The following is a 72,089-nucleotide window of genomic DNA, read 5'->3' on the forward strand; positions in this document are numbered from 1 at the left end:
TCTTTCAATGTTCTTGGGCCCTCATGTAGGGAAACAAAATCCCAGTTGTTCAAACAATAGATGAAAATAATTAAAGTTTGGTCACATTAGCCATTACAGGCAGCCTTGTGTTTCAAAGAAAAGAAAAGAAATAGTTCAGTCAGGGGGAAAATCCCCACCCACAATCTCAGGATGAAACACTTAAACAGCTTGTCCTAGGATTTCTAGCAAATCACACATTCATCCTACACTTTAAGGCAGTGGGCCCCTTGTCTTGACGAAAGGCTGCCACCTAGGGCTGTATCTTTTGTTCTCCTCTAAGTTCTATTCTAGTAAAACTTTCCTAGCAGTTTGAGGACACCTACGCCTGATGCCTGCTGGCTGGCTTAATCTCAAATGTCACAAAGAAAGAAACTGTTTGTTTCAAGTTGAATTAATGTGTATCTAACTTGATAACATTTTCAAATAATTTTGAAAAATTTGAAGAGGACAGAGCTTAGATCACTTTTCCTCTGAATTTGATTACACAGTCTTCATTGGTTCAAAAAATATATGTGCTGATGCCACTGACATCATCTGGGAACCGCCACTATGCAGAAAAAACTATGACTACCACTACTGTTATATATTTGAAGTTCTCTTACTTGCTGATGGTTGTCAAAGCCAAAGTAATTCCAAGTTTTCTGGATCAGGTTAAAGGTAAGCAGAGGTCAGACCAGCTCCAAAACTCAAAGAAAGGTGAGCTCATTTTGGAGTCGTCATCCTCTGCCTTTTAATTCTTCCCAGTTTAATCAACCAGTTCAAGGGATGATAGTTTAAGTGAGAACAAATTAATCTCAGTCTCTTCGTTTGAATAAATGATCCAACAGAAGAAGAAAACATCATATGCAGATGATCCAGTAAGAGGAATAAAAAACAGCTAGAGAGAATCCAGACCCTTTGCTACTGCCAACCCTGGATCAACAGCAGATGGCGCCAAAGAACCTTAGTAACAGCTCTGCTACCAGCTCCAAGGTTGCCTTCTGCTTCCCAAACCATTCACCCAGGATTGCTAAGGAGTGGAGGTTAAGAGCAGACTCCAGAGTCAGACTGCCTGTCTTCACAATACTGCATTTGCTCGCTGGGTGACCTTGAATGAGTTTTTTTTGTTTTTTTTTGTTTTTGTGGTATGCGGGCCTCTCACTGTTGCAGCCTCTCCCCCTGCGGAGCACAGGCTCCGGACGTGCAGGCTCAGCGGCCATGGCTCACGGGCCCAGCCGCTCCGCGGCATGTGGGATCTTCCCGGACCAGGGCACGAACCCGTGTCCCCTGCATCGGCAGGCGGACTCTCAACCACTGCGCCACCAGGGAAGCCCCCTTGAATGAGTTTTGAACTTGGTTTTCTTCTTTGTAGAATAAGGATGTTAATAAAGACTCTATCTCACAGGATTGTTGTGAAGATTACATGAATTCTTACATGTAATCACAGGCAATAGTTTCTTGTACATAATAATCTTTCAAAGTGTTATTTGTTAGTGAATACGTAATATAAAAAAAGTACTGCTGTGACATCAAAAGCATAATATTTAGGAGGGAGAGCAAAAGGTTAAGCTTTCGTATAGGATTGAAATTAAGTTGTTATCAGAATAAAATTGACTGTTAGTTATAAGTGTGTTTTGTAAGCCTCATGATAACCAAAAAGTAACAACCTACAGTAGATACACAAAGGGTAATGAGGAGGAAATCAAAGCACACCATTATCCCAAATTATCAATTCACAAATGAAGATCACAAGAGAGGAAGAAAGAAACAAGGGAACTAAAAAAAAAGAAAAAGGCGAGAAACCAATAGGACGGCATCAGTAATTCCTTACCTATCAATAATTATTTTAAATGTGAATGGATTCAATTCTTCAACAAAAAAAGCAGAGTGGCTGAATGAATAAAAAAAATAAAACCCAGCTATATGTTGGCTACAAGAGATTCCCTTCAGCTTTAAGGATACATATAGGCTCATTAAATAGATGGAAAATGATATTCCGTGGAAATAGAAACCAAAAGAGAGCAGGGGTCTTATATTTATATGAGACAAAATAGGCTTTAATTCAAAAGCTGTAAAAGCAGACAGAGATGGTCATTATATAATGATAAAGGGTTCCGTTTATCAAGAGGATGTAACAATAACATAAATGCACCCAACATCAGAGCACCTAAATATAAAAGCAAGTACTCGCACCTCTAAAGGGAGAAATAGATTGCACTATAATCAGGAAGCCAGGAATAGTCAATGGGGAAAGGATAGTCTCTTCAACAAATGTCGTTGGGAAAACTGGATAATCACATGTAAAAGAATGAAACTGCAGCCCTGTCTTACTCAATCCACACACATTGACTTGAAATGTATTAAAGGCTTAAATGTAAGACCTGAAACTGTAAAATCCTAAAAGAAAACATAGGGAAAAACTCCATAACTTTGGTCTTGGCAATGATTTTCTGGAAGTGATACAAAAGCAGAAGCACAAAAGCATAAATCAAGTGGGACTGCATCCAACTAAAAAGCTTCTGCACAGCAAAAGAGCTATTAACAAAATGAAAAGGCAACTTCTGTGATGGAGGAGTATATTTTCAGACCATATATCTGGCAACAGGTTAATGTCCAAAATATATAAGGAGCTAATACAACTGAATGGCAAAAACAAAAACAAATAACCTGATTAAAAAACAGGCAAAGGGGGCTTCCCTGGTGGCGCAGTGGTTGAGAGTCCACCTGCCGATGCAGGGGACACGGGTTTGTGCCCCGGTCCGGGAGGATCCCACATGCCGCAGAGCGGCTAGGCCCGTGAGCCCTGGCCGCTGAGCCTGCGCGTCTGGAGCCTGTGCTCCGCAACGGGAGAGGCCACGACAGTGAGAGGCCCGCGTACCGCAAAAACAAAAACAAAAAGAACAAACAAAAAAGAAACAGGCAAAGGGCTTCCCTGGTGGCACGGTGGTTGGGAATCCACCTGCCAATGCAGGGGACACGAGTTCGAGCCCTGGTCCTGGAAGATCCCACATGCCACGGAGCAACTAAGCCCGTGCACCACAACTACTGAGCCTGCACTCTAGAACCTGCGAGCCACAACTACTGAACCCTGTGCACATTAAATCACAATGAGATATCATCTCACATTGTTAGAATAGCTATCATCAAAAACACAGAAAAAATAGATGAGAGATAAGTGTTGGTGAGGATTTGGAGACAGGGGACCCTTAAGCACTTTTGGTGGGAAAGTAATCTGTTGCAGTCACTGTGGAAAACAGTATGGGGGTTCCTCAAAAAAATAAAAATAGAATGATCATATCCAGTAATCTCACTTCTGGGTATATGTTCAAAGGAAACGAAATTATTATTTTGCAGCAACATCTGCAACTCCATGTTCATTGCAGCATAATTCATAATAGCCAAGACATGGAAACAACCTGAGTGTCCATCATTGGAAGGATTGGAAGGACTATATATACATATATGTGTATATATATGTATATGTGTATACACACACAGAGTGGACTATTACTCAGCCATAAAAAAGGAAATCTTGCTATTTGAGACAACATGGTGGGACTTGGAGGGCGTTATGCTAATGCAATAAGTCAGATAGAGAAAGACAAATACTGTACCATCTCACTTATATGTGGAATCTAAAAAAGCCAAACTTGTAGAAACAGAGGGTAGAATATTAGTTGACAGGAGCTGGGGTTGGGGGAAATGTGGAGATGTTGGTAAAAGGATAGAAGCTTCCCTTTATAAGATGAATAAGTTCTGGGAATCTAGTGGACAGTATGGTGATTATAGTAACAATACTGTATTATACACTTGAAAGCTGCTCTAATAGTGTAGATCTTGAAAGTTATAACCACAAAATGAAAAATGGTAGTTATTGTACTAATCGTTTTGCAATATTTACATGTATCAAGTTATCATATTTTATACCTTAAACTTACAAATATGTCAATTATATGTCTAAAAAGCTGGAAAAAAAGAGTTCCTGGTTTTTTTTAGGGTGGGGAAATGTTATATTGGGAGGGGCAGAAGCTTCTGGATATGGAGATCCTGGGTATTGAGGCTTCGCTGGGCTAAGTCAGGCTGCTCAAGAGGGCTGAGGACCCCATGGATTTGAATGGTGACTATAGTTAATGACACTGTATTGTGTATTTGGAAAGTTGCTAAGAGAGTAGATCTTAAAAGTTCTCATCACAAGAAAAAAAACTGGGGACTTCCCTGGCAGTCCAGTGTTTAGGACTCTGGGCTTCAGTCCCTGGTAGGGGAATCCCTGGTAGTTCAATCCCTGGTAGGGGAACTAAGATCCCACATGCCTTGCAGTTCGGCCAATGAATTAAATAAACAAACAAGAAAAAAAATTGTAACTACAGTGTGGTGGATGTTAACTAGACTCATGGCGATCCTTTTGCAACATACACATTCAGTAGTCCCCTGTTATCTGCAGTCTTGCTTTCCCGAGTTTCAGTTACCCATGGTCAACTTTGGTCTGAAAATACTAAATGGAAAATTCCATAAGTAAATAATTCTTAAGTTTTAAATTGTGAGCCGTTCTTTTTTGGGGGGAGGGGCCATGCTACACGGCTTGCGGGATCTTAGTTGCCCTACCAAGGATGGAACCTACGCCCCCTGCAGTGGAAGCGTGGAGCCTCACCAGCTGGACCTCCAGGGAATTCCCAAATTGTGTGCCATCCTGAGTAGGGTGATGAAATCTTGCACCTTCCTGCTTCATCCATCCCCGGGATGTGAATCAGCCCTGTGTGCAGTGCACCCAGCTGTATGTGCCACCCACCCATTAGTCACTTAGTAGCCGTCCCAGGTATCAAACGGACTGTCCTGGCATTGCCGTACATGTGGTTAAGTAACGCTTATGTTACTTAATAATGGCTCCAAACACAAGAGTAATGATGCTTGCAATTCACATATTCTCTTACTGTGCCTAGTTTGTAAATTAAACTTTATCATAGGCACGTATGTATAGGAAAAAACAAGTTTATTTAGGATTTGGTACTATCCATGCTGTCAGGTATTCTCTGGGGGTCTTAGAATGTATCTCCTGAGAATAAGAGGAGACTACTGTATACTGAATTATTATGTTGTACACCTGAAACTCATATAATGTTATATGCCAATTGTATTTCAATTAAAATAAAAGAATCAGGGAATAGAGACAGTGGCTGAAGGGACATGTAGGGTCAGAGACCCTCTCTTGGTGGATGAGACAAAGTCATTGAAGAGCTGTAAGGTGAGATGTTGGCCTTCTCCTTAAAGGTATTAAAATTGTAAATCTTCTTAGCATGGGGACCAGGGTGGACTGCTTCCTGGAAATCTCACCAGAAAAATATTCAGAAATCCTTGGGGCATCAGGAAATGGATTTGGTCCAAAGCCATGTCAGTTTCAGAAAGCTATAGCCTAGATTCCTCACCCTAGCCTCCCCCAAACTTCCTCACTTTCATCCAGTGAAGTACTCTTAGGGCAGAGCTCTCTATTCTTCACAATTAACTTGTGTTCCAGGGACGGAAACACTGCATTTCTGTAACACACAGTTTATATTCTTCTTATTTCTCACTTGACACTTTTTCTACCTTCTTCTAAAACATCTCGAGCTTTTGGTATTGGTGCCATTTGGTACAGGTGTTTCATTGGTTGTGTTGTTTACCCAGGCTGCAGCCTATGGTAGGAAGGAGAAGATTCAGTTTTAGCTATAATCTGTCCACGATATTAACCATCCCATTCATGGATCTGCCTTCCTTCTACTTGAAGAATACCACTTTCTTTAAAAAAATATACGTTGTGTGATGTGAGGATTTCCACGGGCTTTCTCCTCCACTCTCTCTTATGGGAAAATTTCTTGAAGGAATCATTCTGGTAAATTCATATAATAAAAAATGGTTCTGGATTTCTAGTTGGATTCTACAAACGACTCTCCTCTGGGTTTCAGTATCTTAATCCATTCTTCCTCCATGCATTCCTTCACTCTGAGAAGTTACATTTAGCACCATAATTTTTTGTGCTGCATCTTCCTGACTGCCCTCCCCAACCCTCTCAAGTACCATTCTGCTAACAGTGTGGACAGCATGGTGGTATATTCTTGGTAATTTTTACTGAATGCTTTGGCTAGGCTAAGCTGGTTTCTTGTTACTATATATATATTACAGTTTACCAATCTTGGAAAAGTCTACATAGAAAAGAGTTAAAAGCCACTCTGCATTCTAAAATTTGGAAAGCCATGCATATTCATTGTCAAAAAGAACCCAAACTTCCTATATTTGATCATAAGCATCTGTGAAATCCAGAGGATGGAGAAAATCAATTATTAACTTTTCTATAAGGTTGCCTTTGTCTCTGCAGTCTCACTTGGATGGATGCCTAAAAGCCCCTGTTTCTTGGTCCTCTTTCATACTTTCTTCTGATTTCTTTTCTTCCTTTCTCACAGTTAAGGCTACATCCTGCTACACTACCTGAGCTAATGTAGTAACATGTTTGTGGATGACAATTTAATGTCATTTTTAATGACTAATTTCTTTCTACTTTGGGACAGCAGCTATAAGTTACACATCAGGGAGGACCAGACTTCTTGGGTCACTGAGTCTCCTGGGAATGATTTCTTGACCCAAAGTGGTAAATCTGCAGTTGTTGAGTCTTCAGGCTTAGTGCATTCCTGACTTCATGTGAACTTCTAAGACAGTAGTACCACAGAGCTTGAATTATTAAACAAGGGTCAAATGAACCAAATGAATCATAGAACTTAACAACACCAAGATTTACTGAAAAGGCAGGCACAAATGGAGAATCTGTCTTTAGAGGGACGTCAAACAGGTAGATATAGCTCCCTTATAACCCTTTCTCAGTTGGGATTCAGATGTGGGTGGTACAAGTTAGGTCAAAAGAATTCATTTAGATTTGAGGTTTCTTAGCTTTTACACATTGTTAATTAGTAGGTAGTTAGAGTGATTAACAACTTCCATTGTCTGGTCAGCCACATTCCATAAATCAATCCAGGCTTATTTTTTATCACTGATCTTAATTGAGTGTTTATAGGCTGATAAAATATTTTTAGATAAAAATTTCCTTGTGTATCTTCCAGCTAGCGAATCCCATCAGAAAATTTTTAAGGAGGTCTGTTTGAGGTTAACACTGCCCTGATGTCCTGGAACAGGGAATCAGATAATTTACAGACCCGTCATTAACTCTCTCCTTGCCAGAGGCATATGGGTTTAGGTCAATGATGCCTAAAGAAATAACGGATATACTATGGAGCTGAAGCACACAATCGTGGTTTTTCATTTCTTGTTTTGTATTTTTATCATATTTATATGTTAATTTTATTAAGGAGTCAAAAGCTGAATACGGCTTCTTGCCAAAATCGCTAGTATTCTCTTCTGCCTTCTCCGAACACTCACCAAGAATGTCAAACACTTTAAAACACATTTTGTTGGTTTTTTGCTATGTTCCTCAATGTATTTATATGATATCTTTTTTTTTCTATTTTAGTCCGTTTATTTTTTGCCTTTCCACTACGGAAAATGAGGATTTGACACACTTTCTTTCAACTTTCACCTTGTCTAACTCCCAATACCTTCTCTGCCCGCACAATTAAACCCTTCCCATATTCCCAGCCTCCAACGTAGTTATAATTTTGGTGGATTCATATTCATCATTTACACTATTATGATTATACACTCTATTTCCAGTTTTCAAGTAGTAATAATGAATTCTTTTTCTGCAGTTTTAATTTCCTTTTAAATATTATTTTGTTTTCTATTTGATTTGTTGATACCTTAAACACTGATTTTACTCCCAAATCTGTGTCAATCCTTTAAGTTACTTTACAAGCTATTCAGACACTTATGTGTTCTATCAATTTGATCTTTAAGAAATCTTTCCCAGATCCTACTATAATATCATGCACAGCTGTCATTCTGGGATTCTTTTATGCTTGTTCATCCAATGTCCTTGATCTGATCTATACCCTTGATACTCTTAGTTTCTGAGTTTTTAATGAAATAGAGTGAGGGTCATATTTAAATTTGGAGTAACCTTTGTGGTCTGGCTCAACTAGCGTGTCTATCTGGACATAAGACCCTCTTCTTATATGAAGGATGGAATATATTGAGTTTAATAAGCATAGTCTTCTATCAGAAAGTGTAAAATTTGTTTAAAACTTGTCTTTAGGAGAAGAGTCATGTTCTCAGTATAGACATTTGTGTGGCTGATGAGTTACTGTTAATCATAGTTTTCATCAAACTGTTCAGTGATTCTCAGTGGGTCTTAGTGTTCTCTGTCCAGCAATGTTAATGGTCATTAAGTAGAGGGTTTTGATTTAATTGACTGATGTCTTTAGTGTGTCCAGAATTGGGAATCTCAGTTTTGCATCCTTTTTCCTCAAAGTTTTTTAGAAGGATGAATCCAGTTTTTGTGAAGCTGAAGGACGCAACTGTTGCCACCTTTATTTAAATGTTCAGGATATAAGTAAGTGGGAACCTCCAGACTTTACTGAATGCTAACGCTTTTAATCGTTTGGTGCTGAAGTTTTGAGAGAGCAACTTAATCTTCAGCATCGTCAATTTTCAATCATTGTTGGGAATTCTGGAAAAGGCAGAGTAATTTGGTTTAGACTAACCCTGACAAAGATAACAGCTATGAACTATGAGAGGAAATATAAATCTGACTATTTGAAGATACTGGAGAGTAACCTAATTTAGGTAGAAGCTGGAGGAGACTGTGATAAGATAATGGCGCATGTTCCAATGTAAAGATGCACAGCTAAAAAGCCAGTATTACATATGTTCAGTTAACTTAAAAGAAGGTAGAAAAAGAACAAAAGAGTAATAATACAAATAGAAAAAACGTAGAGAGCAAAATGGTAAAACTAAATCCAACGATATTATAATTACATTAGGTGTAAATGGACCAAACCTTCTAATTAAAAGGCATATCTTGACTACAACACACCAATTAGAGCAGCTGAAATAAACAATAGTGATCATACCAAATGCTGATGAAGATGAAGAGAAACTGGGTCTCTCATATATTGCTGGTAGGACTATAGCCACTCTGGAAAACACGTTGGCAATTTCTTCAAAACAAAACATGCACTTACCATATGATGCATCCATCATACTCCTGGGCATTTATCACAGAGGAATAAAAACTTATGTTCACATAAAAACCACACAGAAGTGTTGTTAGCAGTTTCATTGTAATAAAAAATACTGGAAACAGCCTACATGTCTTCAATGTGTGAATGGTTGAACAAACCTGGTACACCCATACAATGGAACACGTCTCGGCAATAAAAAGGAATGAACTACTTATACATACAACAGTCTGAATGGACCTCAAGAATACTATACTTACTAAAAAAAAAAGTAATTGCAAAAGGTTACATCCAATATGATTCCATTTATGTAACATTACCAAAATGACAAAAACTATAGAGATGGAAACCAGAGTAGCAGCTGCCTGATGACAGGGAGGGGGAGGGTTGCGGTGGGAGGTTGGTGTGAATACAAAGAGGTATCATGAAGGAGTTCTTTCCTTGTCATTGACTAGTTCTATATCTTGATTTTGGTTGTGATTACATAAATATATACATGAGATAAAATTGCATAGAACTACACATGTGTACAGATGCATGCACATGTGGACACACTCACATGCACACACAAATGCAATTTCACATTCCTCCTGCATTGACACCTAGGGTGCAGGATCAGCACAGTTTCAGAAATGAGACTAAAGGTCACTTTAGAAATCCCTTTCATTTTGTATAATTTTTTAGGTTTCACTCTTTCATGTAAGCATGAACTCAGTACTTTGCTTTTTTTTGCCGTACGCGGGCCTCTCACTGTTGTGGCCTCTCCCGTTGTGGAGCACAGGCTCCGGACGCACAGGCTCAGCGGCCATGGCTCACGGGCCCAGCCGCTCAACGGCATGTGGGATCCTCCCGGACCGGGGCATGAACCCGTGTCCCCTGCATCGGCAGGTGGACTCTCAACCACTGTGCCACCAGGGAAGCCCAGTACTTTGCTTTTATTAATAGAGGAGATAACTTGGTAGTAAAACATAAAATTAAACTTCCCTATTGTTTATATCTAGAAATGTACATAAACATTTCTTTCTTCTTTGCTTGTTTCTTCAACCACATACTGATTCCATAGTGGTGAGTAGATTTTCTACCCTATTTACATAATCTTTTTCACTTCTCAATGGATATGAGTTAGTTATCCTAACTTTTGGGCACCCACAAATAACCCATTTGTAGTCAATACGAAACCCAAATCAACACTCAATTTAACAAGGTACATTTCTTTAGTCTTTCTACCCTTTTTACCCTGGTTCTATCACATAATTTTCATAGCCTCTTGTGAAAACTGCTAGATGTTTATTCCTGTATGGTTCTTTTCTTGACTGATAGAGGGTAGAGGTGCAAGAATTTTATCCTACAGATCTCCACTTCATTTTCTTTGATTTAGTTTGGATATTGATTTAGATTTGTAAATTATATTTTTTGCCTTATATCTAAATAGAGAAAATGGATGAGGTTTTCTCTATGTTTCCCATTGTCCTAGACTGATCTACCTGACTGTGGCACAGAGATGACTGTGGGATCAATGGGTTGGTTTAGACCTAGGTTGGAGGGGATAGTGACAGGAAAAGAGTCCTCACACTGAAGGTGATGCAAAGTTATTCTTTCAGACTCTCTTCAGAGCAAAAGGATCTTCTGGATCACAATCAAACGGTTTCTCTTTATTATGCTGCAGAGAGTCTGATCCTCATTTAGTAAATAGGTCTTCCTTCTCATTTAATCTTATTGCCTCTCATTGGCAGCTGAGTGTTCTCTAACCTGGGTAACTTTTCTGTATAATGTAATTAGGGCAACTGCCAAGGGAATAAAACTTAGATCTGGTCCAGAGAATTGTTACCACTTGGAGAGATCCAGGCAAACTTTTCTGGCAGGATACACAAAAAGGTAAAAATTGATGTGCAGGGGCTTCCCTGGTGGCGCAGTGGTTGAGAGTCCGCCTGCCGAGGCAGGGGACACGGGTTCGTGCCCCGGTCCGGGAAGATCCCACGTGCCGCGGAGCGGCTGGGCCCGTGAGCCGTGGCCGCTGAGCCTGCGCGTCCGGAGCCTGTGCTCCGCAACGGGAGAGGCCACAACAGTGAGAGGCCCGCGCACCGCAAAAAAAAAAAAAAAAAAAATTGATGTGCAAAAAGACTGGGATCATCAATTAATGAATTTGTCTTAATGCTCATTTGATGGTTGAATGACATTAGAGATTCCAAAAGCTTTGTGTTGGTTAGCTGGAGAGAATGTTGCTTCTGTCTCTCTCTTGTATTTGATATATGTGGTGCACAAGGACAGAATCAACTCTAGTTTTACCATTTCTGGAAAAAGTAATTGTGATAGCAAGATCAGATAACATTCATTCAAGACATGCACCTATTAAAAGACGTAGTAAAAACAAATATACTCTTTCAAATAAGAAATGTATTCATTTTTAAATTTAATTATTTTAATCAGTGCAAAGTCAATAATACATAGGTATTTTCTAGTAGGAGTCTACCTCATTAAGTATCTGATAAGTACATCAACCAAGTTTAACTTATTGAATTGATAATTGATGTGAGTGGAAATACTACAACTTATTTAACATTGAGAGAAGTGAGGGAGAAAAAGGTAAGAACTGGGGAGTAAGGAGGGCCATTACAGAGATAAGAACCATGTATAAAGCACAAAATTGCAAAAGAATCTGATGTGTTTAGGGAATGCTGGTCAGGTCAATATTGCTTGTTCCTAAAATGACTGTAAGGAAATAGTTAGTGAGGCTGAAAAAAGAAAGTATTTAAAATTCCAAACATGGAGCTTCATAAACTGAGTTAAGGGCTTTGAGCTTCCTAATGTAGCTTATTGTTTCCCAATTTTTGATTTAAGGTAGAGCATGGGCAGTTTTAAAAAATAACTGTACAGATTGTTTAGAAAATTTTCCATTTTTTCATGGATATCTTTGGTAGCAATGTATGTTTTATTTTTGAACAAAATAAGTTAAAAAGGTAGTAAATGGGGCTTCCCTGGTGGCGCAGTGGTTGAGAGTCCGCCTGCCGATGCAGGGGACACGGGTTCGTGACCCGGTCCGGGGGGATCCCACATGCCGCGGAGCGGCTGGACCCGTGGGCCATGGCCGCTGGGCCTGCGCGTCCGGAGCCTGTGCTCCGCGGCGGGAGGGGACACAACAGTGAGAGGCCCGCGTACCGCAAAAAAAAAAAAAAAAAGGTAGTAAATGTAAAGAAAATATTGGTTAAATGATTATACAGTTAGAATACAGGTGTGGAGATGTTCATTATGCAGTAATGCAAATAATTGAATTTTGGAAATTTTACTATAGCTAATTATGAACCAGTAATGTTTTTTATGCAGGAGAATGGCATTGTTTGGCTTACCTACCCCTGTCTCCCCAGCTGTCTCTCTCTTTTGATTCAACTCCAGTAAACGTGTGAGGATGGTTTGCGATGGGAAAGAAAATAAGGGCATCCAAATGTGAAAGGAAGAGGCAAAACTGACACTACATAAAACCCTAAAGACTTCAAAAAATTGTTCGAATAATAGTAAAGTTGCAGGATGTAAAATCTATATACAAAAATCAGTTGCACTTCTATACACCGACAACAAACTGCCATAAGGAGAAATTAAGAAAACAAATCTATTTACAATTGCACCAAAAGAATAAAATATCTAGGAATAAATTTAGATGAAAGACCTGTACATTGAAAACTCTAAGATATTGATGAAAGATATTGAAGAAGACACAAATAAATGGAAAGATATTCGGTGCTCATGGATTGGAAGATCTAATATTATTAACATGTCAATACTACCCAAAGCAGTTGCAGATTCACTGCAATCCTTATGAAAACTCCAATGGAAATTTTCACAGATACAGAACAAACAATCCTAAAATTTGCACAGAACCACAAAAGACCCTGAATAACCAAAGCAATCTTGAGGAAGAATAACAAAGCTGGAGGTGTCATGCTTCCTGATTTCAAACTATATTACAGAGTCATACTAATAAAAACAGTATGGTATTGATATAAAAATGGACACAGAGATCAATGGAACAGAATAGACAGCCCAGAAATAAACCTAAATTTGTATGGTCAATTAGTTTTTGACAAAGGAGCCAAGAATATACAATGGGGAAAGGACAGTCTTTTCAATTAGTGGTGTTGAGAAAACTGGACAGCTACATGCAAAAGAATGAAACTGGACTACTATCTTACACTATTCACAAATATTAACTAAAAATAGATAAAAGACTTGATCATAAGTTCTGAAGCCATAAAAATCCTAGAAGAAAAAATAGAAAAAAAAAAAGGCCTTGACATCAGTCTTCATGATGATTTTTTGGATTTGATGCCAAAAGCAAAGGCAACAAGAGCAAAAATAAGCAGGTAGGGCTACATAAAACTAAAAAGCCTCTGCACAGTAAAGGAAACCATCAACAAAATGAAAAGTCAGCCTATGGAATTGGAGAAAATATTTGCAAACTATATTTCTGATAAGGGTTAACATCCAAAATACATAAAGATTTATCCTGTATGGGACTCTCTGTGCTTCCTGGACTTGATTAACTATTTACTTTCACATATTAGGGAAGTTTTCAACTATAATCTCTTCAAATATTTTCTCAGTCCCTTTCTTTTTCTCTTCTTCTTCTGGGACCCCTATAATTCGAATGTTGGTGCAGGTGGACTAATGTCCTGAAGTTGGCTCTCGCACATCAGAGGCACAGCACTGACGCCTGGCTGCAGCGCCAAGAGCCTTTCGTCCACACCGCTCAGAATAAAAGGGAGAAAAAGTAGAAAGAAAGAAAGAAAGAGTATAAAATAAAATAAAGTAAGAAAAAATAGAATAAAGTTATTATAAAAAATAATTATTAAGAAAAAAGTTTTTTTAAAAGAAAAACAACAAACAAAAACGGACAGACAGAACCCTAGGACAAATGGTGAAAGCAAAACTATACAGAGAAAATCTCACACAGAAGCATACACATACACACAAAAAGAGGAAAAGGGGAAAAAATAATATATCTTGCTCTCAAAGCCCACCTCCTCAATTTGGAATGATTCGTTGTCTCTAACCTGGGTAAGTTTTCCCTGGATCCCAGGACCCTGGCAGTGGCGGGCTGCACAGGCTCCCCGGACGTGGGGTGTGGATAGTAACTTGTGCTCGCACACAGGCTTCTAGGTGGCGGCAGCAGCCCTAGCGTCTCATGCCCGTCTCTGGGGTCTGCGTTTTTAGCCGCGGCTCGCGGCTGTCTCTGGAGCTCCTTTAAGCGGCGCCCTGAATCCCCTCTCCTCGCGCACCAGGAAACAAAGAGGCAAGAAAATGTCTCTTGCCTCTTCGGCAGCTCCAGACTTTTCCCCGGACTCCCTCCCGGCCAGCCGTGGCGCACTAGCCCCCTTCAGGCTGTGTTCACGCCGCCAACCCCAGTCCTCTCCCAGCGCTCCAACCGAAGCCCGAGCCTCAGCTCCCAGCCCCCGCGGGGGAGCAGACAAGCCTCTCGGGCTGGCGAGTGCCGGTCGGCCCTGATTCTCTGTGCGGGAATCTCTCCGCTTTCCCCCCTGCACCCCCGTTGCTGTGCTCTCCTCCGCGGTCCCGAAGCTCCCCGACTCCGTTACCCGCAGTCTCCGCCGGCGAAGGGGCTTCTAGTGTGTGGAAACTTTTCCTCCTTCACAGCTCCCTCCCGCTGGTGCAGGTCCCGTCCCTATTCTTTTGTCTCTGTTTATTCTTTTTTCTTTTGCCCTACCCAGGTACGTGGGGAGTTTCTTGCCTTTTGGGAGGGCTGAGGTCTTCTGCCAGCGTTCAGTAGGTGTTCTATAGGAGCTGTTCCACGTGTAGATGTATTTCTGATGTATCTGTGGGGAAGAAGGTGATCTCCGCGTCTTACTCTTCCGCCATCTTCCTCAACTACCCCCTAAATTTAAAAAAGAGAAGCAGCAGAAAATAGAGGGGGGAAATCCCCAGCTCATTTAAAAAGCCTAGTACTTTATTAATTTTACTTTTTTATGGAGTTATAAACTTGCATAGAGTAAATTTCACAAATGTTAAGTGTACAACTAAAGAACTGATGCCTAACTATGTACCCATATATGTATTTGCTAGATAGAGAATATTTTCTACGCCGGAGAAGGCACTCTCATGCCTGCTTTCCCTGCCTACCACTATATGTACCGACCTTTTATTACCATAGATTAGTTCTTCGTGTGGTTGAGCAGTTTGAACAGTGAGAATTTCTTTTGGCCTGGCTTCTTTTACAAAATAGTATATCTGCGAAATTCAAAAAAGTTACTACATGTAGCAGTTTTTTTTTAAATTGTTATCTAGTATTCTAATGAAAGTCTCTATCACTATTTATTTGCATTTTGGACATTGAATTATTTCTAGTTTTTGGTTATTATAAGTAGAACTGGTGTCAGAGCTATATAATAGGAAAGAAAAAATGAGTTTATCTACCAAAACACATATAAAAGGATATTCATATCAGCCACTATTACCCAAAATTGATGAAAGTTTTTCTTACGAATATACTCAGGAATATACTCTTTGGAATATTCTGGATTATAGGGTATAATATGTGTATATTTTGTAGATTTCAACAAATGATTTTTTTAAAGTGGCTTACCAATTTCTCCAGCTACTGGCATGCTATTGTTGGGTCATTTATGTTCATTCTATTGGAAATTGTTCTCTTACAAGTGTCCAACTAATTTTTGACAAGGGTGCCATGAACACTCAATTAGGAAGCAATTGTCTCTTCGATAAATGCTGTTGGTAAAACTTGATATTCACAAGCAAATGAATAAAACAGGACCCCTATATTATATCCTTATACTAAAATTAACTACAGATGGATTAAAGGCTTACATATAAGACCTGAAACTGTAAAAATCCTTGAGGAAAACATAGTGAAAATGCTCATAGACTCTGGTCTTGAGACCAATTTTTGGATGTGGCACTAAATGCACAAGCAACAAAAAGCAAAAATAAGTGAACTCTATAACACTAAAACGTTTCTGCACAACAGTCTACAAAATGAAAAGGCAACCTATGGAGTGGGAGAAAATATTTGCAAATCATCTATCTGATAAGGGGTTAGAATCTAAATTATACTAAAAACTTGTACAATTTAATAGCCAAAAAAAAATCAAATTAAAAAATGGGCAAAGGAGTTGAATTGTCATTTTTCCAAAGAAGACATACAACTGGCCAAGAGGTATTGGGTTGGCCAAAACATTCGTCTGGGTTTTTCCATAAGACGTTACAAAAACCCAAATGAACTTTTTGGCCAACCCAATACATGAAGAGATACTATCACTAATCATCAGGGAGAGTCAAATCAAAACCACAATGAGACATCACCTCACAGCTGTTAGAGTGACTGTCATCAAAAAGACAAGAGGCAACAAGCTCTAGTGAGGCTGAGAAGAAAAGGGAGCCCTTGTGCACTGTTGGTCGGAATGCACATTGGTGCAGCCATTATGGAAAGAGTGTGGAGGTTCCTCAAAAAATTAAAAATAGAACCACCATACGATTCAGCAGTCCAGCTTCTGGGTGTATATCCAAAGGAAATGAAATCAGTATCTCAAAGAGGTGTCTTCACTCCTGTGTTCATTGCAGCATTATTCACAATGGCCAAGATACGGAAACTACAATTAAAGTGTTCATCAACAGGTGAATGGATAAAGAAAATGTGATGTACATGTATATAATGGAATATAATTCAGTCATAAGAAAGACAGAAATCCCGCCATTTGTGACAACGTGAAAGGACCTTGAGGGCATTTTGGTAATTGAAATCAGCCAGACAGAGAAAGACAACTACTTTATGATATCTCTTATTTGCGGAATCTAAAAAAAGTTAAACTCTTAAAAATAGAGTTAATGATGGTTCCCAGGGGCTGGGGGGTGGAAGAATGGAGAAATGGTGGTGAAAGGGTACAAACCCCCAGCTATAAGATGAATAAGTTCCGGGAATTTAATGTCAACGTGGTGACTGTAGTTAACAGTACTATATTATGTACTTGAAAGTTGCCCTTACACACTAGATCTTAAATGTTCTCAACACAAGAAGAAAGAAAAGGTAACTGTGAGGTGGTGGAAGCCTTTACTAAACTTATTGTAATCATTTCAAAATATGTACATGTATCAAAGCATTATGTTGTATACCTTAAATTTACACAATGCTATATGTTAGTTATATCTCAACAAATCTGGAAAAAATTCTAAAGAAAATAAAATGTAAAGAGATTCTATTTTTTTAAAACCTATTTATTTATTTATTAATTATTATTATTTTTCTGTGGTACGCGGGCCTCTCACTGTTGTGGCCTCTCCCGTTGCGGAGCACAGGCTCCGGACACGCAGGCTCAGCAGCCATGGCTCACGGGCCCAGCCGCTCCGCGGCATGTGGGATCCTCCTGGACCAGGGCACGAACCCGTGTCCCCTGCATCGGCAGGTGGACTCTCAACCACTGCGCCACCAGGGAAGCCCCATATCTTTTATTATTTTTTAACATCTTTATTGGAGTATAATTGCTTTACGATGGTGTGTTAGTTTCTGCTTTATAACAAAGTGAATCAGCTATACATATACATATATCCCTATATCTCTTCCCTCGTGTGTCTCCCTCCCTCCCACCCTCCCTATCCCATCCTTCTAGGTGGTCAGAAAGCACCGAGCTGATCTCCCTGTGCTCTGTGGCTGCATCCCACTAGCTATTGATTTTACATTTGGTAGTGCATATATGTCCTATACCATTTCCTATACTACTTTAACTTCTTTGTTCCTGTATTTGTTCTTATTTGTTCTTTGTTCTCCTTAATTACTTATATTTATATTTTGAATCATTAAATGAAACTCCAGATTTAAAATCCCCGGTTTGTTAAAAGAATAAAGGCAAATGCTATATTGCTTTTTTAAAGCCTCCTTACTTAGGATTATTTAAATTGCATTTTTCCTGATTTTTTCCTACACAAGGGGTTATAAACAGACTTTATATGAAAAAGAATAGAAAATTGAACAGAGTTTTCATAAGGAGGAAAGAGCTTTATTAGGAGGAGAAAGATGTGCTGGAGCCAATGAGTGTTGTTTTAACCCAAAAACGTGAACCTTTCTGTGTGAAGATGTCAACACAAAACAAAACAACACAATCATGTAGATTTTATTACAGTGTAGTTATTAGCAAAAATAAGAGTAAAATAGTCTGGACACTTTTTCTTTGTTTCAGCTTTTAAACATTAGTTCTTACCGTGATAAGTTAAAAAAAAAAACTTAGAGAATTTTAATATCTGAGACTCAGCCAAAAATAAAGCCAATAAAGGCACATAGGCATCTTCATTTCCTGTTTACATCCCTTAGAGTCAGGAAGTCATTCTGATTCTGGACAGATAATTTCCTTTCAGTTGCATTTGCTTAAAGGTTATTTTTCTTCTCTAATGTTCCATAAAGTATTCCCCGATGGTCCAGTCCATAATGACCCTTGCTTTTTCCACCTGGGATTTTATTTCCTCAGTTGGATGAGAAGCAGTATTTAGACGTCATATTTCTTATCCAGTCCTGCACTGGGCACATTTTTTGTTCTTAGGCAGTGTCCTGGTATCAGAGATTTCTCTTTGCTGTTCTGTTGAGAAATAGGGGGTTTGTGGACCTTAAGAGGAAACACACACTCATGCAGATGGAGATGAGGCATGGAGGCTCCTAGACATGGTACATAAGAAGTCTTGGGAGCTGGCAAAGACTATGGAACCACACTAGCATCTTGTCAGTGGGTCTGCCCTGGTCAGTCACCTTAGAGAAGGTTGAGTTCAGACAAGGAATTGAGATCATTGTGTGGACGGGGGAGTGGTGGTGGGACAGAGTGTTCCCTGTGGCAGGGAAAATCTGTCCTTTTTTTGGTTTTTCAATTTAGACATTGTCCTGCTGAGTAAGGCTGGCTCGAGGGCTGTGAAGTCTAGGGAAATCGTTTCTTCATTTTGTGAATGGATGTGGTTCCAGTGCAGTGAGAGGGACATTCTGAATATGTGTAGTAGAATCTACCCTCAGAGGCCCTGGGGCTGGAGCTCACAGTACGTTTTGGGCCTTCACAGAGAGCCCTAAATCAGGAAGCTTTAGGGAAAGAGACAGGCTCTCCTGGGAGTGCAGAGACGGGAGACCCAGGCTCCTCTAACTCTTAGGTCTACTGTTGCCATCCCAGCAGCCCCTACTGCCCAGCTAAGGAGAGGAAAGTGAGTCCTCTACTTAGGGGTGGCCTTGAGGCTAGGGAGGCACAGGGTGAAAGCAGCATGGGGGGTCAGTGCTGAGGTATCCAAGTATGGGCCCCAGCAGTGGAAGTAACCACTGAGCGGCCAGCTAGCAGGCCTGCCAACCTCTCACTACCAGCCCTAGGAGAGCCCTGACCCCAGACCCAGGAGAGAGAGAAGCAGTTCTCCTTGAAAGAATGAAAAAATGCAAACTAGCAACAGAAGGGCTGGGTGACAAATGAGCTGGGCATGGGTGAGGGAGAGAATGAGGAGTTGAGATCCGTGCTAGGCTGGAACACAGGCCCGGGCAGGCAGCAAGGCAGGCAGCACTGTGGGCACCGGAAAGGGCCTGGAGCTGGGACTCAGCAGGCCAGCTTTCAGTGCCACACCAGCTGCTCGCAAGCTGTTTGACCTTGGCCAAGCTAATCTGATTGTCTAATATTTTTGGTTCAGTGGAGCTGTGGTGGAAGTGAAGCTCCCTGAGATTACTTGTTTCTATCTAGCAGTTATAGGATGAGGCTTGGCCAATCCCCATCCAGACCTGCATGAGTCCTATTGTACCTGAAGCTGTGACTTCATCAGCCTTATTACCTAGGAGGTGAGAGAGCTGGGCAGAGAATTCTGCGTCCTCAGACCTCGATGGCAGAAGTTGTACCAGGGGCCAGTTTATTCCCAAATGGTGTTCCTTGGCTCTATGCCTTGTTTGCTATGCTCTTTGTATTTTTTCTCTTTGTCATGTTTTCTTCCTTTTTACTTGAGACAGACCAACATGTAAAGAAATGTAAGTGCCATGGTGGGCTTTAGGACACAGGCCAACTATAATGAGGGAATGTGTGTATGGAGCGAGGAGAAGGTGTTATTATTATATGTTATATTTTATATAATATATAACATGTTATATATATGTTATATATAACATGTTATATATGTGTAATATATGATATATGTTATATATAATATGTTATAATGCAGGGAACACGAGGAAAAATGTCTACTCTTCTCTGATCCCCAAGGTCTCAATGACCCAGGGCTAAAGGTCTTAGAATTATAATCTTATATGTGATAGAAGTACTTGGGTAACACAGGTGAGGACTGGGCTAAGAAGTCCGTTCCTGGTGTACCTGTGGAGTATGAGGAAGTATCAGGGGCCCTGCCTGAGCCTACATAACGCCCAGGCTTAAGGATCTAAGGAACCCTGTGGAACCTGGGGATATATGGAGTTTCCAGATGCTCTCTGACCCAGTGTGCTTTGTCATAGTGTGGCTCAGATGCAGGTATTCTCTGCGTAATGCTGTCCATAAGGATAAAGAAAACAATGGCGTAAAGATGGATCATCTGGGAAGACCAGGTGTGTATTCTTTGCCCTTCACCTTTGGGTTCATATGGCCATAAGCGGACAGCTCTGTAGTTACTCCCGCAGTTTACGTGCTAGATATCCGAGAATCCCAAACTCAAGTCTGGGCTCAGTGAGACATCCCCCTCATGTTCTGTGTAGCCCAAGACTTCTGAGTCTTCTCTCTAGGGAGAACACTTTTCAAGCAGATGTCTGCTTCTGAGCTCTCATTAACTCCTCATTACCTTCATAATAAACATAGGTTTATGATTTAGGGACTCCTGTATGTGGAAAGGTTTCTCTTTCTCATCTATCTATACTTGTGATGTTCCTCTTCTTATCAAGGTTCTCTCTCTCGAGTGACTCAGTGATTAAGCTACCTTTTTTTTTTTTCTTGCTAGACAGTGAAAAAAGTGCCTCTTCTCCAGGCACTTGTTATAAAGTTGTCATTGTGATAGGGATAAGTGACGGGATAGATCATCATACAAACACCCTGGGGAGGCTGAAAGTCCATTTTTCTAGGGGACATTCTGACCACCTGTTGGTCCTAATTCCTGCAGATTGTGTATGTCAGGTGACTTGCCTTTCCAGGTAAGGGCAGTTCCTTTCTTCTTCGTGCTGTTCTATGGCTCCCTTGTGACATCACTGGGAGAGGACTCCTTCGGTTCTCTGAATCAACCCTATCACTCCTTCAATATGAACGTCAGATGTCCTACAGATAGTCTGACCAGGTTTCCCTCTCACAAAATTAAAATGCCTGGTCTGTAAAAGGTTATTTTTAAAAAATATTTATCATTTATTATTTTAAAACCCTTTCTGTAAAAGGGTTTCTCTGAGGTAAAATAAAGTAGAACATGGTTTTAATTGTAAGCAACCAGAGCGTCTAACCCAACACTGCCATTATATAAATGAGAATATATACTTTATTGTTGTAGTTGGAAAAGTTTAAGTCAATTGCCCCAAACTTCACATGAAGTCACTGTAACTCACAATCAGTCATCTGTATAAATGTCTCCATTTCCCTATTTCACGTTGCACTTCACTTCTGCCACTGTCCTTGAGACCCTTGTCTGCCTTAGAGTCCGAAGTCAGAACACAATTCCCCAAGTGATGATTTCAAAGAAGTCAAATTAGTGGCTTTGTCTGAAACTGTTCCTTTTCCAGCAATGAGTGAAGTGGGTATCTCCTTCGTGGAGGGGTACGGGTTTGTCACCTAGGCCTCTCTAAGTGACCAAGGAGAGTACAGCTATCCTTTCTGAGAGTAGAAAATCTGAGTGGGTTCCTATCTCTCTCATACATCGACTTTGCCCTTTTCAAGGCATTTCTGTGTCCTCACAGAGGCTGGCTAGATCTCGGTTTCTGTGGTTACGCCCCCCTTCCACCCCTGTTCTCAGTCACTGATGCGGTGTTTCTATGACCATATTTCTCAAACTTGAATATTCGTTCCATGCACGGTCAAACGATTTTTGCACTAATTCTGCATGTGAACCAAAGTATAGAGTGTCTGGTGAAATGCCAGAATATGAATATTTTGTGACATTTCTTACATTACGAGGGCCATTGCCCCTAATATACTAGATTGACCTTCCTTACAGATATATAGTTTCTTGGGTTAGATGGGGGAGAACATTAATCCAGATTTCTTTAGAAACTCATAGGACCTTAGAGATAGAAGCACGAGAGCTTCAGCTGTAATATTTTTTAATTAACAGATTAGAAAGCTGTTGTTTTCTTTTTTCTGTGTAAGGTGAAAAGTTGTAAGCCTTCTGGTGAAGACTGACTTTTTTTATAGCTCATGTAGCAACTCCCTGATATAACAAGCATTATAAAGTTTGGGATTATCTGCATAGATATTTCAGAAGTCAGGACAAGTCACAAAGAAAAGGTTGGTCTGTCACTGAGGACTGACTGTTTTGGAGCTGTGATTTCCTCCTTCCCATTTCTTGTATATTCACCTTGAGAAATAGTAATCTCTTGTTACAAGTTTTCCCCAGACTATGGGCCAAGAGGCATAAAGTCCCGTCGTGACAGGATGGTTCTGAGTGTCTGATGACGTACAGAAATTTTTACGGTCTGCATCTCTCCCATTATTCCTGCTCTCTAAAATGAGTGTTATCATTCTTCTGGGTCACAGGTAGAATCAAACACTTTTCTTCTTGTTTCAGGCTGTCCCCTGGAGTCACCAAGGACAGAAGTTCTTGGAGGGCAGGAAGATGAGATGAGAGAAGATCCCCCACTATTCGTGAGGGTAGCAAGAGAGCCCAGGGATTCTGAGGCTGAGATCTGTGCCCCTGGGCCATCAGTTTAAGAGTGGCTAAGCCTGCAAGGAGTCCTGTGACATCTTATCTCAGATGGGGGAGGTCTTTTGAGACCCTCATTATCTGTGTTTATACTGGAAAAAAAGATATTAAATATTTTGAGACTCTCAGAAAAGTTCTGTGCTACCAGGAATTTTTTGTTGAACTGATAGCTTCTTACACTCAACTGTTTTTACTCAACTTAAATCTCAAGAGAATTTCCTATTTCCAGGTGAAATCCTAGGTGAGTGACTTACATTATCTTATTCTCCTAAAGCAACATATATAGTCATTCTTGCAGGGGAAGAAAAACTCATGGTCCTTATAAGACTAAGTGGTCACTTAATCCAGGACCATAGCTGAGACTTTTCTCTCTCCATCTAAGATGGTCGTGTAGCAAACTCATCTGAACATTCTGAAATGTTCTGTCCACATTGCACTGTTTTCTTATATCAGCGCCATGCTTCTCTCCCATCTTGGAATGGAGCATGGTTTCACAGAGACAGTTGCCCAGAGAAGGAATTTCTATAGATTTTCTTTTTCTACCCAAAGCTTCATGGCCCCCAAACATTTCTTCTTTATTATCAAGTGAAACTAATTTTTGTCGCTCCTCTCCCACATCAGCTTTTCTTTCCATGTAAGTTCCTAGACATAATTCTCCCTCAGCTTTACCTGTCACGTTTACCTGTTTACCTCTGTCCACCTCTCTTGACCAAGTGCAGTACGTTCACCCAGATGGGTCTTTAAGGCATCTACTTGGAATCTCTAGTTGGAGAAGCATATAAGGAACTGGAGGAGGGTGGGGAGAGAGGGAGGCGGAAAGAGAAAGGGAGAGAGAGACACGGAGGAAGCGAAGGGGGCGGGGGAAGGGTGGACAGGAGAAGAAAGGGGAGGAGGGGGAGGGAGACAGAGAAAGAAGGAGTTGGGGGAAGGGAAGGAGGGGAAGATAGAGGAGAGGAGGGGAGAAGAGGAGAGAGATACCTGGACTGGAGACATGAAATAGATTGTTCTGAGGTGAGACAAACTGTCAGTAGAAATATTAAAGAAAAATCCGGCGCAACCTTTCAGAACTGTTAGGTGAGGAATTTCCACATTGAGTGGGAAGTTAAAATAGTCTGGGAAAGTCCCTTCATTGTCTAATAATTATAATAATTTGTGATAAAGAGCTGTTGAAATCACAATTCATTTTGGTGTTTGTAAAACTGTGTGGATGTCTATTAAGGTGATATTCAAAATGTCTGTGGGATGTTGGTCTTTTGTGTCTGCACCTGTTTCTTTGGGGGTGTGTGTCACTTTCTATGTTTGTATGTTCTTTTTCTCTTCATAGGTGCTCCTGCGGTTTCTGGAGGCACATTTCTTCTTTTTTATTTTCCATTTTATTTTTATTCTTTTTTTAATATGTTATTTATTAAATTTTATTGATTTTTCTTAATAGCTTGATTGTATCAAAAGTTTTAGTTTTTGTTTTCTTCATCTCTAGGCTTGTGCATTTCTTTTGTAGTTTTGTTTCTTAAGTTTCTGATTATTTCTTATTGAGTATAATTTCTTTTTTTTTTTTTCCCCAACACCCCCTTGAGTATAATTCCTTTTACTCTGTCTCTCTCTCTCTGTCTGTCTGTCTCTCATTGGTCTACCTGCCCAACAAATTCCTTGTGAATGTCGTTTTATTCTTCATCTTTCACTACTCTGGGGTGAGAGGATACAACTCTAAAGCCTGATTGTCCTGCTCCTGAAATGTAATTTTTCTAAGGGTTAAGTGAATTCAAGGAGACCTGGGGTTCTAAAATGAGGCATCAAACAAAAAGCCCTGTAGGTATTTAAAGCAGGAAGTGGTTTCCTACAGGAAGTCAAGTGCTTACAAAATCCTTATCAGAAAGTTTCAAATACCCCAGGAAACCACTTCTGAAGGATGCACCAACACCAAGGCTAGCAATTTTCAGGCAAGTGCAAAGGCCCCTGCAAAACTAAATCTCCCCTAAATAGGAGAACCTATCATTGGTGGAATTTACCTCAGCTTCTTCCTGCAAGTGATTGTGGGAAATTGTAAGTCTTCCAGCCCCCGCCATTTAGAGCATAAAAGGAGACAGAAACAGTGAGGAACTGATAATAGGAAATGCAGCTCTGTTGCCTATGTAGTGCAAAGGGGAGCGCTCTGTTTACCTTCAGCAGAAAACCTAGTGATCACACCACAGGACTCTTCTAGCTACTTCTGTTTCTTTTCTTCACGGGGATTCTTCAGGGTGCTGGGTCAGGAGGGTTAAACATTGGTCACGTACTATTCTAAGAGTTCATTCTTTTAGAAATTAATTCCAAGAATGGAAACCATCCTCTTAGCTTTCTAAAAGTATACTACCATCACAATAGTTTTTCATTCATTTCCTCCAAGTCTTGCTTACTTCAACTTACATATCTTCAGGTGTGAGGCACCAACATTCTAGCCTTGATTTCCTGCCCAGGAAACCATTGCTCTTCAGAGATGCTCCCTGGCAAGGAATATGCCTAATCTATTTATTTAAAAATATACATTGCTACCCAATCTCTGGGACCTAAACTGAAATTCAAGATAGCCTTGAATAGATAGTTTTCTTCATGGACTGTGGTTGGTTACTTCCCTTACATTTGTATAAAAAATTTCCAAAGTCAAAAGGAGTTGTTTCTTATGCTAAGGATGCTGCGGACTAAAACTTCCAGAAACCCCTCAATTGTCACTCCCTTGATAAAATAACGCTCAATATAGAAATTAAAAAATGGATGGTTCCATTGTACTATTAATGTCTTTCCCTGTGATCTTCATATATCATTTAAAATCGACAAACCTACATATTACTCCTTTAGCTACTTATATTAGTATTTTGAGTCATTAATCTTAAAGTTTCAAACATCATTTTTAAATGGAAAGGCAAATATTTATATACTTTAAAAATATCTCACTCGTGGTTATTAAAATGCTGTCGTCCCCTGATGTTCATACAAGGAGAAATAAACAGACTTTATATGAAAAAGGATAAAAATATTTGAACAGAGTTCTGCATAAGGAGGAAAGGGCTATTTTGGAGGAGGAAGATGTGCTGGAGTTAAGGGACCATTGAGGCTTTCATAGAAATGAAGCTATCTGATTTTACTAAATGTTTCCTTTATGATATATATAGGATCAGGCCTGGCTAATTCAACTGAGACATTGATTATTCCCATTGTTTCTGTGGCTTCATCATCCTGGTAACTCAGAAGGTGACAGAACTGGGGCAGAGAATTCCTTTATCCTTATTTGCATCTTCATGTGTGAGTCTGAATCAGGCACCAGTGTACCCTTAAATGTGGCCTTTTGGCTATATGTCCTATCTGCAATGACCATCCTTTTCAATGTATTTTTCTCATTTCCCCCCCTTTTCAGTGAGGTTAATGAACACATTATCTCAGTGTGGAGCCTAGAAAATATATATATGCAGATATGGAAGGGAGGGGTTCCATTAACATGTGAGGTACTGAGAAATACGCTCCTTACTACATGGTCTGGGGAAACAATTCCTCCTCTCTGGGCTTTAGAGACTTTTCAATGACCCTGGGCTAAGAGTTCTTAAAAATCTCACTTTCATGTATGATAGAAATGCCTGGGGGGCACAGGTCAGGACTGGGTTAGGAAGTCCATTCCTGGTATTCCTGTGAGAGCATGAGGAAGTATTTGGGGCCCTAACTGAGCTGAGGTTAATGCCTAGGTATAAGGATATGGGAAACCCTATAGAATCTGAGGATCTGTGAAAGAGTTTCCAGATATTTGTCTCTGACCCAGAGAACTTTATCTTAGTTGCTCAGATACAGATATTCTCTGTGCTGTATATAAGGATAAAGATGACAGTATTATAAAGATGGACCATCTGGGAAGGCCAGGTGAGTATTCTCTACCCTTCACCTTTGGGTTTCTCTGCCCATAAGCTGGCAGCTCTAGTCAGGTCCACAGTCCATGCACTAGATAGTCTGAGACATCATACACAAATGTGGTCCCAGTGGGACAGCCCCCTCGTGTTCTGCATGGGACCTCCCCTTCCTCTCAGCTAAGCCTCTAAGCTTTCTCTCTGGGGAGAACATATATCAAACTTATGTTTCATTCTGAGTGCTCATTAGTTCCTGTAGGTGGAAATGTTTCTCTTTTTTGTCTATTTCTGTGATGTTCCTCTTTCTATTAGAAGTTGCTTTCAACTGACTCAGGGATGAAATCCTCACATTACATGCTAAACAGTAAAAGGAAAGGTGACGCTGAGTCTTTTCCAGTCAGTCGTTAAAAACTTGATTTTGAAATAGGATTAAGGATAAAAGGACCCAAGCACGTGTAGAGGTGAGACAGAGCAATACACATTTAGCAGAAACTGTACTTCTGGTTTTGAACTTTGATCTCTTCCCAGGCTAGTGACATGCTGCTGGATACTCTCGTGATGCTGGGCAGTGGTGGCAGCGAGACACAGCTCCCAATCAGTCACACCATCACGAGGGCGAACAACCACTCTGTACCCAGACAACGATCCCATTTTTTGTTCTCAGTGCAGCATTCAATGAATTATGTGAGATATTCAACATTACAAAATAAGCTTTGTATTAGATGATTTTGCCCAACTGTAGGCTAATGTAAGCGTTCTGAGCCCATTTAAGGTAGGCTAGGCTAAGCTATCTTGTTTGGGAGGTTAAGAGTATTAAAAGCATTTCGATTTAGGATAGTTTCAATTTACCACGGGTTTATCAGGAGGTAACCCCATTGTAAGTCGAGGAAGATCTGTCTTTGAAATTGACGAGAGGTGCAAAAGAAAAGGGAAATGAGACAAATGTCATGTTTCTACATGATAGTTGCTTTGAAGCCCTAAGGGCTAGAAAAGGGTGCATGCAGTACTCAAATACTGAGAAAGGATTAGAAATCGAGTTGCATCTAACACTTGGATATTTAACAAGTCAATAAACTCTATAAACAGTCTTGAATTACTATATATCTTTCTTTAAATGTTAACCTTTCTTTATATTAATATGTTACATGGATAAGTGATTTTTAGTAAAATATAAACTTTTACTGTAAGAGGTATATTTATATAGAAAAGACATAATTTATGCATTCATTTCAGCTTTAGTTATGCTGCCCTAAGAAACGAGGAAGTGAGCCATTGAGTCTTTGTACCCTTAGCAGGCTTTGCTGTGCACTTTTTGTCAGTGATCAGAGTTACAGTGACAGAAAGAAATGAAAGAACCCAAGAGCGTTATGCGTTGTAGAGATAACCGTACGTTATTAATAAAACCTTCAAAAATCATTAACTTTCCCTTCATTAAAAAAGTATAGGAGGGCTTCCCTGGTGGCGCAGTGGTTGAGAGTCCGCCTGCCGATGCAGGGGATGAGGGTTCGCGCCCCGGTGTGGGAAGATCCCACATGCCGCGGAGCGGCTGGGCCCGTGAGCCATGGCTGCTGGGCCTGCGCGTCCGGAGCCTGTGCTCCCCAACGGGAGAGGCCACAGCAGTGAGAGGCCCGCGGACCGCAAAAAAAAAAAAAAAAAAAAAAAAAAGTATAGGAAAAATGTTTGATTTGGTAATAAGAAGAAAATTATTATTTAAACCAAACTAGAAAAAGATACATGCAAATGAAAACATTGTCAAATAAAAATACATATTTATAGAATCCTAAAAAAGTCAGAAAGCCCATTCAGAAATTCATAAAATCAAGAACAAGAAGTGAAGACAAATTCAAATCAGCAATATTCCTTTTTACTCATTTATTAAAAGGGTATTCCTTTTAATACCCTTGAAAGTCTTGCATACAATTTTTAGTAGTCACATTCACCAATTTAATTTTTAGAAATTCATCAGCGGTCTTCGGAATACTAGGAGACAAAGGACTGTACTGTAATCTTCAGTATACAGGTAGATTCTTGCTCGTTCAATAGTCCTGGTCTTCATCAAGGTATCTTAAATGCTGAACTAAAGACATAAATAGAAAAAGTGTTACTTTTCTCTTCATACGCACATGCTAGAAGAATTACATTATAATGTAATATAATGTATTACATTACATCTGTCCCTCGGTCTCTCTCTCTCACAGACACACACACACACACACACACACACATGCTCGCTCACTCACATGTATTAAAAATCATACTACTTTCCTGAACAGGAAACTTAAATGCAAAGGTTTTCAAACTTCAGTGTGCGTAAGAATTCTTTCTATTCCAGAGAACTACAGTGCAGAAATGCCATTTTTAAAAGCACCCCATGTGATTCTGAAGCAGTGGCTCAGTAGTGATTACTCTTTAAGGAAAAGGTAGTTTAATCATTATTTATTTCATCAGAATAATATTCATATATTTGAGATTTTCAAAACTACTCAGTGCTCTGTGGTGACCTAAATGGGAAGGAGATCCAAAAAAGAGGGGATATATGTATATGTATAGCTGATTCATCTTGCTGTGCAGTAGAAACTAACATAGCATTGTAAAGCAACTATACTCCAATAAAAATTTTTTAAAAAGTCATTCACAGTCCTTAGTTTACAATCTGTTAGAATTTTTTAATGTTCCTTTACATGTATACACAGGATAATTTTATAGACGTAAATATTAAGTTTAATTGTATTCAATAACATGAACACAAAATTGGAATCACATTATTAAATTTTGTGCATGATTTTTCCTTTTTTAGTTGGCTGCACTATAATTTTTCCAGCCACTACCCCATTGATTGGCATTCGTTTTGTTTCCAGCTTTTGGGCAGTGCTACCAAGGCTGCAAAAAGGAACCCTTGTATATTTGTTCTTACATACTAATAGCTTTATCTGTATGGAAGAAACTTTTAGGGGTAGAATTGTTGGATCAAAGGATCCGTGAAGTATTTTTTAAAAAAATTAATAGAAGTTTCCAAATTGCTTTCTCCAAAGGCTACCACACTTCTCATTACCAACAGCAATGTTTGAAATTACATTTTTCTCTGTATTCCCACCAACAAGAAATATTGGTGCTGTTTTAAATTTTTGTTTGTCTGATTTATATAAAGCAATATCTCATTGTTAATCATAACTTGAATTTCCCAGACATACTGTGAACCTGAGCATTTTAAAAATATTTAGTAGTCATTTAAAATTCATTTTTTGTGAACCGTTTTTCATAACTTTGCCCAATTATTTATTAGATGTTGTCTTTGTCTTAACAATTGGTTTTATGTATATATATATATATATAATAATACTATATATGTTTTGTATACATATATCAACACTTTATCCTGTATACAATTTATAACAGCTCTATGTGTATGTGTATACAAATATATTACACTTTACATTTATGTACTTTTGAGAATTCCAAATTTTCTCTGTCTCAATCTGTATTTCTCATATGTCATGTAAAATATCCCTACAAAAAACCCCATACTTTTGCCATATATCATTTCCAAATGTGTAGTCCTCCCAAAATCGTTTTAAAAAATAGAAAATGTGGGGCTTCCCTGGTGGCACAGTTGGTTAAGAACCCACCTGCCAATGCAGGGGACACGGGTACGAGCCCTGGTCCAGGAAGATCCCACATGCTGCGGAGCAAGAAAGCCCGTGTGCCACAACTACTGAGCCTGCACTCTAGAGCCCGAGAGCCACAACTACTGAGCCCGTGTGCCACAACTACTGAAGCCCGTGCACCTAGAGCCCGTGCTCGGCAACGAGAGAAGACACCGCAGTGAGAAGCCCGCTCACCGCAATGAAGAGTAGCCCCCGCTCACCGCAGCTAGAGAAAGCCTGCGCGCGGCAACAAAGACCCAGTGCAACCAAAAATAAATAATAAATTAATTAATTTAAAAAAATAGAAGATGTACCTACTAACTCATTTCACCATCTTTTATTTTTGATGTATAACTTAAATTTTTTGCCTTATTCACTTTTTTTGTTACACGGTCCTCATGAAAGCAAATTATAAAATGCAAATCTGATCATATCTTGCCCCAGCTTTATCTTCCAAAGCCCACCATCTCCCCAACAGTCCCTAAAATAAAGTATGAACATGAAATACAACAGATAAGACCATTTGTCATTGGGCTTTACCCAGCCTTCCCCGCCTAGCTTCTCATCACTCCCCTCCCTCCACATAGGCTCTCCACACTCCCACACAAAGACTGTGAGATCTTTCATTAAACAATCATGTCATCGTCAATAGCATCTTTTTTATCTGTATCTTCAGTGCTCAGGACACCACTTGTCAACACAAATATGTTCAATATTTTTTTTAACATAATATATTTTTGAATGAAAAACTTAACCGTTCCCCAAAGGTGTGATTCTCTTCTGTGCCACATTTTGTACATGCTATGTCCTTTCCCTAGAATGGTGTATCTTTCAGTCATGTGATGTTTATCGTGAACATCACATCTTCACAATCTCTCCAAACTGTCTCCAAACTGTCAAGCTTTCTATACTCCTATAGTATCTTCTACTATCTTTACCCTAGCAGGCATTATGCAACTGTAGATATGTCTTATCTCTTTTCTGAAATGACTCTTTATATCTTTAGAAAAGTTATTTATATTTACTTACCCAGCTTCTCCTTAGCAACATGATGTACAATTGCTATTGCTTAAAATATATGTAACTAAGCGATGGACAAGAGTCATATTTATAAAAAGTTGTTGCATATTCTGAGTATGGATATACATACAAACATAAACATATATATGGAAATATATGTGTATATACATTCTTTCTTTTTAATACCAGAGGTGTTCTCAATTCTCAAAAGGAATCTGTTTTGAACAATGCTGAATAAATTCTTCTCACCCACCTCACTGGCTTATAATTCTCATTTTCCTTTTCATTGTACCTCAGAGTGGTCTCCTTTTTTCATCCAGAAATAGGAAGAGATTTAGACACAGAAATTAGTCCAGCATCATTAAAACCATCTTACTCGTTGGAATTTTCTGAAAAGAAGAAAATAATTACTGGGAAATAAATCAGACCTCCCCTCAAGTGCCTTAGAAGCTCTTTGTGACCACCTAGAGGGGTGGGATAGGGAGGGTGGGAGGGAGACGCAAGAGGGAGGAGATATGGGGATATATATATGTATGTATAGCTGATTCACTTTGTTATACAGCAGAAACTAACACATGATTGTAAAGCAACTGTACTCCAATAAAGACGTTAAAAACAAAACAAAACAACGTTCACAATTAGGAAGACAAACAGTGTGATTTAAGAGGCACAGAAAGTCTTTCCTACGCCTTATATATATTTCCCTGCGTTAGTTTTGGCAAATACCAAATCCCTTGGATTGAAGAAGTGAGGCAGGTCCCTCTCAGAAGGTAAGGACTATTGAGAAGGCACTGAGCCTTCATAGAGGAAGTGGCTATTGCGATATTTCTTACAACCTAGGAGAGTTACGCTTCCTAGAGGTAGAATTGGTGCTCAATAGAAGTCAGAGGACAAAGAAAGACTTATTATGTAATGGGAAATAAGCCTAGTCCTGTGAATAGGGGTGGCTTCTGATGGGATGAAGATATAGAAAGTTTAAACTTTTAGAAAAATATAATAAATATGTTAGAGAAAGGAAAGTAGCAGGGAGTGGGAATGGAAGAAACTATGAAAGAGATATGAAAAGTTTAACTTGTAGAAGATTAATTTCTGTTTTAATAAAAAGAGGTCCAAGTCATAATATTCTACCACATGGTTCCTCTGTCAGAAATAATCATGGACCTCTTAGCCAGAGGTCTCTTGACTACAATTTTTATGTTCTCTAAGAATACTTTTTAGTTCACTCCTGCTTTTCTTCCTTTTGTACATCACAGACTTCCTATTATGTCTGAGATTTCTTTCCACTACTATGTAAAGCAGAATGCCTCAGCTTCAACTGCAGCTACTGGTCTGAACCCCAGGGCCACAGACCCTCAAAGAACTCACAGACCTGAGGAATTCTGTAGGTCCAGATCATCTGCCTTCAGGCAAGAATTCATCTCCCGGTATTGAATTTGGTGGACAGAATTCTCTCCTCTTGAGGAAACTGGCAACAGAGGTTGTAGTTTAGGGATCAGAGGGCCATAATAAAACTTTCCTTCCCTATGTGTGCTTTTTCCCAGCAGTGCAAACACAGCTAATCATGATCCATGCCCTAGTCTTGTTTCCATTCCATTCTACTACCAAGCTTTACCCTCACGATGCCACAAACTCAAATGTAATAGGGTGAGGCTAAACCGGGTCCCCAGTTGCCATCTTATAACAACCCAGTTTCTTCCCCCAAGGCAGCCAGCAGTCTTCTGTAATTCACTGGAGATTTATCTAGCACCTTTATAAAAGTTATCCTTTCCCTTTCATTCTCACTCTAAAGTCCTTTTCATCTTTCGTCTCAACAATTTCAAAATCCTATCCTTGTCAGTAACGTGGTTTTCTTTCAACCCCTCAGACGTCCCATTGCCAAACAGAACTTTGTAAGAGCCTGCCTGACTACTTTGCTCCCCTACACTATACTCTTTAATGACTATTAACCTTCTTACTGGGCAATACAGAACTTCATTACTTGTTTCCTCCCTCTTCTTCAGCCTTATCAGGAGCTTCTCTCCTTGAACTCAACTTTTACTTCCCCCCAAAACAATAAACGTTCCATCCTTTAAGCTTCTCTACACTTGTACATTTTTTTCTCTTTCCCTGGAATGCACTTTACCCAGTTCTTTGATCTCTATCTTCAAAATTTGTCTCAAAACCTCCTAGAAGCCTCCAATACTCCCCTTCCCCTTTCAGTAAATTATTCTCTGTGCCCCTTTGTTCCTTATTCATAATACCGTACAATAATACATTGCAATTTATTTGTTTACATATATATCTCTTCCACTGGACTGGAAATTCCACGAAGACAAAAACACTTGATTATCCGAGTCTGAACCATCTTCAGAACCTAGCACATTTCTTGACGGAACAGTGAAATTAGTAATAAGTATACAGTAGGAGCAAATAAATGTTTGGGCGATAAAGGGGTCATCCTGAACCGTACAAGCATACTCATTCTAAACTATCAATTCTGTAATGTCCCAATTATACATGTAGATAATGTATAGCGATCATCAGTACAAGCAGTGCCCCTTTTCTTCTCTGAATTCTTGTTCCCTCTTCTGGGAAACTGCTTAGAGCTCTACTAGGTTTCTTCTTTCTGGCCATTTGATACCCGAATCTCGTTTTTTTTGGTTTTATTATCCCAAGAAACTTCTTATCCCATAGAAACGTTAGAGACAACATAATTTGGCCCAGACCTGTAAGCCGCTGTCTCTGTCTTCGCTTCTGAATCCACAAGAGGAGTACGGTGAGAGAGGCGAACAGAATGACCCCAAGGATCCCAAGTGCAACAACGGATGAGCGACCTGAGCACAGGTAAACATCACAAGAGGTAATAACATCTTAGCTAAAAGACCTGGGTCACCAGTTGCTGTCCCTCTCTTAAGTCAGATACAGGATTGCTGAAGTAAATTTCAAACCCTCAGAACTTCTGACCCAAAGTATCTTAATAAGAGGGATTCTAAACAACGCAGACAATTAGCCCCATGCTCGTAATCCCCTTGGATACCTGTGGCGTTTAGTGATCCTTCATTCTTTGCAATTTCTGTAGGAGAAAAGAGGGGAGACTCAGTTCTGGGAGTAATATATGGAACCACTACGTCTGTGTCCTGTCTGAGGCTTTAGCCTCTCAACCAAGAAAATTACTCCTTCCCACCCAAAACTAGAGGCGCCTAGTTTTTCGTCTCTCTGCACACGGATACATGTAACTTATGTGCTTGTCCTCGGTGAAGGCCAATGTATAACAACACATGTTTTCATCATTCTTCAGACTGAAACATACATGATTCTTTCCCCACTAGATCCCTGGGTAGGTACTTCCAGGCCTTCCATAATGCACTCTACGGCCCACCCTCTCTTTGTTGCCAGAGATTCCAGGCTCAATCCAGACTCCCTGCACTCACCTGAGCACTTCACAGAAGCATCCTCCTTGTGGCCACAGTCACTGTGGCCCCAGGACAGGGCAGGACAATCCCACAGGGAGGACTCATTCCCCTTGCACTTCACTTCATTGAGCCATATGGGCCCCGTCCCCTGGCCAAACGCCGCCTCTTTTCCTGCCTCCAAAGCTAAGCCACAGCCCAGCTGTTGACACACCACCTGAGCATCGTCAAGGTCCCAGGAGTCATCACATACTGTGCCCCAGGAACCTCCGTGCCAGACCTCCACACGTCCAGAACAATTAGTTGTTCCTTCCTGAAGTCTTATTTTGTCTGAAAAGCCAGAGAGAGACACCTAGATCATTTCTGAGAAGATAAAACTCCCAGGAGGTCACAGGGGAAAAGAGAGATTTGAAACTCTTTTAAAAATCTCTGTTTTAGTAAGCTGGGATGAAGTAAGAGAGTGGCATGGACATATATACACTACCAAATGTAAAATAGCTAGTGGGAAGCAGCTGCATAGCACAGGGAGATCAGCTCGGTGCTCTGTGACCACCTAGAGGGGTGGGATAGGGAGTGTGGGGGGGAGGGAGACGCAAGAGGGAGGAGATATGGGAACATATGTATATGTATAACTGATTCACTTTGTTATACAGAAGCAACTAACACACCATTGTAAAGCAATTATACTCCAATAAAGGAGAGACCTTCAAGATGGCGGAGGAGTAAGACGTGGAGATCACCTTCTTCCCCACAGATACATCAGAAATATATCTACACGTGGAACAAATCCAACAGCACATTAAAAGGATCATACACGATGATCAAGGGGGTTTATCCGAGGAAAGCAAGGATTCTTCAATATACGCAAAACAATCAACGTGATACACCATATTAACAAACTGAAGGATAAAAACCATATGGTAATCTCAATAGATGCAGAAAAAGCTTTTGACAAAATTCAACACCCATTTATGATAAAAACCCTTCAGAAAGTAGGCAAAGAGGGAACTTACCTCAACATAATAAAGGTCATATATGAAAAACCACAGCCAACATCGTTCTCAATGGTGAAAAACTGAGATCAGGAGCAAGACAAGGTTGTCCACTCTCACCAATATTATTCAACATAGTTTTGGAAATTTTAGCCACAGCAATCAGAGAAGAAAAAGAAATAAAAGGAATCCGAATCAGAAAAGAATAAGTAAAGCTGTCACTGTTTGCAGATGACATGATACTATACATAGAGAATCCTAAACATGCTGCCAGAAAACTACTAGAGCTAATCAATGAATTTGGAAAAGTAGCAGGATACAAAATTATGCACAGAAATCTCTTGTATTCCTATACACTAATGATGAAAAACCCAAAAGTGAAATTAAGAAAACACTCCCATTTACCAATGCAAGAAAAAGAATAATATACCTAGGAATAAACCTACCTGAGGAGACAAAAGACCTGTATGCAGAAAACTATAAGACACTGATGAAAGAAATTAAAGATGATACATATAGGTGGAGAGATATACCATGTTATTGGATTGGAAAAATCAACGTTGTAAAGAAGATGCGGCACATATATACAATGGAATATTAGCCATAAAAAGAAACGAAATTGAACTATTTGTAGTGAGATGGTTGGACCTAGAGTCTGTCCTACAGAGTGAGGTAAGGCAGAAGGAGAAAAACAAATACCATATGCTAACACATATAAGTGGAATAAAAAAATAAAATGGTTCTGAAGAACCTAGGGGCAGGACAGGAATAAAGACACAGACTTAGAGAATGGACTTTAGGACACAGGGAGGGGGAAGGGTATGCTGGGTAGAAGTGAGAGAGTGTCATGGACATATATACACTACCAAATGTAAAATAGATAGCTAGTGGGAAGCAGCTGCATAGCACAGGGAGATCAGCTTGGTGCTTTGTGTCCACCTAGAGGGGTGGGATAGGGAGGGTGGGAGGGAGATGCAAGAGGGAGGAGATATGGCGATATATGTATATGTATAGCTGATGCACTTTGTTATAAAGCAGAAACTAACACACCATTGTAAAGCAATTATACTCCAATAAAGATGTTTAAAAAATAAAAGGATTATGATATTAAAAAATCTGTTTTAAAACTTTGCTTATTTAATGTGTATTTTAAATTTTACTTTTTTTTTTCTTTTTCTTTTTTGCGGTACGCGGGCCTCTCACTTTTGTGGCCTCTCCCGTTGCGGAGCACAGGCTCCGGACGCGCAGGCTCAGCGGACATGGCTCACGGGCCTGCCACTCCGCAGCATGTGGGATCTTCCCGGACCGGGGCACGAACCCGTGTCCCCTGCATCGGCAGGTGGACTCTCAACCACTGCGCCACCAGGGAAGCCCTAAATTTTACATTTTTACAAAATTCATCTTTTATGAAAGTATACGTCCCTCCAGCAAACTGGGTGTATTTCATCCTGGACGTAAGAATATTAGTGTGACACGTGAAACTAACACAGCATTGTAAGTCAACTATACTCCAATAAAATTTTTTAAAAAAGAATGTTAGTGTGACTTAGGAAATGTCAAATAGATAAAGTTAACATTGTAAATATATAATGTTAAATTCTCTCAAACTGCCAGGTAGATAGAAACCTTCTTCCAGCTTAAAAAGGTGTAGAATGGGAAAATAATTCAGGATTGATCTTTCTGACTGCTTTATATTAAGTGTAACGAGATACTATTTGAAAGAAAAATGGGGCAATTCAATAGTCAAATGCTGAATTACATATTCTCTTCTCCTCACTTGTTCACAGAGATAGCAACTGAATAAAACTTTGAGAAGACCGTCAGAGTATGATTGTTTTTGGGGAAATGATCACTGATCCTGAGTACCTACAGGCCAAATTAAATACAACCCATTACATTATCCAGGTAGAATAAGGATTAACCAAAGTTTACTCATTCTTGCTTAGTTAGATCAGAAGATGCTAGTGATCTAATAGAATGGAAGTTTCATACAGTCCAACGGATACTCACTGGCACACGAGATCCAGGTCTCCTCCGAGGGGCTGGCCAGTCTCTTCTTCCATGGAGATGATGGGCACTGCCATAAGGTGTCAGGCCCTTTAGGACACTGAACATTGTCCACCCACATGTGTCTGGACATCGTCTTGTCTGAAGATGCAGGGATGATGCTCCCTTTGTCCGCACAGCCCAGCTGCCTGCATACCACTCCCACCGTGGCTGCAGACATGTTACTCTTGCCAACGCTGCCCCAAGCTCCATTGTAAAAAACTTCCAGGTGTCCTGCACAGGTATCTCTGCTGGTTTCACTGATGAGTCTCAGAGACATGAACTCTGGGATGAGATACAGAGTTAGCAGTTTTAAATCTTTTCTGAAGGTTCAGAGGACTCTCTCCCTTTACTCTGATGTGAGAATGGATTTAAAAATAGGTACGATACATTAGTAATTTCATTGCTAGTAATTCTTTAGAAACTTCCGGATGATTTGGTAGATTTTGTTAAAATATAGTATTTGTTCTATAAATATTTCTGGTTTTCTAGTCTTGGATTTTGTAATTAGAGACCTCTTTAAAATGCCAACAGTGACTCTAAGTTGACTTCTAAATCTTAATCAAAGGCTCAGAGCCTTTTATGAATTACGTAGTTTGGATTTTTTTCTCCCTAAATTACTGTACTTTTAGCTTTCTAACCCTGTTCTGTTCATTTTTTGGCAGTTGTCCTTGATAGTTAAAATTTACTGAGATACTCAGCCACTAAAACCAATGTTTTATATACATTTCCTTAAACTGAAATATTTCCCTTTCTGACACTTCACAATTTTGTTGTGTATGTCCTGTACCAGATTTACGTCACTGAATGTGATTGATAGCAAAATCTCTTCTGGCATACAGAATTTTTCACTTCCCTAAGTCACAGAACTCTTTTTTTCCCATACACTACAACTGAGTACATTTCTGTACTTCACAATGCTTTCTAAAATCTTACCATGTATACAAAACAAGAGCAGTGTCCTGTTATGGTAATTTATCTGTCATTAAAAATTACTTGGGCATGGTGATTATCTTCTTCTCTGTAGAATGTAGCACCAAATGTATTTCTGCTGTCCTTTTTAATCTACTTTATTAATACAGCTTTCATCAAGCGGTGCACTAAATCCTTACCCAACATCCAGCTCCACATATGTTCATAAAAGAACTTATGATTAGTTTTGCTGTCATTTTCATGATATGCAAACTCACTTCTGAATTTTTCTCTTTCTGATATAATACTACCTTGCACATGAGGTAGCACTAATTCATCAAATCCACACTTCTGGCAGCCCGAATCTCACAAGCGTTCCCTCTGAACCTGTATTTTAGGGAATTTGCTCGGATTAATATCCTTCACTACCCTTTGCCCCACCTCAGTCCTTTCTTATACAATTATAATCAATTGTAATTATGCAGAACTTACCTGAGCAGATAACTCCTGCATCCTCCTTATGCCTGCAGTTGTGCCGCCCCCAGCCATGGGAATGGCATTGCCAAATACGAGATTCTTTTCCATTACAGTCCACCTCATCCAGCCAGATGGGCCCTGTTCCTTCCCCAAAATGAGCAGAACCGATGGCATTAATGGCCCCTCCACAGCCCAGCTGTTTGCACACCACGTGGGCATCATTCAGGTCCCAGCTGTCATCACAGATGGTGCCCCAGGAGCCCTCATGATAGATCTCTATTCTCCCAGCACAACGCCCGCCTCCATTTACCAGGCGAAGTTGACCACTCCCTGCAAAGAGAAAATAAAATATAAATGCATTTCTAAGGATTTTGAGATCATTTTCATAGACTGGTCACTGATTCTTACCTATGCAGGGAACACCACTTTCTTCTGAAAAAATAGAGCTTGTTGGGTCCGAGGATGATAAATTGCATGGGGGTAGCGTCTGACTCTGGTTTCCTGAAAACACCAAACGTCATCAGTCACAAGAGATACAAAAAGTTGGGGTGACGAAAGGAGGTCAGCTGGAGTGTTCAATAGGTGAGCTAGGACAAACATGGCTTTAGAGAAAGGTGGATGGATCAACCAGGCTGGGAATGAATCAGGTACTCTGAGAAGGCACATGGTTCAGCACTAAATAATTATGAGGCCCATGAAAATTCAGTTTACTTTCCCTCTAAAAAGATAAATGAAGTTAATATTCTGGCACACTTCTCATGATCCCTCAAAATGGATCACTCCCTTTTACTTCTGTTCTTCGCTATAGTTACGCCCTCTCTTAAGGCACACCGCCGTGGGAGAGGCTCATCGTTGGCTGCCCTTTTTCTCTTACCTGAGCAGATTACAGAGGCCACTTGCCCCAAAGAACACAGCGATGCACCCAGAGCAGTCATGGGACAATCTCCCATGTGCCGCTCAGTCCCAGTGCAGTGAAACATGTGCCTCCAGACCTGCCCACTTCCTTTCCCAAAAGGTGCTCCTCTTGGGGTAGAAAGGGCAACTCCACATTTAAGCTGCTGGCAGAGAACGTGAGCATCTTCCATGTCCCAGTGAGAGTTGCAGAGGGATCCCCAGGTCCCAAGAATCTTGAGCTCCACTCTTCCCTCACATGGGGACTTGCCATGAACCAAGCGAACTTCGGTGTATCCTGAAAGGAGACAGGGCTTTAAAAAGATGTCTGTGACTACCTAACCCTACCCTCTTCACAGTATGGGAACACGTTGAACATGTGCTCTGGGTCTCACTTGAGCAGACTACTCCAACATCCCTGCTGTGTCTACAAGTCCCGTCTGGGCGGGGTGCTACTGGGCAGAGTGAAAGATGGGACTCGTGCCCCTCACACTGGAATTCTTCAGCCCAGATCTGTCCGTTTCCTTCTCCAAAGTGAGCTCCCCCCAGGATAGAGACGACTGTGCCGCATTGTAATTCCCTGCATAGCACGCTGGCCGCTTCCAGAGAGAAGTCAGAATCACAGACGGTGCCCCAGGTGTCGCCATGTTTCACTTCAACACGACCAGAGCAGGGAATGTCCCCTCCGACTAGTCTGGGTTCCCTGTGGGCTGAAAAATAATATTTCAGTGAGAGAGAACATGATTCCAAGATTTTCCTTCATGATGAGAGTGAGGCAGGGAGTGAAAAGTGAGAAAGGGAAGCTATTCTCTCCTCTTGGCTCTTCTGCCTAGAGTTCAGCTTAGCAAATTCCAGACCTCCCCATCCTTCATTTGACCACTTCATCGGAGACAATTCTGGAACTTTGCCTCCTGGAACCTGTAATTCCTGGAGCATGATTACTCTTTCCTTTCAGTATTTTGCCTATATTAAGCATCACACTGGAGACCACAGATAATGGGTGTCCATTCTCTCTACTTTTTAGCCCTATATGCAGTCCTTCACCCAAGCGGTCTGCCCCAACCATTTCAAATGGTTCTAGGTAAGGATTTTTAATATATCAACACTTCCTGTTTCCAAAATGAACAGCAGACCTCTTCTTCCCTGTCACACTTGACCCGAGATGCTCCTTTTCCCTGTTTTCTCCTCCTTCCTTCCTGACAGTGCTTTATCAGAACCTTTCGTGTGTTCCCCAACCAAAGTTCTATCCTCCTTTCTCATCTTCTCAATGGACATCTTCTCTTAACTGCCAATAAATATGTTTTCATCTATACATTTCTCTTTAAATTTATATGTATAAGCAGATCTACTTGGACATCTGGAACTTAAGCTGTTCAAAATGGAATGAATTATGTACTGATAACCCCATGGTATTCCTTACTCAATTAATAGTATCCAGGACCAAATTAGAATCACCTGAAATTGAACCCCCTTTATATCTCCCCATAAATCATGGTAATAATGATAGTAGTGAATATTAAAGTGAACCCTTATCTTGTGTGAGTGTATATATATATATATATATATGGCATTTTAGTAAGTATTTAACAAACATTATTTCATCCTTACAATTGCCTTAGGGTATAACTATTAATAACATTCCAGTTTTACAGACAAGGAAACTAAAACATAGAGAACTGTAGTAATTTGCTACGGTCGCACAGCAAATTAGCGAAGGGCCAGGATTTAGAGAGCCTAGAATCGTGATCCCCTACAATACACAGCACATGAAGAAGCCACCAGTATGTGTCCGTCCTCCAGCATATTTTCCCTCCGTATTTATAGTTACTTTGATGTAATCTGTCATCATATGTCATGTAGACTTTTTATTTATTTACTTAATTTATTTATTTTTGGCTGTGTTGGGTCTTCGTTGCTGCGCGCGGGCTTTTCTCTAGTTGCGGCAAGCGGGGGCTACTCTTCGTTGTGGTGCACGGGCTTCTCATTGCAGCGGCTTCTCTTGTTGCGGAGCACAGGCTCTAGGTACATGGTCTTCAGTAGTTGTGGCTCATGGGCTCTAGAGCGCAGGCTCAGTAGTTGTGGCGTACAGGCATAGTTGCCCCGCGGCATGTGGGATCTTAGTTCCCCGACCAGGGATCGAACCCGTGTCCCCTGCATTGGCAGGCGGATTCTTAACCACTGTGCCACCAGGGAAGCCCTGTCATGTAGACTTTTGCAATAGCTTCCTAAGTGGTCTCCTAGCTTCTAAATCGTCTTTCCAAGAAATCTACACCATGACCATGAGTGTATTATTAAAGTTCAAATATTTTCACGTAATTTCTTTGTCTTCAAGGTAAGTCGGTGTTTCTTTACTACTTATATAATAATTTATCTTTTTAACAAATATTATTAAGAACCTACGATATTTTAGGCATTTGGATGAGCACAGAGTTCAGTCTATCAGCGAGGACAGATAATTCTAATACTACTATTAATAATCACAACCACGGTAGCTAACGTGTATTGATCACTTGCTGTGTAACTCCCATGACGGAGTAGATATTATTATCACCATTTTTTTCTTTTGAGGAAGTTGCAGCACAGAGAGCTTTGGCAGCTTCCCCAATATCACCCATCTATTCAAATTAAGGGGGGATAATAAGCATTGTTTTCCTAGCATACTTGAAAATACTCTATGATGTCACCAGAAAAGCCTTAACATCTATTACTCTACCAATCATACCGGATACCTCAGCCTAAATGTGCTTTCTCAAGCTTCTGTACCTCTGCAGACACTTTTCTCTCTACTTATTATGTATTTCCCAACCTTATGTACCTGGGAAAAAATTACTTCTTTTCAAGGCTGCTCAGTTCCTCATTAATTGCTCTCTCCTTCAAGAACACATAATTTAGTAGAAGATACACATGTTCAAATAATAATTTGAGTCCAAAACTAGATACATATTTTAGATACAAAACTAACAAATGAAGGAGTCACCAGCTCTATTAAACCTGAACTGAGTTTGATAAAAAGATGAGGAGTTTGCCAAGTAAATAATGTGTGATATGGCAGTTAAAGAATACAGTCATGAAATAGCATGATGTAATTGAGAAATTATGGATAATTTACCATGGTTGGAATTTAAAACGTAAAGAAAAGACACACCAGAAATAGAGCTGAAGAAATGGGGCTCAGGTTCTAAGGACATTCTTTGCCGGGTTGAGAGCACACTCATCAAGATAAGTGTGAGTTTCTCTTAACATACTCAGCGGTAATTCAAGTTACGTGCGAGATACAAACTATTTCCTTTAATTCATCTTAAAAGAGAGGAAAGAAAGGTAATGCATATAAATTGGACTATTTAAAAGGCATAAGTCTTTTAGCGATGTCTGCTGTTAAATATCACTAATTTTTACGATCCCTCAACATTACTATCAGCATGACACAGATATACTATCAGCCCTCACCAATTTCCTAAAGTGTTCTAGATCTGACTATATTCTCTATTATAGAAGCATAGAATAACTCAGCATGCAAAATTTTCACCACTTATCCATTAAATATGTACAGCGCAAGTTCTATCCAAATTTGAGTTGAAGAGCACGTTGCTTTCTAAACACAGCTAAGACTTTAAAGCAAATAATGCCTCTACCACACAAATAATGAGATTCTTGCGTCAAGTCCTTGATTTAATCTTGTTGAATCATTATTTGAGCATGAAATTCCTCCAAGATATCATTAGCTAATATTCATATAATCCTATTCCACTTTGGGACAGACCTAAACCTTTGAATAAAAACAGTTTCTTAGATTGAGCCAAATTCAGCTTTCTTTTAACCTCTTGCTCTCTCATCTAGATCAATCTCGAACAAAATAAAACACAACCAGTGAAAAAACAACCTCCCCCCAACCAAAAAAAAGCAAAAACAAATAACTTTCTCTTTAATGGTGAAAACTTGTGAAGCACTTGAAAACAAGTCCCTTCTGTAAGTATCCTCTTATTTCCTTTGTCATAAAATATTTGAGTTCAGGGCAAAAGAGAAATTCTTCCACCCAGAAATGTCTTGGAGACTGTATCCTCAGCCTTTTATTTCATGAATCTGCTTGTAACACATTAATCTGTACCACAGATTGGCTTTCTTATACCATTTACTCTGTGTACATGGTTAGAATATTGGTAATTTACCCTTTTAAGGGATTTTTTTTCCCTGTTAAACCTATGAGTGCATTTTAACATAAAAGCCATTAATTGAATTTTTGTGCCTGGATTTAGCTCCTTTAATCAATAAGTTAAACTTTCCCTGACATCAATAATTAAATCTGTACCCATTTCTTTCTGTAGAAATGAATAAATGAAGAAATGGAGAAATGAAGAACAAATATAAGAAATAATTCATTAGAGTTACTTCCTTTTGTTTAGTAATAGATAAAATACACAATATGCTTTAAAGAAGCATTGATACATTTTCATCATTTATTCCTTTCCAGACTCTGAAGAAGTATAAATCATTCTAGTTTCAAAATTATTTTTTAGACTTTAGTAAAATAAAACACAACTCAAATGAACCATTTCTTAGGTTCAGATGTCCTCTACAGCAAATATACCGTCATCACAAACAAAATGTCCGGGATTCAAAGCAATTTTGTGGCCAAAATTCTTAGACTTCTTTGTAGCTGGCTTGTCTAAACTACGTGTCAGGGATAAATTGTTACTTTGTCTTTCTAGTCTTCCAGCTTTACTTAGTTCTGGCCCCTATCAGCCATAAAACCCTGTGCTTTATAAAAGTCTAAGAATTTGAACAGATTATGGAATTCGTAGTTTGAACATGACAGGCACAGAGACGGTATTTCCATAATTTTTTTCCTGGAAATCTTCTGAAAGTATCCAGTAAATCAAAAAATAAAATTACAAAACTCTATTTCTAGAAAAACAAGGAGAGAGCTAAAACTAGGCCCCAAAATAAGTATTCATAGAAGAGCTTCCAAAAAGCTACAGAAATATAGTAAGAGAGTTTACAAAAGGAAGCAAAGTGCACATAGGGCAAATAGCAAACAAAAATATAACTTTGTAAAGAGGGGTCCACCTTAAGTTGCAGATTTATGCTATTTGCGATTTCTATTATAGGCGGCTTAATAGAATCCTAAATAATTCAGAATGTGTTATCGTAAGCGAGGTACTCTAGTAATAAAACCTAAATTTTGGATATGGTTGAATGGAATTCATGGGCAGAATATACTAATGACTCAGATATTGTAGGCTGGAGCACTAATAAGTCATGTTATCCATGGTAAGACATTTGGACAAATGTCACCTTGAAAAGAAAACCATGTGCTTACTAAACCCGAAAACTTTGAGAACATACTGGGAAAAGTGTAAAAAAGGAAAAGTATACTTTTATAAAGGTATAAAAAAAGAAAAATATCAGAATGTTGACATGGCATGAATCCTCCTTGCCACTTTTAACACTAAAGAGAGAGGTAAGCTCAGTCTAGAAGAAGCTAGACTGCAAGAAGAAATGGAAGGATAAATACTAATTTCGTGAGGGAGTGGCCAATAAATTAAGAGGAAGGGCCTGGTCACAGGATAGATCAAAGTACGTAATTTATTCTTTGTTCTTACTTTCACATGGCATTGGATTAAAGCAAACAGACTACTAAGTTTGGAGAGAATTTTTTGCTGACTTTGAGGGCAGCCGACATCGGCTAATGATTACTCAACCCTAAAAGCAATCCAAGGGTCCCTAAATCAGTATCAGCAGAGAGTGGGTTGTGAAAGCTGTGCAGCCCCCGGACAGGTAAACTCTCCAAACTGAACTTAGAATTGACTATGAGAAAGACACACTAGGAAGTACTGCCCTGAGAAGAGCACCTGGGCTCATGAAAGACAGCGCGCAGAGAGCAGCTTCTCAGAGGGCAGAACCTGGTCTATCTAACTGGCTCACCAACAACTTTCGTCACTTGCAGGGCAACTCATTATCCTTGTCCAGTAGCATTTGATAAATTACTGCAGAAGAACAACTCTAGGTGTTTCTTGGTGACCACAGCACCACCCAAACAGCCTTAAACTTCTTACCTATTTGACTTATTTTAAATGAGAAAAAAAATTTTTTTTTCTTTAGCCACTCAGGTGGTATTTCTTGTAGTTGCAGCTGAGCTTCATACTAATTAAATAAAATAAATTAATAGGAAAATAGACAACCCTTTCTAAATTTAGAAGGAAATTATCAGACATACAAACATGCTTACACATTCCCAAACACATGCAAAGGCCCCATAAAGGTCATAGAGTGAAATATGTTTTCAGTTGTAGCATATTACACGACAATAAATATTATGTCATATATAATTATGACAACATAATAACGCATAATATGACTAAGTTAAGGTCAAATACATCTCCCATTTCAAACAAGTAACTCTATCAGAGTCCTTTTCAACGTAAATCCCAATTCTATTATGAGTACAAGTGATGCACCTGGAACAAAATTATTTGTAAAGGTTGAAAGTAAGAGAATAGAAAATAAAGCAACAGGTGAGATATTAACATCAGACAAATTTGATTCAGAACAAAAATTTTGGGGGAATTTCCTGGCCGTCCAGTAGTTAGGACTCCTCGCTTTCACTGCCGAGGGCGCAGGTTCAATCCCTGGTCGGAGAACTAAGATCCCACAAGCTGTGTGGCATAGCCAGAAAAAAAAAATTGTTCAACCATAAAAGATGGAAACCTTATAATACTAAAAAGAGCAATTCACAATGACCACATAACAGTCATAGGAAGTTCTGTGTCCCAGATTCACAGAGCATCAATTCATCAATTATACGATATAGCTACTGGTACACTCAGTGGAAAACCTATAACCTCGAATGGTTATATTAATAAACAGGAAAGAATCAAAATTAATTAAGCATCCAACTTGAGAAGTTAAGTCTCATATCGGGCTCCCCAGCCCAGGAATCCTGCACCAGGAAGACAAGCGCAGGGGTCCTGCACCCCCAGAACGTTTGGCTTTGAAGGCCAGCAGGGCTTACTTTTGGGAGAGCTGAGGGTTGTGGGAAATAGAGACTCCACTCATAAAGGACACACACAAAATCTCACCCTCTCCGGGACACAGGGCAGAAGCAGTAATTTGAAAGGAGCCTGGGTCAGATCCACCTGCTGATCTTGGAGAGCCCCCCGGAGAGGCAGGAGGTGACTGGAGTTCACCCTGAGAACACAGACACTGGCAGCAGTCATTTTGGGGAGCTCATTCTACCACAAGGATACTGGTGTTAGAAAAAGTCATTTCTGGAATCCTCTCTTTAGCTTATTAGCACCAGGACTCAGACCCACTCACCAGCCTGTCAGCACCAGTACTGTGAGACCATCCAATTTATCCGGCAGTAACACCCCTCCCCCACTACTGCCCCTACCAGCAGGCAGGCTTCCTTGAGACATTCTGAGCCCACAGCTACCCTGGAGCATGGCCCTGCCCACCAGAGGGCCCAGGACCCAGCCCCACATGACAGTGGGCCAGCACTAGCACAGGGACCACTAGGGCCCTGCAGCCAGAGCCCCTGGGACCCGGCTCCACCCACCGGAGGGCTGGTGCTGGCCCTGGGACAAGCCTTATCCCCCAGTGGACAGACCCCAGCCCTAGGACCGCCATAGCCCCACAACCTGCCTTGTCAGGACACAGCCCACCCACCAGGAGGCCAGTACCAGCACCTCTGGGACCTGGCCCTGTCCATCAGCAGGCCAACACCAGCTCTGGGATTCCTGGGCCCTATAGCTGGGACCCCAGGACCGGTCTGCCTTCCAGTGGCTGGCATTAGCTCCAGGACATGGCTTCATGCATCCCTTGGACATTGGTCCCACTGACAAGCAGGTGGACACCAACTCCGAGACATGTCGGACCCCTCAGCCATCTGCCCCAGGAACCAGCTCCACTCACCAGCAGGCCAACACGAGCTTCCCTCAGCCATCTGCCCCAGGAACCAGCTCCACTCACCAGCAGGCCAACACGAGCTTTGGGACACCCCGGAACCCACAGCCAGCCGTGTCAGGAAAAAGCTCCACCCACCAGCAGTATGACACTAGATCTGAGAACCCTGGCTCTGCAATCACCCATTGTAGAACCTGGCTCAACCCACAGTGAAACAGCACTAGTCCTGGGACACCCCTGGTCTCTGCAGCCAGCTACCCCATGCCAAACACATCAGAAGGACTTGTGCAGTCAACATGGGGGGCACCCCTAGAGCATACAGCTCTGGGGACCAGAGGGGAGTGTGCTGCTGAAAGCATAGGACATTTCCCACAAAAGGCCATTTCTCTAAGTTTGGGAAATGTAACCAATCTACCAGATATGTAGAACTGAAAACAGCAAGTTAGGCAAAATAAGGCAACAGAGGAACATATTGCAAACAAAGGAACAAGATAAAACCCCAGAATAAGAACTAAGTGAAGTGCAGATAGGCAATCTACCTGATATCAAACGCAATGGTGAAAAGCTGAAAGCATTTCCTCTAAGATCAGGAACAAAGGCAAGGATGCCCACTCTTGCCATTTTTATTCAACATAGTATCTAAAGTTCTAGGAACAGCAATCAGACAAGAGAAAGAAATAGAAGGAATCTAAACTGGAAAGGAAGAAGTAATACTGTCACTGTTTGCAGATGACATGATACTGTATATAGAAAGTCCTAAAGACGCCACCAAAAATCTACTAGAACTCATCAACAAATTCAGTAAAGTTGCAGGATACAAAATTAATATACAGAAATCTGTTGCATTTCTATGCACTAACAATGAACTATCAGAAAGAGAAATTAAGGAAACAATCCCATTTACCATCACATAAAAAAGAATAAAATAACTAGGAATAAACCTACCTAAGGAAGCAAAAGACCTGTACTCAGAAAACGATGACACTAATGAAAGAAATTGAAGATGACTCAGAGAGGTGGAAAGATATACTATGTTTCTGGACTGGAAGAATCAATATGGTTAAAATGACCATACTACCCAAAGCAATCTACAAATTTAATGCAATCCCTATCAAATTACCAATGGCATTTTTTTCACACAACTAAACAATAAATTTTAAATTTGTATGGAAACAAAGAAGACCCCAAATAGCCAAAGACAATCTTGAGAAAGAAGAACAGAGCTGGAGGAATCAGGATCCTTGACTTCAGACTATACTACAAAGCTACAATCAACAAAAGAGTATGGTACTGGCACGAAAACAGACACATAGATCAATAGAACAGGATAGACAGCCCAGAAATAAATCCACGCACCTATGATCATCTAATCTATGACTAAGGAGTCAAGAATATACAATGGAGAAAAGACAGTCTCTTCAATAAGTGGTGCTGGGAAAACTGGACAGCTACATGTAAAAGAGTAACATTGGAATGCAACTTCTTAACACGTTGATTGAAAGTCTTACCTGAGCAGGTAACTTTGGCTTCATCATAGTGATCACAACTAAATCCACCCCATTGCCAATTCTTGCAGTCCCAAAGAGAAGTTTCATTTCCATTACAGCTGCTTAAAAACAGCCATGTGTTTGTTGCCTTAATTTTGGAATAAACTTGATAGGATGTTTTGAGTGCAGATCCACATCCCAGCTGCGTGCAAACCACATCAGCTTCTTGCAGTCCCCAGCCTCTGTCACACACTTTCCCTATCAATTTCTGAATTTCCACCTCCACTGTCCCAGCACAGTGGCTGCCTCCACCTTTAAGTCTCAGTTCCAGATCTGATCCATCTGCAAAAGAAACAAAAACTTAGGCCATAGATACATACGGAGGTTAGCTCCCAAAGGGTATTTTTAAAATCTTGTTCCTTCCCAGATACTGAGACACTGGAAATTCTGGCTCACCCATCTCCTGGCTTTTTGAAGAGTCAGTATAAACCATGAATTTGGTTAGAAATGGGATTACAGTTTCAAAACTTAATAAAAATTGTCAGTGACTAAAAAATACGAGCAAATCAGATATAAAGAAAAGACTTATATCATTTTGTCTTTTGGAGCTCCAGGTAGATTTAGAATTTGAAGTGTGGTCCCTAACAGCAGTCGGAAAAATTATTATAGAAAATAGAGTCAGACAACCCACCAAACTAGTCATATAAAGAATGTGTTAAAGATTCCTCACAACTGTAAAAGAATTCCCAACAAGGAGATTATTAGATATTTCTCTCTCACACATCTCACACCTATTCCTACTCCTAAAGAACACAGGTCCTTCCTCCTCTGTTTTTCTTTTTGTTTTGTTTTGTTTTAACTTACCAGAACATGTCACACCAGCATCTTCATTATGATTGCAATAATGCTTTCCCCATTCTTGGTGTTTACATTGCCAGAGAGCAGACTCATGTCCATGGCACGAAACACTGTCAAGCCAAATGTGTCCAATTCCTTCACTGGCGTTGATTCGACCAATGGCAGTGACGGCAGTTGGACATCCCAGTTGCTTACAGGCCACAGCGGCATCGTTACTATCCCAGCCATCATCACACACTGTCCCCCATTCTCCTTGGAATTTCACTTCTAATCTTCCTGAACATTCGGTAACTCCATCTACCAGTCTCAGGCTCAGGTCTGCTCCCTCTGTAAGAGGGAAACAAAACAAGTCAGTGATAAAGAAACAAGAATGAAGGCACTCTAAACAGCTGTACCTGAGATGAGTTAAGGGGGGAGATATAAGGAGAGATAGAGAAGACAGTGATATATTACCACTGAAAATCGTTAAAGATGGAAGGAGGAGTGGGTCAGGCAAGAAGACAGGACTTCCTTCGGATTGGAAGTTTGGGACTAGCAGGTGCAAACTACTATATATAGAACGGATAAACAACAAGGTCCTATTGTACAGCACAGAGAACTATATTCAGTATCTTGTAATAAACCATAATGGAAAAGATCAATCAATCAATAAAAATTAAAAAAACAAAAAAGAAGACAGGGCTTTTCACTATGGAGAGCATGCATTATAGGAAGAGTTCCTAACAGGAGGCCCAGGGACTGAAATTTATCTAGAGATTCGCTTGTTTGATCACCACAGATTTTTTGTTGGAATTGTTTGTTTTTTTCCCTTTTAAATATATGTTTGCAGGTGTCTAGGTGGGACCTACACACTCCTGTTTGCCTCAATACTCAATACTCACTTTTGCCTCTGACTTCACTGTCTACCCAGACTACCTGGTTTGTATTACATGGCTGACCCCTTTTTGACCACGTCTGTAGTTTAAACGCAAAGCGAAGAGAAAAGGGACCTCACCATTACTACGTTCAACTTCCCCCAATCAATATTCCTCAAAGAACAGAGCTTGCTTCTAAGTAATACCCTATAATAAATGAATTGCTTTTTTCCTCAGGCAGTTTTGGTTCTCGTTGTCACAATGCTGTGTATTGTGGTTACTCAGCATGTATAAAACACACTGAGGAGAAACGTGCTGATTGGGGACCTAGAAAGATTTTGATGGGTAAAGGGAAACAGAAGGTACATACTGTGTTTTTTCTACGCCAAATCCCTTTCACTTTCTTCAGCTAACAGAATCCATCTTTTCTGTAGGAATCCCATTCTTTGTGGTTTAGACTATAGATGGTCACATTCTTCAACAAGAAAAAGGCCAATCTGGGAATTCCCTGGCTGTCCAGTGGTTAGGACTCCGTGCTTTCACTGCTGTGACCGGGCTTCGATCCCCGGTCGGGGAACTAAGATCCCACAAGCCGCGCAGTGCTTGGATGGAGCCAACTGTACCTCCTGGATTTCCCACTTTTCTGAGTCAGTATTGTCTCATTTTAAAGTTAGTTTGAATTGAATTTCCTTCATTTGAAAAAAAAATACCTGGTGAATACAGGGACATTTTTACCCTAGTTATAGTTTCCTAAATATTCCCTGGGGTTCAAGACTTACTAGGTCTTCAAACTCGGCACTCAAGTGAAGAAAGGAGAGTGACAGTCTTGTACACGCAAAGCCATGTCCCTGTCCCGTAATCAAGCGTGAAACATGAAAGTTTCCAGACAGACACAGTGCCTGCTCATAACATAGCACTAGCATAAATGAGGTTTTAATAGGAAACCAATTTTTTTAATCATTTGATTCTGTGAATTTAAGAAAAGGTGGGTTTAAGAAAGGGTGGGTCAAAATGGCTAAAGAGGAGACTTTTGTAGGTAGAGGGTGATAAAGGGGGTGCTCCAAAACATACAGAAAGCAAAATTTTAACCTGTTTTTAACAGTTAACTTTTCTTTTTCTTTCGTTTTTTTTGGAGGGATGGGGGGAGTGGACTATTCCCTAAACACTTCCTTCTACCCTCTTGACTTGGATCTCAATTTCACTGTCATCATTCCCCCCTAACCTACTTATCCTAAGGTAAAAATTCCACAGGTATCAGAACTGCATCCTGAAATGAGGTAATAATAAGGCAATAAAAGAAGCAGACTTCATTATGTTTTTAGGAGTTCAGCCTTTTGAGACTTTTGTCCCCTTTTTTTGTCCTCTCATGGAGAACAGAAAAAGCACAGGCCAGTCCTTACCTAAGCAAATCACTCCAGCATCCTCAGCGTGATCGCAGTTATGCTTTCCCCATCCTTCATGTTTGCAGTTCCAGAGAGCTGACTCAGTTCCATTGCATACAAGGTCATCAAACCAGATTGGTCCAGAACCTTCTCCAAAATTAGCTGAGCCAGAGAAACTGACAGCACTTCCACATTCAAGTTGTTTACAAACCACAGAAGCATGATCTATGTTGAAGTTATCGTCACACACAGTGCCCCACTGTCCTTGGAATTTGACCTCTATTCTCCCTGAGCACCGGTTTCCTCCATTCGTCAGCCTCATCTCCAAATCAGATCCATCTAGAGTGGAGAAAAGACCAGAATTCAGAAGTAATATTCATTCAGAAGTGATTTTAGAAAATAGTATTCCTCTAGTCACTTGAGATTTGATCCTATCCTTAAAAATGATGCTTCATTTTGGATGCTGTCCCTGTTCACACTTTGGAGAACTTTAATCTTTTGAAAACCAACCAACGGTTAATCTCTAAGAAAATCTTTTACAGATTAAACTTTACTTTGTGTTCTGTTTTGTTTCCTTCCATTACTGAGGCATAATAAACACTTCTATGTAGAAATAGATACGTTTGCCTTAAAGTATTTATTTAAAAAGCTTGAAAAAATAAAATTTGTTCATACTACAAAGAAGCAAAAATGAAAAACCAGTCATTTGTTGAACAGTTAAAATTTTTATTTTCTTCTTTTTTTATGACCATCAGTTTAGAGCATGAATGATTGCTTGAAGTTGAATTTGAAATTAGAAAACAGGAAAAAGCAAAAAAAAAATGCATAAGTATGCATGATAGTTTGCAAAAGTGGTATACAAAAACATTAGGACTTCTCTAGTAGCGCAGCGGTTAAGAATCTGCCTGCCAATGCAGGGGACACAGGTTTGAGCTCTGGAAGATTCCACATGCTGAGGAGCAGTTAAGCCCGTGAGCCACAAGTACTGAAGCTGCGTGCCACAGCTACTGAAGCCCGCGTGCCTAGACCCCGTGCTCCACAGCAAGAGAAGCCACAGCAATGAGAAGCCCGCACACTGCAACAAAGAGTAGCCCCTGCTCGCCCCAAGTAGCGAAAAGCCCATGCACAGCAATGAAGACCAAATGCAGCCAAAAATAAATAAACAAAATTTTTTAAAAAACATTAAAAATTGGGGGAAAAAAGTTAATCAAGATAATTTATTTCTTACCAATTTTTTTCTGAATCAAAGCTTTCTTTTCCCTCCCCCGAAGCACCTGCTACCATTTTTAGCAAAGAATGGCTTTTTCATAAGGAAAATTCTCTCTATACGCTATCCTTAGATTTTCTATGATGACTAAAATACCTGAGAAAAAGAGACTGGGGATGAAATTTTGGGACACCTCAAAACCAGAAACTGTTGTTGGTTGAATAAAATGCTTAGAAGTTCTTTTTTGAAACAGTAATTTAAAAATTTTTAAATTCAATTTTAAAAGCACTGAACTCCAGACAAGAACCTCCACTCAACAAGATTTTGTATCATGAATAATAATAATAGCTTACAATCAAAATGTGCATATGCAGTTCCAAATGTATTACATATGCTACCTTCAGTCTTCACAAAAACATTAAGCATTATGTGTCATTACCACTATCTCTACTTCACAGGTAAGCAAACTGAGGTTAAATAATTGACACAGGATCAAACACCCAGAAAACAGTAGAGACAATGTAAAAAAACTCAAACAAACAAAAAGCAATCTAGCACCAGAGTCTATCCTCTTTACTATTATGCATGTGATAATAATAGAATTTCCCAATAATAGAATTTCCCAAGTAGATGCTCTGGGGATTGAGCATTGACCAGGGTAGAGAATCTCAGAAATACAGGCTCTGGAACCTCAGAAATATGAATTCAGAAACCTCATGAAACTCATGAGTCCCTGAGTGGCTACACATCCCTTTCTATTATTACGCACCAGTTGGAGGTTTAGGTGTATAAACTTCAAAATCCAAGTTTGATTAATGTCATCCTTATATAAAGGATCCTTATGTAAAGGTATGAAAACCAGAACACGAGTTAAAAGCACTACACTGATGTCTTAGCTTAAACAGTCAACTCTATAGACAGCAATAATTATAGTAAGAGCCTGGCAAGATTTATTATCATTTTTAACTTTGCTGTAGATGTTACAATTGTTATTTCTTATCTTTCCCTGCAAAATGATTAACAATAAAAGACAAGAAGAAGAGAAGAAGAAGGGGGAAGAGGAGAAGAATGGAGGAAGAGAAGGAAGAAGAAAGAGAAATGAGTTGTCTAGGTAATGAGAAGCAGTGAGCCACGAGGAAACTAATGTTAATTTTTAACACCTATTACCTACCAGTGTACCAGCAGCTTTACGTGTATTATATCATTGGGTGCTCAGAAACTGAAGTTTAGAAAGATTTAGCAACTTGCTCAAAATAATAGCATTAATGAGCAGCTGAGCAATTTTCTAGATACTAGCCTGTGCTGCTCCCATTACACCACCATGCCTGGATAGAGATTAGTCCTTTCTAAAATCAGTCCTACGGGGGAGATGATCTCTCCTACAAAGGCTGGGTGGTGATAAAGTTGCATAAAGGTCAACGACATGAGCAAAGAGAAATTGGAAGCCCAGGAATCTGAACTGGGTCAGAAACATGACCTTGGGATTTGTCAGCAGAAATGTCTGGGCTATTGTAAGGACAAGTGAGATGAAACTTGTAACATGTTTTATAAATTAAAACTAAAACTACCTTGTAATAGTAAATGAATAGCATTGTACAGTGGAAGAAGCAATTCTACTTTGCAAAACATCCTTCCTCCAACAAAAAAGGATTAGTGCTAAGAATATTTCTTTCCTGATAGAGTAAGTTGATTATCAATTAATGGGCAAAAGGGTCATGATTTATGGGCCAATGCATGAAAGCTGCATTTTATGGGGAAAGGGGACAAGGAATTAACTTAGATATTATGATATTTTTATGTAGAAGCAGAAAGTTATAGTAGGATTACTTAATATGAAATTGAAGCTAGTCACTTCCTCATTGATTGTAGTATTCAGAATCTCTTGATTTTTTTTTAAAATATGGGCTGTGTCATGTGTTTTCTGGTCTTTTAGCAATGGATTGGGTAATTTTATACGTGGACTAGATTACTTACAGAAAACTGGCTCCTTTTAATTTTTAACCCATAGATGTTTTTTCACAAAGCATTTCATGTTAAGGCTTGACTTATGCAAGTCTTACCTGAGCAGGTGATTCCAACATCCTGTTGGCGAGTACAGTTATGCTTTCCCCACCCATCATGTTTGCAGTCCCAGAGAGCTGATTCATTCCCTCGACAAGAAACATGATCCATCCAAATGCGTCCAGAGCCTGCACTGGAATTAGCCCATCCAGTGGCTTTGACAACAGTTGGACATCCCAGCTGCCTACAAACAACGGAGACTGCGGCCAAGTCCCAGCCATTATTACACACAGTTCCCCACTCCTCCTGGACTTTCACCTCCACTCTCCCAGAACACTTGTTTTCACCAGCTGTTAGCCTCAGCTCCTTGTCTGTTCCTCCTGTAACAATAGGTAAGGGCAGCAATCGGTCAAGATCCAAAGAGCAAGTAGAAAATTATTGTTCTTGATTACTTATTTATTTTTCAAAGCCAGATTCGAGAAATATTTCTGGACCTATCCATGGTACAACAGGAGAATGTTATTTCATTCAGTATCTCAGGCTTCAAATTAAGCAGTGACATAAACCCAGTAAATCTGGGTAATCCAATACTGTACGATATCTTTATTTAATGGCTGATATTCTTTATAACGTCAATTTATATATTCTCATGGATAGTTTACTATAAAAAAAGATATTACAAAATTTTATAGGGATAATCTATGTAAGTTTCTCCAGAATCCTAAGATCTGTAGAAAGAAGGCTGAGGGTGAGGATGAAAAGGCCAGTTGTAAGGAATTTAGTGCCTATTTCACACATATATGGAAAATACCATGAATTTTTCAAATGCTAGTTAAAATCTAACTGAAACTTAATTGACTCAAATGGAAATTGAAATGGAGACATTTTCCTATTATCTTCTACTTTGAAACCATGAAGCATGTTTTTAGATGCTATTTAGCCCTCAGGAGAATTATTTGCTTTTTAGTGACTCTTGCCACAGTGGGCTAAGGTCACGAGTAAACTTGACAGTGTACTCACCCAGAGAACTGGTGACCAAACAGGCACTGAGAACTGAGACCACAGCAATAGTGAAGGGACTTAAGCGGGCAGAACATCTCCTAAATTCTGTGAAAAGACGAAAGAGAGCAAAAGTAGAGTCTTCCCAAAAAGAGGCTTTGGGGGAGACAGATGGTTTCAGAGGTTTGAGGTTAACAAAGAAGGTCACACCAAGACAGAATATCCTTCCCCCTAAATGGCAAGGCAGGCAGGAAAAATTCGTACCCAGGATCATACAGCCTCAGTGAAGTAGCTTTGAAAACGTTCATGTTTATAGGCAATCTAGGGGTGAGGAATTAGAAGATAGTTGGGGATGGAAAAAGCATTGCAAGATTGAGCCTTAAAACCTGGAAAACTGAAAAGGCATTGATGAAACTTAGAAGCGGGCAGTTCTCCCTTCAGGCACAGAGCAATATTCAACCACGGATACCCTTATCTCCAAGCCTACCGGATCCACATTATTAGATGGCAAGTTCCATGAGGGAATGAATTATATCTATCATGTTCACCAGTTTCACCAGTACCTGGCACAGTGCTGCTAAATAGTAGCTGAACAATACATTGGAGGAAAAAGTGACAAAGATCATATTTGAAAACCCCACTATTGGGCCTTATCTCCAAAAATAGCATAAAATGCTCTATCACTCAATTCTCCTTCTTACTCTCACCCAACAGTAATTTAAAAGTAAAAATGCTATGATAGTCACTTCTCTGTGATAACTCACTGAACTGTGCATTTATGACCTATGCTTTCATGTGGTATGCTATACCTCAGTCTAAAAGCTTGAAAAAAAAAAGAGTAAGAATGCTAAATAAGTTTAATGCATCCGCATAGGTTACAAAGTAGATTTCAACACTCAGGCGTGTTATTCTAAATGTCCTCTAGGGAATCAACTTTCAATCAATACGCATTCCTCCTTGTTCTATTTTTCTAACAACTGTTAGCTTCAAACTCAATACAATTCAGTTAATTTTAGTTCCTTACTTAATTACACCTCAGCAGTTTTACAGACTTGATGCCAAATCGAATCCTTATCTCACATCTTCAATTTCGAATCTATGGGAGATAAAACGTACTGCCTTATAGGCTTATTGCCCTTTTCCTATAACTTACCCTCCTGATGCCCATCACTATTAAATCAGATCCACTGACTTCCAGAATATTGCTATACTCCATTAAAGGGTAAATAGAACAAATGAGAAGCTTTTACCAGTAGATCCAGAGTTTTCATGTATCACCATTCTGAGTTTGTCCATTCCTAAGTTTTATGATACTTAAGTCTTCTTGTATTATTCCCTAGGAATGGTCTCCTAAAGAAGAGGACCACTAAGAATTCTAAAAATCATTTCACATCCACAAAAAAACAGGAAGACTTCATAATGGAGGTGGAGTCAACCAGAAAAGGGAAGTAATTGAAAGAGGGAGGTTCTCTTTCGTGCTCATGTTTTCTTCCATTTGGGACATGAAACAACCAAAGAAAACTGAGAAACATTCACTACAGATTTATAAAAATTAAAGGGGAAATATTGGCTCATATACTGTTGTTATTGAATATTTTAAATTTCTGCACTTTGTTTTGGACTAATATATTAGAAGCATAAAATAGCTATTGTTTTGTAATTAAATTATGTCAAAAAATTAAAGTAAAATAGGCAAAATATAATTAAATCACTAAAGCTTGATTGTTATAACAACTTTTAATATTATTTGCATAATCAAATGTGTCTAATGAATAATTTTGTGCAGATTACCTATAGACAGCACTTGCATTTCTTTTCTTTCCTTTTTCAAAATTTTTATTGGAGTATAGTTGACTTACAATGTTGTGTTAGTTTCAGGTGTACAGCAAAGTGAATAAGTTATAAATATGCATATGTCCACTCTTTTTTAGAGTCTTTTCCTGTATAGGTCATTATGGAGTATTGAGAAAAGTTCCCTGTGCTCTACAGTAGGTCCTTATTTGTTATCTATTTTTTATATAGCAGTGTGTATATGTCAATCCCAATCTCCCAGTTTGTCCTTCCGCCTCCCCCCACCCCCACTTTCCCCCCTGGTAACCATAAGTTTGTTTTCTACATCTGTGACTCTATTCTGTTTTGTAAATAAGTTCATTTGTAACATTTTTTTAGATTCCACAAATAAGCGATATCATATGCTATTTGTCTTCCTCTATCTGACTTACTTCACTCAGTATGACAATTTCTAGGTCCATCCATGTTGCTGCAAATGGCATTATTTCATTCCTTTTTCTTTTCTAATGGGATGAAGCAATAAAATTAGCCAAGGCTGTTACAAATTCTACAAATTGTGAAATAAAAATTTACAAGACTTGATTTTAGCTCTAAATAAGTCAAATTCAAGTAAGAGAAATACATCTAATAGCAATAATGAACATAGTTTCAAAGCACGGTGTGAAAAATAAAGAAAGAACTAGTCATACCAACTAGAAGACAGGAACAAACAGTTAGAAAACTCTTTTCTGTGATAAGAAGCTTAAATTGTATCCTAAAGTATGAGAAGCACTTTGCTAAAAGGAAAAAAGAGAAAGGGATTTAAGGTATAAGAAACAAAAAAAATAGAAATAAAGACAATTCTCACTGGTTTTTTTCTGCATTAGGAATAAAGGAGGTTGAATAGTATTTTTTTTCTAATTTTGATTTTATATTGGCTTATAGTTGATTTACAACGTTGTGTTAGTTTCAGGTGTACAGCAAAGTGATTCAGTTATACATATACATCTATCTATTCTTTTTCAGATTCTTTTCCTATATAGGTTACTATAAAGTATTGAATATTGTTCCATGTGCTATACAGTAGGTCCTTGTTGATTATCTATTTTATATATAATAGTGTTTATATGCTAATCCCAACCTCCTAATTTATCCCTCCCTCCCCCAACTTGTCCCTTTGGTAACCATAAGTTTGTTTTCTATGTCTGTGAGCCTATTTCTGTTTTGTAAATAAGTTCATTTGTACCATTCTTTTTAGATTCCACATATAAACCATATCATATGACATTTGTCTTTCTCTGACTTCACTTACTATGATAATCTCCAGGTCCATCCTTGTTGCTGCAAATGGCATTATTTCATTCTTTTTTATAGCTGAGTAATATTCCATAGTATATAAGTACCACATCTTCTTTATCCATTCATCTGTTGGTGGACACTTAGGTTGCTTCCATGTCTTGGCTATTGTAAACAGTATTGCAATGAATATTGGGGTGCATGTATCCTTTTGAACCATGGTTTTCTCCAGATATATGCCCAGGAGTGGGATTGCTGGATCATGGTGGCTCTATTTTTTTAAGGAACCTCCATACTGTTCTCCATAGTGGCTGTACCAATTTACATTCCCACCAACAGTGTAGAAGGGTTCCCTTTCTCCACACCTTCTTCAGCATTTATTGTCTGTAGATCTTTTGATGATGACCATTCTGACTGGTGTGAGTTGATATTTCATTGTGATTTTAATTTGCATTTCTCTAATAATTAGTAAAGTTGAGCATCTTTTCATGTGCCTGTTGGCCATCTGTATGTCTTCTTTGGAGAAATGTCTACTTAGGTCTTCTGCCCATTTTTAAATCAGGGTTTTTTATGTTTTTTTTTTTTATGTTGAGCTGCATGAGCTGTTTATATATTTTGGATATTAACCCCTTGTTGGTCATATTATTTGCAAATATTTTCTCCCATTCAGTAGGTTGCCTTTATGTTTTGTTGATGGTTTCCTTGGCTGTTCAAAATCTTTTAAGTTTAATTAGGTCCCATTAGTTTATGTTTTTATTTCCATTACTCTAGGAGTTGGATCAAAGAAGATATTGTTGCGATTTATATAAAAGAGTGTTCTGCCTACGTTTTTCTCTAAGAGTTTTATAGTATCCAGTCTTACATGTAGGTCTTTAATCAATTTTGAGTTTATTTTTTATATATGGTGTTAGAGAGTGTTCTAATTTTATTCTTTTACGAGAAGTTACCTGCTCAGGTAAGACTTTCAATCAATGTGTTAAGAAGTTGCATTCCAATTTTATTCTTTTACAAAGCTGTCCAGTTTTCCCAGCACCACTTATTAAAGAGACTGTCTTTTCTGCATTGTATAATTTTGCCTCCTTTGTCATAGATTACTTGATCATAGGTGTGTGGGCTTATTTCTGGGCTTTCTGTCCTGTTCCATTGATCTACATTTCTTGTTTTTGTACCAGTACTATACTGTTTTGATTACAGTAGCTTTATAGTATAGTCTGAAGTCAGGGAGCCTGATTCCTCCAGCTGCATTTTTCTTTCTCAAGATTGCTTTGGCTATTCAGGGTCTTTTGTGTTTCCATACAAATGTTAAGATTTTTTTGTTTCACTTTAAAAAGCTGAAATAATTCATCACCAGTAGACCCACACCACAAGAAATGTTAATGGAAGTCTTTCAGGCAGAATAAAAATGGTATTAGATAGAAAAACGGTTCAACACAAGGAATGTAGAGCACCAGAAATGGTAACTACATAGGTAAATATGTGGTTTTTATCATATTTTTAAAATAATTGATTGTTTAAACAAGAATAACAGCTAACAAGGTGAGCTTATAACATGTAAAAGGAAAATGTATGAAAATAATAACACAAAGGGTGAAAACACAAATGAAAGAATATTATTATAAAGTTTATTTACTCTATGTAAAGTAGTCAAAGGCAGACTATGGTGAGCTAAAATCGTATACTATAAACCTAAAGCAGCCCCTAAGATAATAAAACAAAGAGTTACAGCTAATAAGCCAATAAAGTAGATAATATGAGATCATAAAAAGTATTTAATTAATCCAAAAGAAGGCATAAAAGAGAGGTAAAATGAACAAAGAATAGATTGGAGAAGTAGAAAATAAAGAGCAAGATAGTAGATTTGTACCCAACTGTATCTATAATCACATTAAATGTAAATAGAGCACACCCAATTAAAAGGCTGAAATTGGCAGACTGGATTAAAAATCAAAATTCAACTATATAATGTCTAAATAATATAAAGAAAAAGTAGATTAAAAGTAAAAGGTTGGAAAAAGACATGCCATGCTAACACCAATTTAAAGGAAGACAGAGTGACTATGTTAAAATTAGCACAAAGTGATTTCAGAGAATAAATATGTCCAGAAATAAGGAAAATCATTTCATAATGATAAATGGTGCATTTATCAAGAGTACATATCAATACTAAATGTTTGTGAAATTAATGTCAGAGCTTCAAAATCCATGAAGCAAAAACTTACAAAACTGCAAGGAGAAATAGAAAATCCAGAATTATAGTAGGAGATTTCAAAATCTCTCTCAACAATTTGTAAAACAAGTAGGAAGAAAATCAGTAGGAATAGAACTGAACAACACTATCAATCAACATAACCTGAACAACATATATAGAATATTTCTTCCTATAACAACAGAACTTACATTCTTTTCAAGTGCCTACAGAACACTTCCTAAGATAGATAAGGTTTGGGGGCATAAATAAATTCTCAACAAATTAAAGTAATTCAAATCATACAAAATATCTTCTCTGATCACATGGGAGTAGAAATCAATAACAGTAATACCTTTGGAAAACCTCAAATATTTGGAAGCCAAAATAGCTCACTTTTAATAATCCAGTGGTCAAAGAAGAAATCCATTTTGAGTTTATTTTTGTGTATGGTGTTAGGAAGTGTTCTAATTTCATTCTTTTACATGTAGCTGTCCAGTTTTCCCAGCACCACTTATTGAAGAGGTTGTCTTTTATCCATTGTATATTCTTGCCTCCTTTATCAAAAATAAGGTGACCATAGGTGCATGGGTTTATCTCTGGGATTTCTGTCCTGTTCCATTGATCTACATTTCTGTTTTTGTTGCAGTACCATACTCTCTTGATTACTGTAGCTTTTTAGTATAGTCTGAAATCAGGAAGCATGATTCCTCCAGCTCCGTTTTTCTTTCTCAAGATTGCTTTGGCTATTTGGCATCTTTTGTTCTTCCATACAAATTGTGAATTTTTTTGTTCTAGTTCTGTGAAAAATGCCATTGGTAGTTTGATAGGGATTGCATTGAATCTGTAGACTGCTTTGGCTAGTATAGTCATTTTCACAATGTTGATTCTTCCAATCCAAGAGCATGGTATATCTCTCCATCTGTTTGTATCGTCACTGATTTCTTTCATGAGTGTCTTATAGTTTTCTGCATACAGGTCTTTTGTCCCCTTAGGTAGGTTTATTCCTAGGTATTTTGTTCTTTTTGTTGCAGTGGTAAATGGGAGTGTTTCCTTAATTTCTCTTTCAGATTTTTCATCATTAGTGTATAGGAATACAAGAGATTTCTGTGCATTAATTTTTTTTTCCTGGTACGCGGGCCTCTCACTGTTGTGGCCTCTCCCATTGTGGAGCACAGGCTCCAGACGCGCAAGCTCAGCGGACATGGCTCACAGGCCCAGCCGCTCTGCGGCATGTGGGATCTTCCTGGACCGGGGCACGAACCCGTGTCCTCTGCATCGGCAGGTGGACTCTCAACCACCACACCACCAGGGAAGCCCTCTGTGCATTAATTTTGTATCCTGCTACTTGACCAAATTCATTGATTAGCTCTAGTAGTTTTCTGGTAGCATCTTTAGGATTCTCTATGTATAGTATCATGTCATCTGCAAATAGTGACAGCTTCACTTCTTCTTTTCTGATTTGGATTCCTTTTATTTCATTTTCTTCTCTGATTGCTGTGGCTAAAACTTCCAAAACTATGTTGAATAATAGTGGTGAGAGTGGACAACCTTGTCTTGTTCCTGATCTTAGTGGAAATGTTTTCAGTTTTTCACCATTGAGAACAATGTTGGCTGTGGGTTTGTCATATGTGACATTTAGTATGTTGAGGTAAGTTCCCTCTATGCCTACTTTCTGGAGGGCTTTTTTTTTTATCATAAATGGGTGTTGAACTTTGTCAAAAGCTTTTTCTGCATCTATTGAGATGATCCTATGGTTTTTATTCTTCAGTTTGTTAATATGGTGTATCACATTGATTGATTTGCGTATATTGAAGAATCCTTGCATCCCTGGGATAAACCCCACTTGATTATGGTGTATGATTCTTTTAATGTGCTGTTGGGTTCAAAAAGAAAAAATCAAAACAGAAATTAAAAAATATTTAGGAATGAATAAAAATGAAAATATAATACATCAAAATTTGTGGGATGTCACTAAAACAGTACTTAATGGGAAATTTATGACACTAAACACCTACATTAAAAAAGAAGAAAGGTCTCAATTAATGGCATCAATTTAAGAAACTAGAAAAAGAAGAGAAAATTCAACCCAGTAAGTAGAAGTTAGAAATTACTAAAAATCAAAGCTGAAATCAATGAAATAAAGAGCAGAAAAATAGAGAATATAAATGAAACCCAAACCTGGTTCTCTGAGAATGCGCATAAAATGGTTAAAACTAAAACTAGCCTCATTAGGAAAAAGAAAGGCACAAATTGCCAATATTAAGAAGGGAATCACTGGATATTCTACAGAATTAAATGAAAGTAAGGGTATAGTATAAATTAGTATAAATACTCTTTGCCAATAAATTGACAGTTTATATCAAATGGACAAATTCCTTAAAAAGCACAAACTACAAAAGACCACTGAAGAAGAAACAACCTGAAAAAATATAAACTTACATCTAATACATATATATGTATATGCATTAAAATTACTAAAAATCTTCCCACAATGAATATTCCAATTCCCATTGGCTTCACTTGTAAATTCTAAGAAATATTTAAGGAAAAAAAAATTCTAAACAAACATTTCCAGAAAATAAAAAGTAGTGACTACTTTCCTACATGTTCTATGAGGCCAACATGACTTGATATCAAAACCAGAAAAGACGTTATAAGGAAGGAAAATTACATATGAATATCTCTCGAAAACATATATGCAAAACTCTAAACAAAACGTTAGCAAATAAAATCTAACAATATATAAAATGATAATACATCATGACCAAGCAGGGTTCATCCCAGAAATGTAAGGTTAATTTAACATTCAAAAATCATTATACACAACTCATTACATTAAGACACTTAAACAGAAAAATAATTCAATCAACTTGATAGATGTAAAAAAGCCTTTCACAAAGTGTTATATCAATTCACAATAAAAACTCTTAGTGAACTAGGTACATAAAGGGCACCTATGAAAAACCTACAGCTAAAATCATACTTAATGCTGAAAGACTGAATGCTTTCTCCTTAAGATCAAAAGACAAAAACGTTCATTTTAATCATTTCTATTCAACATGGTACTGGAGATACTAACCAGTACAATCAGTCAAGGTAAAGAGATAAAAGCATCCATATTGAAAAGGAAGTAAAATAGTCTTGTTTTGCAGATGACACAATCGTCTGTGTAGGACGATTACAATCTAATATAATAGAATCTACAAAAAGACTACTAGAACTAGTAATTGAGTTTAGCAGGGTTGCAGGATACATGACCAATATACAAAAATCAAGCAACAAAAAAATCAGAAATTGAAATTGAAAAAATAAATTCCATTTGTAGTAGTATCAAAGTTATACAAAATATTTAGGAATAAATTCGACCAAAAATGTGAAAGTCCTATACACTCTAAACTACACAATATTCCTGAAAGAAATTAAAGAAGACTTAAATAATTCGAGAGGTATACTGCGTTCTTGGGTTAGAAGATATTATTAAGATTTCAATGCTTCACAATTTGATTTCTAAATTCAATGTAACCGGAACCAATATCCCAGTGGGCGTTTTTTCATAAAAACTGGAAAATTGATTTTGAATTTTATTTGGAACTGCAAAGGGTCTAGAATAGCCATAACAAATTTGAAAGTGATGAACACGTTGGAAGATTAACACTAGCCTATTTCGAGACTTATTTATAGAGCTGCCATAATGAAGACACTGTTGTATTAGCATAACCAACACATATATGGATGACTGATTTTTGACAAAGTATATAATATTGTCAACAAATGGTGTTGAACGATTGGCTATCCATATGCAGTAATGTAAATTTCAATCCTTAAGCCATATACAAAAATTAACTTAAAAGAGATCACAGACATAAATATGAAACCTAAAACTACACAACTTTAAAAAGAAAACAGAGGAGAAAATCTTCGTGACCTTAGGCTAGACAAAGGATTCCTAGATACTACAGTCTTAATGGAATTTAAATGATGTAAGCACTTTCAAAAATAATTTGGCAATTATTTTTTGAACACTGAACAAACTTCTAACGTTTTACTTAAGAAAAATGGTAACATATATCCATTTAGTGACTTGTACATGAATGTTTGCACCACTTTTATTTGTGATGGACAAAAACTAGAAACAAACCAAATGTCCTTCAACTGGTAAATGGGTAAACGAACAGTGGGACTACTACTCAGCATTACAAAGGAATGAACTGTTGATATGTGTTACAACAGCAATGAATCTTATACTTTGCGATCTTATTTATATAGAATTCTGCAAAATGCAAACTAATCTATTGTGACTGGAAGGAGTGGTTGCTTAGGGATAGATTGGGAAGGGTGAAAAGGAGGGGTTACACCAAGGGATAAAAATGACACAACTTTTGGAGGGTAATTGATATGTTCATTGTCTTGATTGTGTTGATAGTTTCACAGGTACACACCTGTTTATCAAAAATAAAAAACTGCACACTTTAAATATGGGCAGGGTGCTTTGTGACCGCCTGGAGGGGTGGGATGGGGAAGGTGGGAGGGAGGGAGACGCAAGAGGGAGGAGATATGCGAACATGTGTATATGTATGGCTGATTCACTTTGTTGTAAAGCAGAAACTAACACACCATTGTAAAGCAATTATACCCCAATAAAGATGTTAAAAAAAAAAGAAAGAAAAGAAAATCTTAGCTTTTTAAAAAAAAAATAAATAAATAAATAAATTTATTTTTGGCTGCATTGGGTCTTTGTTGCGGTGCGCGGGCTTCTCATTGTGGTGGCTTCTCTCGTTGTGGAGCATGGGCTCTAGGCGCGCAGCCTTCAGTAGTTGCGGCACACGGGCTTAGTTGTTCTGCAAGAGGCACGCAGGCTTCAGTAGTTGTGGCGCACGGGATTAGTTGCTTTACAGCATGTGTGATCTTCCCGGACCAGGGCTCGGACCCGTGTCCCCTGCATTGGCAGGCAGATTCTTAACCATTGCACCAACAGAGAAGTCGCAGTGAATGCTTTTTGATGGAGGATAAAGAAAAGGGAAAACTCTAGCATTGGCCCCATCTTTCAGGTTTACAGCAATACATGGTGCAAGGCAAACCCTTCAGTGAGAACCATTTTGGGGAAAACTGAAGATGTGAAAAATTTTGAGTGGACCTGAAAGTTAGAAGATAATTTGGGAGGAAAACTTGTATATTTTTATATGGGCTTGTGCATGGCAAAAGGAAGAAGGAACAGGAATAGAGAAACAGGTGGTACCAGATTTTGGAACTTATTTTGGATTTTGGAACAGATTTTGGGCTTGTTAGCAAAGTCCTTGTGTCCTTTCTCCCATTTATTCCTTCTCTAAATGAAGTCGTTAGCTTTGTTAGATCACCTAGTGTTTTTATAATGAAATAAACTTCTGTATTGCTGTTTTAAAAAATCTCTACATACAAACTGCAGATTTATAGTATTATTATACAAATCATGGAACACACCCATGCCTTACTCAGCTTTCCACCACCCAATTGTTGAGAATATCTGTGTTCTCTTTCTAATTTGCCTGAGTTATAGTCTCTTTGTAATGCTGATCAATTTTTCCTTTTTTAGGTGCTACCAATCTCTGAATAAACAGTCCATTAATTATCTAGTCTTCTGTTGCAGTTCATGGAGAATGGTCATCTAGACCTAGCTATCCTTTGTGATAGAGTGCCAGGACTCCCTTGGTTTCAAATTCTTCTACTATTATTTTTCAACTTTTCTGGAAAGTTCTTTGCCCCACATACCTGATTTTTTTTCCCGTCAAAACCCCAGAGTGCAATGTGTTCTGATTCCTTTGTGCTCTTCACCTTAATTAACTCAATATCGTCCTTTTTCTCAGATTATTTTCCCTAATATTCTAGCACATTAAGTAGAAATTTAAGCTTCACACTTGTAAACTCATCATTTACATTGAACGTATGAAGTGTGGATGTTGGCATAATGTGATGCTTGTTGTGTACAAATAGTTCACTACAGGCTGCTTCTTGACTAATAGTTGGCTTTCATTCCATCATACACCGATTTTCTTTTCCCCCAATTCTAGTAAATGGACTTCTGCTATTGTTCATGCTTTGTGATAGTTTTTGTCATGTACCAGTTCCAGTCATTTGTTCCAGATGATCCACTTGTGCTTCACTTACTGTCTTCACTTCCTCTCCAAATCAATGAGTGCTTCAAAACTGGGGGTCCTGCCTTCCAACAGATATTTATGAGACAAAAGAAATATGTTATCTTTGTACCATTTTATCACCAGCCACAGACTGGATATCCTTCTCTCTACTCCATCCAACAATTGCTATGGCTAACCTACCTAATATCGCACTTTTATGGTTTACAGCTGGCCTAGATTACACCCATATTGAGTATAAGTTATTTTTCTCTACCAAGTTACGTTATGGATGTCCCTCCATGTTCACTATCCCCTTGAAAATTATCATTTGCTTAGCCTTGCATTTGTTCTTTAAGCTAGTCAAACACAACTACACTTTTTGTACACAGCAATTATTGAATACTTTATGGATAATCTGACACTGACCTTTCTTCTTGTTCTCAATCTTTTCTTGCTCTTTTCCCACCACACATCCTGTAATATAAACTCTTTGCTTTAACTCTAGACTCTGATCTATTCCTGGTAGCTGAGATTTCATGTTCGTACTTGACATTCCTCAGCATTTGATATTTGAATTTCCCAAATTCTTCAGCAAAGACTTGCAATTCCAGCTTTTCCTTTTTAAGAGTTCTTTGTGAGAAAGCAGTTTTTGTTCACAATTTGCTTTTCCTTTCATCCAGTTAAACTCAATACAATATGGTTTCCACTCCACATTTTATATTTTTGCATTTAATAAACAAATATATTTAAATGTCTACTCGTATTAAATACTGTTAGTTTCTTGGGCTACATTAGGAATTCATTCATTCAAGGCATCTCATTTCATTGAGCATATAGTCTAGGAGGGATGGTAGACATAAACATAAGCAAATAAATTGTTCTATGTGATATAGAGGGCAAGAACATAGCAAGTGGACTTAACTTCTTACAACCAATTCTAGAGGGTTTGTATGACATCTAGGGAAAGTGTCCTATAAGGTGAGCTCTGAAGGATGAGTTATATAGCTACCGTAAAAGAGCAGAAGGTTCTCCAGGCAGAAGGGAAAGCATGTTTCTAGTTCATGAGGTAAGAAATAGACTGTTTCATTGAAGGAGTTACAAATGCAGTATGGCTGCAACATAGAAACTGAGGATGAGGTTGGCATTTGATGAGTTTAGAGGCAGGGCAGGGACAGATCTCCCAGAATACTCAAAGCCATGTTAAGAACTTTTTCTTAAGGGCATAAAGAAGATCCTGAGTGGTAGCCAACAAGATAGTAATATGGTCAAATTTCTATTTTCAACAATTACTCTGGCCACATTATAAAAAGAGCTTGCAAAAGGGCAAAAGTAGATGTAATAATGCAAGATAGGAGGCTTTAATGATGCTCAGTAATAAATGACATGTGGTATGGATATTGGATGTAGTGGTGGGTTCAACAACATTTCATTATTCCTAGAAATAAACGACTGACTGACTAACTAAATAAGGTGTACTCATGTACGGATAATGACAATGTGCCATAGCTCAAGGATATCAGTGATTCTATTATGTCTTCTTGAGATCCAAGAATAGAGGGAGAAAAAAACACGTGGATATGGGCAAAATACATTCTGGTAGTCTAAAAGATAGACTTTGATGATTGATGATGAAGGGGTGAAAGAATTCAAGATTATGGACTGCACAACAGGTAAGGTTATCATTAACTATGATAAAGACACTGGATGGAAAAAGGACAGATTTGGAATGAAAGGTAGCAAGTTCAAAACGGGGCATGTGACATTTGAAATCTCTTTGCAACATCCAAGAGGAGGCAATGAGTAAACAATACATGTGCAATTAAGAATCAGGGAGGAGAAATCTGGACTGGAGATGTAAGCTTGGGAGTATGCGGATGGCAACTGAAGACACAGAAATCAAAGAGGTCACTTACCACGGGAGTATGGGTAATGATGAACATACAAGAAACTCCAGTATGGAGTGGTTAAATAAAGCAGAAAAAGTTTTCAAAAAAACAAAGAGGAGGGCTTCCCTGGTGGCGCAGTGGTTGAGAGTCTGCCTGCCGATTAAGGGGACACGGGTTCGTGCCCCGGTCCGGGAAGACCCCACATGCCGCAGAGCGGCTGGGCCCGTGAGCCACGGCCGCTGAGCCTGTGCGTCTGGAGCCTGTGCTCCGCATCGGGAGAGGCCACAACAGTGAGAGGCCCGTGTACAGATAAAAAAAAAAATAATAAAATAAAATAAAAAAACAAAGAGGAGAAATGCTCAGGTATATACGAGAAAATCCTGGAGAATGAAACACTATACCCAAGAAAATAAAATATTAGAAACAAACAAAAAGAAAATAGTCCATGTGTCAAATAATGTTGACATATCAAATAAAAGGATGACTGGCAAGAGTTTTTTGATTTGTGATGTAGAAGTCAATAAGGAATTTGGTGAGAAGCACTTCTGTGAAGTGATTTTTTTTTTTTTTCTGTGAAATGTGAGAAAGTGACATAGCACAGATTGTGGTAGAATGAGCCTAATGACAGAACTGAGGGCCCAGGTGAGGACTGAGATCATTTTCAATGGTTCCTATCTGTTCATTTTTTTCAGCAGTGATCACAGCCAGGGGAGATAAGCTGGAGCAGAACAAAATCCAACGACAACATCTCTCTGGGTCACCCACTCAGAACTTCCCCACCATTGTGTAACGATTCATCATTCTTACTCATCTCAGAAGCAATTACACTGCAATCCTACAAGAAAGGGGCCACTTCCCATTATTCCCATCCCACTTTTTTTTTTTTCCACCAGACCATTGTGTAAATATTTGCTTCTAGCCCCTGTGGAAATGTTCTAAAGAAATGTGATAGATGACAATTCTCTTCTTGTGCAACCGGCCACTGCAATTTCCAGGAACAGATACAGTAAAAGTTTGACTGAAAGGAGAGTTAAGGGTTAGTGGTTTCAAAACCAGGAATAATATGTACCTTGAAGGAACATTAAAAAGTTCAACTTGTATTGTCTTAGAAATTAGACAAGAAAGATAATTTTTTACTTAACTGGACACTAGACAAGTGAAGAGAAAAAAACAGCAATGTAGAGCAGATGAAAGCCCTATAGGGTTGTTAATTTCAGTACTCTATTGACATAGCACATACATATATGGCTCCAAGAAACAAGAAACGATTTATGGATTTAACCGATCCCCTTTTCTGAGAAGTAAAGGGAATCACGGTCAACATGAGTTTGAATTCAGGACCTTCTCGGTTGAACTGATAAGATGAGAAAGGAGAAGTGTGAGCCCTGCTATTCTGCTACAGTACCTGAAAGTTCATTCAAGTTTCTTGCATCTTAAAAAACACCGTTTTAAATCTTCCTGCATATTTGAGGTTTATACTTGGCATTGCAACACTGTAAATCTTAGTTCTCAGTATGTGAGAAACATATTCTAGAATGTTTTGACTGTTTACTTTTACTTTTCATTTAGAAAAATAGTTCCACTGATTTTTATTTGCTTTTTCTCTGATTTCAGCCCGTTTCAAAAGTTTTCCAATCATACATGAATTTTTATCTTCTAGTCACTTTTTGCCAAAGCATTTCCTACGATTTACTTTATGACTATGTAAGAAATACATTTCAAGTTTTCACTAGAATTACTTTCAGATGTTGAAAATTTCACCTTTGGGTGAGAAGATATTTATAAAATTTAACCAACTGGATCAAATGATTATTGAAATATGTATCAAAATGTACTTCTTCAAACATAAGAGTAAAATATGTATGCACAGAAAGCAACTTGACCTAGGGGAAAACTATATCTGAATTATGAACTATTATGGTGAAAAAAAACTTAATGAGATGATTCTTAGACAAAAACACAAACATCATATCAGAGA

At 38.9% G+C, this 72,089-nt stretch overlaps 1 protein-coding gene and 1 long non-coding RNA gene across 3 annotated transcripts; one reads left to right on the forward strand and one right to left on the reverse strand.

Moving 5' to 3' along the window:
* Positions 1-17,729: 17,729 nt before the first annotated feature.
* On the forward strand, positions 17,730-28,216 carry LOC112391786 (uncharacterized). The gene is made up of 3 exons (XR_003001565.1): positions 17,730-20,649; positions 22,800-23,175; positions 27,329-28,216. It is a non-coding gene; the product is annotated as an uncharacterized LOC112391786 (long non-coding RNA).
* A 441-nt stretch (positions 28,217-28,657) lies between these two features.
* On the reverse strand, positions 28,658-58,246 carry CD163 (CD163 molecule). 2 transcript variants are annotated; one of them, XM_024733054.1, is made up of 17 exons: positions 58,112-58,246; positions 56,883-56,969; positions 55,922-56,242; positions 52,673-52,993; positions 50,425-50,745; positions 49,582-49,902; positions 40,567-40,881; positions 40,155-40,469; positions 39,689-39,781; positions 39,296-39,610; positions 37,856-38,176; positions 34,875-35,183; positions 34,481-34,516; positions 34,170-34,277; positions 32,834-32,929; positions 31,718-31,770; positions 28,658-28,877 (listed from the first exon to the last, which is right to left on the reverse strand). In XM_024733054.1, the coding sequence occupies exons 1-16, from the start codon at positions 58,155-58,157 to the stop codon at positions 31,748-31,750; spliced, it is 3,348 nt and encodes a 1,115-aa protein (XP_024588822.1). In that variant the 5' UTR covers positions 58,158-58,246; the 3' UTR covers positions 28,658-28,877; positions 31,718-31,747. The 2 variants fall into 2 exon arrangements, with proteins under 2 accessions (XP_024588822.1, XP_024588823.1); XM_024733055.1 differs by having other exon boundaries at positions 31,718-31,853.
* Positions 58,247-72,089: the final 13,843 nt, after the last annotated feature.

Source organism: Neophocaena asiaeorientalis, unplaced genomic scaffold, assembly GCF_003031525.2.
Source record: "Neophocaena asiaeorientalis asiaeorientalis breed wild unplaced genomic scaffold, Neophocaena_asiaeorientalis_V1.1 scaffold150, whole genome shotgun sequence".
Classification (NCBI taxonomy): domain Eukaryota; kingdom Metazoa; phylum Chordata; class Mammalia; order Artiodactyla; family Phocoenidae; genus Neophocaena; species Neophocaena asiaeorientalis.

What these genes read in the sequence shown, in the direction of transcription:
- CD163 (XM_024733054.1), bottom strand. Translation starts at nt 58,157, where the DNA reads ATGGACAAACTCAGAATGGTGATACATGAAAACTCTGGATCTACTG. An exon ending in GGCCTCTGTAATCTGCTCAG is followed by an intron (nt 39,782 to 40,154) that starts GTAAGAGAAAAA and finishes TGGTGTTTTCAG; the next exon opens with GAAACCAGAGTCAGACGCTA. An exon ending in AGGATCACTAAACGCCACAG is followed by an intron (nt 34,278 to 34,480) that starts GTATCCAAGGGG and finishes ACCTGTGCTCAG; the next exon opens with GTCGCTCATCCGTTGTTGCA.